The sequence below is a fragment of the Sceloporus occidentalis genome, unplaced genomic scaffold (assembly GCF_023333645.1).
Source record: "Sceloporus occidentalis isolate IW3139 unplaced genomic scaffold, rSceOcc1.0.p SCAF_2, whole genome shotgun sequence".
Lineage (NCBI taxonomy): Eukaryota > Metazoa > Chordata > Lepidosauria > Squamata > Phrynosomatidae > Sceloporus > Sceloporus occidentalis.
Genome location: NW_028316982.1, coordinates 217,291,515 through 217,363,603, shown reverse-complemented (window position 1 = coordinate 217,363,603; position 72,089 = coordinate 217,291,515). Strand labels below are relative to the sequence as shown.

The window sequence follows — 72,089 nt, the reverse complement described above, 5'->3', positions numbered from 1 at the left end:
CTGTTTGGTGTTATACTTCTTGCTGGGTCCCCCCCCCCCCCCCCGTCCTACTGAGAGATGGAAGAAGATCAACTGCAGGGCTCTGCTCTCAGTAATTTAGGGGCTGTGCAGACCTGCCATTTTGGCCAGTTTGGAAGTAGGGATGTAAAGAATATTCTCCAAAATTCGAAAATTAGTAGAAATATGTCTAATTCGAAAATTTCGAAAGCATTTTATAGTGAAGAAATTCTGATCACTTCTCGATCATGAGTAAGAATTTTGATTTTTAATCATTTCCAAATGAAGAGAAGAGAAGAAACTTTTAGCTGACAAATTCGACCTACAGGATTTGGGTATTTTGCTAAGAAAAGCTACCATTCATCCTGGGTTTTACCAGAGGCTATTTCCTTTGTTAGGGTGATCCCCCCCCCCCAATCTTTGCTCAGCTTTACTTTGAAAAACAAAAGAGAACAAAAGGGGAGGCATTTTGTGTGTTGGTGGTAGATAAGACATTCTGCCCTTTATGCCATGCTCTTTTTGGATGCATCAAACACTCTTATTCATGGATATTTTGAACTCTCCTTGCCATATATATATATATATATATATATATATGTAATAAAATGCAAAATAAAAGTAGGTTTGCCTTAGCATCACCTTGAGAGAGCTGGAGAGAGGTTTGTCATGCCCTGCCTCTGAGGCTGAGAGAATGTGCACTCTCCTTACCAATTATTATTATTATTATGATTGCATGACCTTAGCATCACCATGGGAGAAGTGCAGAGTTGGTCATGCCCTGCCTCTGATTCTGAGAGAGTGCGACCCTCACAAAAGAGAAGAAGGGGCAGGGTGGGGTGCAATGGCAGGAATTCTGCCATGATGGATAAAACCTAGCATTCGAAGGGATTCCAAGAGGTCATCCAACCCCCCCTAGGAGTTGGAGTTGAAGCTGAGAGCATGTGACTTGCCCAAGGTCAGCCAGTGAATTTCTATGGTGAACTGGGAGGCTAGAGTCCTGATCCCAGCTCAGCCATGTAAATCCACAGGGTGACATTGGATAAGTCACACTCTCTCATTCATGGATATTCTGCACTCTCCTTGCCTATTATTATTATTATTATTATTATTATTATTGCATGACCTTAGCATCACCATGGGAGAGGTGCAGAGTTGGAGTTGAAGCTGAGAGCAAGTGACTTGCCCAAGGTCAGCCAGTGAATTTCTATGGTGAACTGGGAGACTGAAGATCTACTGAACTTTTCCCCTTCCCCACTGCCATTCCCTTCTCCTTTTGTCTCTTGTCTCTTTAGATTGGAAGCCTGAGGGCAGGGAAATGTCTAACAATTTGTAAGCTGCTCTGATAGCCTTTTGGCTGAAGAGCTGGGCAATAATAATAATAATAATAATAATAATAATAATAATAATAATAATAATTGCATAACCTTGGCATCACCATGGGAGAGGTGCAGAGTTGGAGTTGAAGCTGAGAGCAAGTGACTTGCCCAAGGTCAGCCAGTGAATTTCTATGGTGAACTGGGAGGCTAGAGTCCTGATCCCAGCTCTGCCATGTAAATCCACAGGGTGACATTGGGTAAGTCACACTCTCTCACTCATGGATATTCTGCACTCTCCTTGCCAATTATTATTATCATTATCATTATTATTAGTAGTAGTATTATTATTGCATGACCTTGCCATCACCATGGGAGAGGTGCAGAGTTGGATCCCATGTATTCCTTCATAGCAGAACGGGGTTGGACTGGATGGTCCTTGAGAGTCCCCTCAACTCTAGCATTTCTTGTTGGGGCTTCACAGTTTTTGTTGAGACTGGGCTTTTTTCCCCTTTTGTGTGTGTGCCTTCAGGTTTTTTTAAGCATAGGAATGTTCTTTAAACATCTGCCAAACTTCCTTTTGACATGGCAATTGAGTTTGAAATGCAAAGTAATTAGCGTAATTATTCGACTTGTCTTTTATTGTCATTCGAGAAATCTGTGAAAAATATTTCGCTAGCTGCTGGAAGGGAGAGAAGAAATCACCTTTTGAAAGGGGGTTTTGTGGAACGAATATTTTTAAAAAAAATTCTCAAGTTCTCAATGAATGAGAAGAAAAACATGGGTTTCTCCAATCACTACTTGGAAGTGGAGTCGGGGCATAGCGTCTCCACAACACATGCCCCAGCTCCACCCACAGGGCAGCATGATGCCACACGCCACACCACATGGCACGTGGTGTCACGGCACTCCTCTGGCTCTACGTACATACAACACAGTACTGAAGAAGCACCACCAAGCTGCAACAATGTGGTTATCATGCCCTTTTTAAGGATCAAAAAGGAGCCGCAGCAATGTAGTTCCTTTTTGCATCCTGTAAAGACCAGATTGGGGCTGCGACATGTGGTTGCTGCAGCCCTAATCTAGCTGTAACAGGGGCTGCTCCATGCCACCCCTTCAGCCCCAGAGACTGCATTAGTCCTTCAGTTGCATTCAGTTGCAGGCTTGTTCCCTGTTCAGCTCCTAGATGCTTCTGGGAAAGGGATCCTACTTCATGCCTGGGATAGAGATCTTAGTTCATGCTTGGAGAATGAACAGGCTGTTTGAAAAGGTGGAGGAGAAACAGCAATCTTATTTTACGCTTCGGCATGAAGGTGGCTCAGTTTCTAATTGCCACATGCAACATATTTATGACAGTTTTTTTAGGAAATGTACTGGCTTCATATCTGGTATGAACATGAAAGAGATGGTCATTTAGATACCCAGGTTCTGATGTATGAAAGTGTTTAAGGACAATACTTTGAATTGGATGTGGAAATGGACATGGAAACATTGCAGTTGTTTTAATACATGGCTCCTCAGGCAACAGTATACAGGCATACCTCAGTTAACAAAGTAAATGTGTTCCTTTGCACTACCTCTTTAACAGAAAATTTTCTACCAGGGACAGAAATAACATGGAAAGAATATATGGATTCCAACACCACAAAAAATAAGAGTACCTCAACATTTCTCAGCAACAGTTTTGTCCAAAATTAACAATATGCACATGTGAAAGAAGATAAACCATGCCAGATAATCCTTGTGAAATAAATGAAAATACATTGAGCCTTTGAGAGATCACTTGAGAGGTTCTTCCAAAATACATCCAGGAATTACTCTTTCTTTCACCAGCCTCCATGATTTTCATTTTGTGGCAAACTACGGGCCTGAACAGACAGACCAAAATAAAGCTCCTTCGGGTTACTTTGGAAGTATGCTGTTTAAATGATGCATGCATCCTAAGAGGCTGGAAGCCACGCCAAAGCCACGCTCCCATCCTAAGGACTGGAGTGCAGCTTTGGGGCAGCTTCTGGCCTATTAAGATGTGTGTGTGATTTAAACAGCATACCTCCAAAGTGACCTGAAGAAGCTTTATTTTGGCCTGTCTGTTCAAGCCCTATGTGCGTTTAAAATACTGTGACTAGCAAGTGAAGCAGCTCTCCCCTTTTCTTTTGGTTTTGCTGATGATGAATACTCAGAAGGGATTCTGAAGGCAGTTGTTGTTTACCTTGCTGGTAGACAGGCACATTCTGCTAAGGTAGGTTTGGTTAGAGTAAGCTTTATTGCATTGTTCACTACAGATATCTAATGCTGCAGCCAAACACTGAAAGTCTGTGTTTTTCTAGCCCTCCTTCCCTATGCACCCAGTGTTGATGCTACTAAAAAAAAAAAATCAAGCCAGACTAGAGATATGGAGAAAGGGGGAACTGGATGAGCATGAAAATACTTTAAATGGAGCTTCATTGTCAGAGATTTTGTTAACTGTGGTATGCCATATATTCAACCAGCATTTTAACTCCTATTTCTCTGTTCATACTAAAAAAAATCTATTTGGAGCTCAGTGCTTTGATAAATTCCTTCTCTTCCTATTACATCCATTTCCCCCCTGATTTGCATTGAGTTTGTGCAGATAGGGTTTATTAGAATAGCATTGTTTTATTCAGAAACATCTATAGTGTGATTTAATGTGTGGTAAAATAATGTATTGTCTCTAACTCTTAACTTTAGGCTGCAATGTTTCTGCAGTCATGAACTCTGGCTGTAAGTGTTGATCAGGATTTCATCTTTATCTATTCGACTGATGATTAATGTTCTCCTATGAGGTATGGCAAAAACATGCAGAATACTCCAACTATTTAAGTCTGGTCAGTTCTTTGCCTTAAATTCTCCACCATTTTTCAAGCTCTGGGAGTTTTTTCATAAGTCATGTCTTTTGTTTGTGCATCTTACATTCATGAAACAAAAGTTCTAAATCCTATTTCAGTACAGTGGCTTAATAAAGTTGCAGTGCACAAAGGGCTAAAAGTCATGGTGCACTTTCCATTTTTGCCTTTGTTTACAGCACAGAAACTCTTTATAGACTCACTGCAGAGATACACAATGAAAAATATAATTTTCTTCAATCTTTTGAGATCATTCATTCTACAATGTCATTATTAGGGTTGGATCTATGTTTATTCTGCTTTCAAATTACCCAATGATATAGCATTATGATAACATTTGACCTCCTGTGTTTCCATCTTATGGAATCCAGAGGTTTGCAGTTTGCTGCAGCATTAGAACTTTTCAGCTGAAAATTCTAAGTACCTCTGCCTAAACTGCAGATCCCAGGATTCTACCTGATGTTGCTACAGCTAGAAAAGTGGCTCCTTTTTGTGACCTGGACAGGTTGGATCAGAGCCACAGCATAAGGTTGTGAGCTAGGAAAGGGGCGGCTAGAGGCCACTCTTTCGGGGCTGTATGTACAGCCCCTATCTTTTTGTGATAGTGATGAGTAATTTCTGCAATTTTCTTCCAACAGCAAGAAAATCTTTGAAAACCACACTATTTTTGTGGAATAGTCCAGGGCTTATTCTATGCAGAATTAGCACATGATGTTTTACACAAAAAACAGCATATTTGTATAGAAAATAATATTTCAACTTAGAAATATTAATTGCTGAATAGTAAATGCTGTTTTCCATGCAAATCAATCATGTGTGCTCAGAAGAAATCCCCAATTACAGGATTTTCTGCAGTGAAACTAGCATATATATTTTTGCACAGTAATTAGTATTTCTTCATTAATAATAATATTAATATCTCTGTAATCAGTATTTCTCCATCCAGAAAATACTGTTTTCTATGCAAAGAAATAAATGCAAATTTTGTGCAGAATAGATTCTGAACTACAAAGATTCTCATCAGTCTAGGATTCTTCTCATCAGGGTTTTCAATACCTGAAAAAGTGTTGTTATTGTTTTACTATTTTTCAAATATTTTTGAATATTTTTTCCATTCTCAATTTCTCAAGTGGAATGTGGTAGGGTTGTCATAATTGTCCACTAAAACCTGGGACAAAATGTAGGACAAAATCTAGACCAAACTGTAGGACAACTGCAGGACAAAACTCAGCCCAAAATGTTGGACATTTAAGGTCTGCCATTTTTCCTAAATGTCCTACATTTGAGGCTGAGTTTTGTCCTGAAGTTGTCCTACAGTTTGGTCTAGATTTTGTCCTACATTTTGTCCCAGGTTTTAGTGGACAATTATGGCAACCTTAAATGTGGGTGTCTGGAGAGTCCCAGATGTTCCAGGATGCACTTCCTAGGAGAGAGAGTATTTTCCATAGAACTTGTGCCATCCTGATAGAGAAGATGAAAATGGAGTGGATACTGTGGAGCAGCTTTATGTTAGTATTGGGGTGGTGATGGGATTCTTTTCAGGAAAATGTATGAGCATGTGGCTCTTCTCCTGGACCTCATCAAAAATGTGATGGATGAAATGGCATTGCAGTATGCTGAGTTGGCACAGCACAGCCATGACCTTTGCTCCATGATCTTTAGCACTCAGCTGAAACGTCTGCTGTAGTGGATCCAGTGCTGCGGTTGTGGAACTTGGGAAGGATGGGCAGCAATGCAGGGGGTTCCTGGTTGTCAGTCACCATGGAGATAGGGTAAGAAGTATGTCATTGCATGCTGAGCCATGAGCAACTGCTGCTGCAACAATCATGATTTCCTGCCCTTTCATGAGTTAGACCGACTCATGAGATTTCCAGGTTTAAAGCATTATAAGAATGCATCAATAGATACATGACTGAATTATATGCATATGGCTACAGTACAGACATGCATATATGAATCCAGGATACCTTCCCCAGCTATTAAACCCACATGCGCACACATGCACATACAGGGGGGCGGGGGAGGGAGAGGGAGATATATATAACCTTTTGTTGTTTGCTTCATGTACTCTTAGCTTCTTTCATCTGGCCACCTCATAGCAGCTTCTCATCCACCAGGATGGGCACCTTCCTTTCCCTGTGTCCACTCTAACATGTCATGTTGGACTGTCTGTAGTGGCACTGGTTGTGTGGGAAGGGTTTGCCTATGAGATGCTTTCCTATGGTCCTTCCTCTAGATTTGTCCTGTTCATCATACATTATTGTTTGATTATCAATAAATGGAGTACCTCCGTTTTGTCTGGATTCAGTTTTAGTCTGTGAAGTCAAAGGTTTTCATGGCCGGCATCCATAGTTTTTTATGGGTTTTTCAGGCTATGAGAGTTTATTCCTGACGTTTTGCCAGTATCTGTAGCTGGCATCTTCAGAGAATGCTAACCTGGAAGAGAGTGGGTAATATATATACTGTGTGACCCTGGGTGAGGAGGAGTGATTCCCATCTTAATCTGTGTATTGTTCTGTTGTTGCTGGCCTCCTCAGGGTAGGAGGATATGAAAAAGAGGATTAGTGTCTGCTAATTTATAATCATTGTCTGGTGGGAAAGCCTCTGACCTTAAGTGGTTTCTTATTTGCATTTGCTGAGTCCTGGTTTTGGTGTCCTTTAGGACTGGTAGCCAAACTTTATTTACTTTGAGGGTTTCTTATTTCCTGTTGAAGTTGTACAAGTGTTTGTGGATTTCAATGGCTTCCCTGTGCATTCTGACCTGATAGTTGTTGGCATGGTCCAGAATTTCAGTGTTTTCAAACAGCATTTTGTGCCCAGGATGGTTTGTAATGTGTTCTGCTACTGCTGATTTTTCTGGCTGACCCAGTCTGCCTTGAGGGATGCCACAATTTAGCTCCCTTTTTGCAGAGCGACAGTCTCCGACTATCACTCTCTGGAATCTGCCCGAGAGGAAGGAATGGAACCATTGCAATGCAACACCTCCAATTTCTACCTCTCTCAGGCATTCCATGAGAATGTCATAATCAATCATGTCAAAAGACTCTGAGAAGTCAAAAAGCACCAGGGTCACCTAAGCGAAGCTCATCAGCTAAGGCAACCATGGTGGTCTCAACTCCATATCCTGTCCTAAAGCTGGTTTTAAATGGACCTAGATAATCAGTTCAATCCAAGACAACCTGAAGCTGAAGGGCAACAGCCCTCTCAATCACTGCTTAAAATGGCAGATGGGATACAGGCCTATAGCTGTTCATATCCAGAGGGCAGGTTTTTTCAAAAGCGGCCTAACAACCACTTCCTTCAAACAAGATGGAAATTGACCTTCCCTGAGGGATGTATTGATGATATCTCTCAGAAACATCATCAAGGCTTCTCCTCCACTGGATGGCCAGCTATGAAGGGCAAGGATCAAGAGGGCATGTTGTCTACGTCATCGGTACTCACAGACTCAAACTGATTCAGTATAATCTCATCCACGGAGTTGCTGGACACCTCATCAGTTGATTCCGCTGTAACACCAGCGTCCAAGTCGGCTCTTATGTAAAAGATTTTATCTGCAAAATAGTTGTTAAATACATCACAGCAGGCTGTTGTTGGGTCAAGTAATGGGTTCTGTGCTGATGAAATTTGTGTCAAATCCCTTACTACCTTAAACAGTTCTGCTGGATAAGAATTTGCAGGTGCAATACATGTAGAGCAGAGGGATTTCCACTTCATGAGAACAAATAAATTTCTTATGGCATGTCTTATCCTGAAAAGGATTATCAAAATAACACTCATCTATATTTGTGAGTTATCCAGTGTTAAATAATTGTTGAACAATATGAAGATTTTTTTAAAAAAGTGAGGAAATCTTATTTTCAGATCTGGAGATACCAGTTAGTGGATACAGTTATCTCCAAAGTGGTATCCCATTATTCATCCAAGAATTTAGCACCAGTTTTTATTATTATTATTATTATTTATAGGCTTTTAAAAAAATGCTCTCAGCAACTCTGTAAAGAAAGTTAGCCCAACAAATATCTGCCTATAACCACACACAGAGCTTCAAGGGATTTTTTACAGACATTTCTCTAGTCAAAAGTAAAATGCAAAGCTGGCTTGATTTGAGAAAAGCAGATTCCTTCCACAAATATATCTTTGTAACACTGAACCAGGTGTTCCAGTAGGTTCAGCCAGAAGATTTTGTCAACATTCCAGGGACAGAAGTTGCTTCCTGGTTTTGTACTTCAGAATCCGTAATTCATAAGACAACTTCAAGTAAATTTAACTAAAGGGGAAACCAAAACTATCCCTTTTGTTTCTCTTTTCTTCCCCAATCAAAAAACACCAGTCTCCATTTGTCATCATTGCTACTGCTGCCACAGATGGCTTTCAACTGCCAGTTGCAGAACAAAGTGGTGGAAACACTTATCTCATTTTGTATAATGAATCATTTCCCAAATAATTATTTGTACACTTCATGAATTTTTCATTGATCTATTTTATATGCCTGTGGAGTGTGGATTTTGTTAGCCACCATGAATGTGTCACTAGCGCAGCAGGATACAAATCTAATAAGCAAACCTTCTAGTTAGATTCAGAAAGAAATCCCTCCTCCTTGCATTTGAAATTCACTCTAGGTGGTTTCAGACAAAACTCTTATTTTGTCTTATATCAGGTATGAAAAAGTCATTGGGCCCATGTGTGTTCTGCCAAGGCACTGACTGCCTATGTCACCTACCAGTTGTGCAAATGAAGCAGTCCTATGTGTATGTCAATATACATACACAGAGCATGTATATTTCCAGGCCAGTCAAAATTCTCACCTCCACAAAGAAGCTGTTTACATGGAGATCATGTCAGAAGTCTTTTCTCTCTATGACCCTTTCACACAGGCTTTAAATACAAAAGGAAAAGATCACTTTTAATCTTTTGATCTGAACCTAACTTTTGTTATCACTCCATATAAAAATAATTTAGTTATTTTGGATAATCTATAATCATCACCTATAAAGTCATTTTTGTAGTCATCACCTATAGTGATTAGTTTTTTATAGTCATCATTTTGAAATAAAAAACAATATTTTGTAAATCATTCATTCATTCATTCATTCATTTATTTATTTATTTATTTATTTATTTATTTATTTATTTTGTAAAATAGACATTGTAGAGAAACCTTGGGGCAAAACACACCCTGAAGGAGCGGCTTCTGGTAGCCTCCTTGACAGCTGGATCAGAGCTGTGGCAACTGCTGGCTGCAGCACCAATCCAGTATTTTCCTGGTGCAAAAATAAGCAGCAAAAAGCTGCTCCTTTTTGCACTGGGAAAAAGGTGCCTTTGCCTGTTGGTTTTTCTGGAACTCTCAGGGTGTTTCAATACCATCGACCATAGCATCCTTTTGAGTCACCTCTCTGGGATTGGGATTGGTGGTACTGATATACAGTGGCTCCACCCTTTCATGGAGGGGCACTCTCAGAAGCTGGTGCTGGGGGATACCTGTTTGAATCCTTAGCCATTGGCCTGTGGGGTTCATCAGGGCTCAGTCCTGTCCTCTATGCTTTTTAACATCTACATGAGACTGCTGGAACAGGTCATCTGGAGGTTTGGAGTAAGGTGTCCCATGTATGCGGATGATACCCAGCTCTATCACTCCTTTCCACCTAATTCCAAGGAAGCTGTTTCTGTCCTAAACCAGTGTCTGGCTGTTGTAATGGACTGGAAGAGGGCAAAGAAATTGAAGCTTAATCCTGACAAGACAGAGGTGCTCCTGGTCACCCGAAAGACAGATCTGGGCTACAGGGAGGGAGCTGGCTACAGGGAGTATACAACTCCTTTGTTCCAACAGCTCCATTGGCTGCCAGTTAAAAGTGCTGGTTTTTACCTATAAAGCCCTATATGGATTGGGTCCAGGCTATTTAAAGGATGGTATCTCCCAGTATCTCCCAGTATGAGCCCCCAGAATATTGAGGTCATAGAGAGAGGCCTTTCTCTCTGTCCCACTACTCTCTCATGAGCATCTAGTGGGAACAAGAGATAGGGCCTTTTCAGTATCTTCTCCCAAGCTCTGGAACTCCCTCCCTAGGGAGGTTAGGATGGCTCCATCCCTGCTGTCCTTCCGGCGACAGGTAAAGACATTTTTATGCTGCCAGGCTTTCGCATGACATGGATGCTGTTTTATTTTTGTTTTAAAGAGTTTTAAACTTTAAATTTTAATAATGTAATGTTTTTAATTGTTTGAATTGTTTGTTTTTGAAACTTGTATTTTACATGTTTTATAGTTTTTTAACTTGGACTGTTTTAGATTTCTTAGCCACCTTCAATCCCTGTACAGGGAGGAAGGTCAGATATAAATAAACATAAACATAAACATAAAAATAAACATAATAATAATAATAATAATAACAACAACCCATGTGACAGTCTTTCAAATATTTAAAGATCATTAACAGTTCACTTCTTAATTGTTTCTCCTATAGACTAAACACACTTATCTCTGTCAAGGATTATCGACCTCATTGCTGTTAATGTATTGAAGGTGAAAATGTTCAGATGTGGCAATGGTTGCAGAAGCCTAAATTGGCTACAGCTGGAGTCCAGAGCAGCAGCTGGATGCTCAAAGTCAACTGAGCTGGACTAAATGTAAATATGCCATGTCTTCAATCTGAAGAGGGATTGGTGTCTATGGTGCATAGCAATTTGTATAGGAAGAAGCTGGGCTTAGTGGTCGCCTCATGGTAATTCTGTATATAAGCAAAAACACTGTGCTGTGGGATTGTGGGAATTTGAGATAGTGTGGTGCGTCGGTTGGTAAGAGATTTTGTATAGTGGTGATTAGCTCATGTTATTTGAAACAAAGTAATAAAGCCCTCTTAGGAGTGAATTGCTGGAGAGTGATTCTTTGATCTAGCAGCTGTTTCTCCAGGCATTGTTCCAAGCAAGCCGAAAGCTTGTGTTTGGAGCTTTGCTCTCTTCCTGTGTTGCAGAGATAACCGACATCTTCATCCATTTGCCACCGGACTGGAATTACAGGCAAGGTTCACCACCCAAATATCAACAATTGCATGGCCAAACAAGCAAGATTTCCCCTTCCAGGATACAGTTGGGAATTACTGCATGGAAAAATGCCACTGATGCCACCGGGTGACTACATCCCAGCTGCAACCCGACTCCGAGCCACACTCATCCAGCTGATTTGCAAACATGGGAACTTTCTGTGTTTGTAAATCAGCTGGCTGAGCATGTCTAGGAGCTGGAATTCAGCCAACGTGCAGTTGCCTGGAAGAATTAGTGGCGACTTTGGTGCAATAATACCTGATTGCATCCTGCAACCCAACTGTATCCCATTGGGGATCAGTCAGGTTAAAATTCAATGTGATAAGCTCCTTAGTTTCAAACCCTTCCTGCCTTTGTTACTCTCCTCTGTGTACTTAACTTTTCCTCTGTACTTAACTTTTCAGGTTGTATCGACATCCTTTGAAAACTGTTCGTTGATGTCTGACCAAAGCAGAACAGAACGATGGATCATGCAATTAGAACAGACTACTTCTCAATACCTAAGAACACTATAGTTTTGTTGGAGCAAAATATGAAAAAGGGCATTTTCCTTTTTTAGGCAGCACATCACAATGGTAATTCAAATTTAGCTAAAAAATCTGCTAAATTTCCTAGGTCCTTTTCACTTTTACTGTTCATAGGCTAGGCATCACCCATTCTGCAGCTGTACATATGGTTTCTTCTGCATACATGGCGAACTGTATCTTTATCGCTCTCTTTATTTTGTCCAGTTTTAGTCCAGATCCCATCCTGCCATGATAATCTTGAATCCCATATCTGTCATCTACATATTCTATTGTCTTGTCCCTTTTCCCACCAGCTTTAACTGTCAACATAGACAAGAATTTGTGCACCTTTTATTTTTAGCCATGTTGCAACAGATGTTAAAATAGTTAAAGCCTCCCATTATTACTTTGTCTTTTCTCTTTGAATTTTGGCTAACTGACCTAGGAAGGAATTGCCCATGTCTTCTGCCTGTCTTGCCAGTTTGTAGTACATCCTACACTGTTAGTGCTATTATTATTTTCTTCCACTTTTATTTTTATCCACTACCCTTAACTGATAATTCATGCCTAGATTTATTTCCTCCCTAATATTTGCATGCATGCTTTATACATATAATGCTATTCTTTTCCCCTTCCTATTTGGTCTACTCCATTTGAATAAGTCCCATCCTTCATTTCTAACATTCTGTCATAAGTCTCATACCACAAGGTTTCAGTAGTGCCTATTAAATCATTTTTTCTTCCTGCATTAATATTTTAAATTCTTCCTGGATATTTCACTTACTCTCTCCATGGAGGTAGAGTCATTGCAAACCACAGGCTGCACACTTTGACAGTTTTTGTTTGCATGTTAGTGCATATCACACCACCATCCCATTTCACTTTTACACTTTCCTCCAGTACTTTCCTCTCTATTGTCCTCTAAGCTTTCATTTCCTCCGGCCTGAATGTGTTGCAGGTTTTCTGAACCTATGATGAAAAAAGTTTTCCAGATCTTGTAAAGTGCCACCTGTCTGCTGTCACAACAAATTTATGAAAAGAAACAAGACAATCCCACTCCTTCCACAAAAAACAACATCTGCACAACCAGTCATTGCATTTCAGTACTCTCCTTTGTGATGGTTTCAACAGACAAAAATGACAAAATTCACCTGAGGCCTGGGTTGTGTCAAGCCATATTGTTTGCTCCTACATGGTTCAACTGGAAAGGGTAATGGTCAGTAGGCTTAATGAACCTCTAGATGCTTACCATTGCAAGTTGGACATATGCACCAAGGAGATAACATACTGCTTGTGATATCATATCAGAATGTAGATGCTGATCTAAAGAGAGTCAGCATCTATACCACATGTAGTAGTAATTTCTTGGGGTCCTTCTATGAACAGTATTTCTGATATCCACAGTAATATTTGGTCTTCCTTCATTTCCTGAGAAACCTGGGACAGCTCTCCCTTTTTGAGTAGTCCAGAATCATTCTTTGTGGGGAATACACTTCTCCACAGTATGCTTCCTGAATGTCTTGCTCCTATGTGTCACATTTATCCATGTGTCTGACTCAGTGACTGATTTCCTTCCTTATCCATACAAAAGTCCTGTTTCTGTTGTCTTTCAAAAGTACCTCTGTTCTTAACTCCACAACTTCCTTGGTAAAAGGACACCAACTGTAGTATGTATAGATGCTCCTGAAACTCTTGTACCTTCCTGTCTTACAAGGATAGTAACCTATATTTGCTGCAGGTGTAATCGTGTACATTCTCAGGCAAGAAAATAATGTAGCATGGGTATTGCAAATTACCATGGCAGTTCCCTCAGTTGTTCAGATCTGTGTGTGATGATGTGATCTTTCTGGAGTCCCTCTCAACTTTCTCTTGAAACTCCCTCCTGGTTTCTATGGATTGCTAATTCCCCAGGATTGGAAGTCTAGTTGCAGACCATGTGCCACATCACATTAAAGCAATCTCACATCCATCTCACATAAAATTCACAGTTGTTTACCCCCTTTTTCTTCATTCAGCATTGTGAGAACCCTGTCTCTCTTGAGCATATATTGTCCCACATTTCATACAGTACCAGTGGTAGGGCCAAACATTTAATACTTTCACTCTCAGTTATTACCTGTTCAGCACCATTTATTCAAGTCTGTTAATTTTTGTTTGTTTGAAAAGAGTAATTCTTCTTGGTATTTGTGACTGTTGTACGACTTGTCAACTAACATTAGATAACTCATTAGAACTGATTTCATGATATTGCTTTGAATAGTACTGGAGATGCTAGTTGGTATAAACGGTGCACAATTTACCAGTTGAAGTCCACTGTACAATCACAAACCAATCAGCTTTGCTTTATGAAACACTCTTTGTAATCAGCAGTATAACTTCCCAGAGAACACAACCATATCAATAGTCTTCAAATATTTAACAGTCTGTCAGAGAGATGAAGGAGAACAGTTGTTGACCAATATCCATGAATACTGCCTCAAGCCATAAAGCAATGGCTTTCAATTGCACAATGGCAGATTTAAGTTATACATTTGGTGGGGGAAATGGTCCTAACTGTAAGAACAGTTCTTCAAAGGAACAAGCTGCTTAGGGTGGCTAAGAATCTTTTCTTTTGGCATTTTCAAGTACCCGTTCAATAATGCTTCAAGGATATGATCTGGGCAAGTGTTTGCTGTTGATAGGCTGTAGCTGCCATTCCAATTTGTAATTTGACAATAGTCTCTTTTTCCCAGCTTGAACATGCTTGCAAAAATTTGAATCTATATCTTCCTTATTTGTTTTCTTTTCACTGTGGATTTAAGGATTTCAGAAAAAGCAAGGTGATATCTAGTATTGTCTCTCTAAAACACTTCTACAAATGTTAGATGTTGAAGGGTGTGCACTTCTGTTTAAAAGCTAGGCTTAATGTCCAAATTTTCTTCCTCTCTCTCTCTCTCTCTCTCTGTATATAGATATAGATATTTAAAAAGCCTCAGAATTGTCAAACAGCCTTGCTTCTTGTGATGAAACAGATGTAACTATAAAAGCGGCTGCCATGATGCTCTTCTACTGGGAATCATTTCCTACCTGATGCAGAGTAATTTTATCAGGACACAATATGTATAGTTACACTCACCCTTTGAGATCCATCATAAGGCTTCTGATCTCACAAGAGCTTTAAAAATGGAATTTCCTTCTATGTTGAGCAGTGTAGAGATTAAAAGAGCTTAGTTCTCAGCTGATGGTTTCATATAGGATGCTACTGTAGTTGTAATGCAATGGATTCAGACACCTATTTCCTAAAACAGGTAAATAATCCTCTCCTCGATATAGGCTACTTGTTAAAACAAAACAACAGTTTCATAGTTGTTTGAAAGAGATCCATTAAAATTGTTGGAAAAAGCATACTGAAAAAGTGCAATCTGTTTTAATAAACTGCTGTATGGAAATGCATGTGTCTTAGAAAAAGTCTTATTCCATAGCATTTCAAGCATAGAACCATAGAACCATAGAATCATAGAATCGTAGAGTTGGAAGAGACCACTAGGGCCATCCAGGCCAACCCCCTGCCATGCAGGAAATCTAAATCAAAGCATCCTCGACAGATGGCCATCCAGCCTCTGCTTAAAGACCTCCAAAGAAGGTGACTCCACCACATTCTGAAAATTTCTCTGAAAATGATATTTTAATATTTTAATATATTTTAATATTGATAATGAATAGATGGTATGATTCTGATTTTTGCTGAAAGAGCCTGATTAGAATATAGCAGCTCACATCACCATTACAGGGCTTTAAGCAAACTTCAGTCCACCATGCCATACATAATGCTGTATTTATCTTCAGTAACTTGCTGTGAACCTTCAGTAGAATCTTCAGTAGCTCACTGTGATGCTTTTAATAACCGTTGTGCAGATAAAATTTCTTGTATAAGAGCTGATTTAAATACCATCACTGGAGTGGAAGTCAATAATGAGATGTCCAGTGACTCTGTGAGTGGAATCAGTTTCAATTGGTGAGTAGTGTTGGTGTGGACAAGCTGCTGGGACAAGTAAAAAAGACAACTTGCTTTCTTGATCCCTGTCCCTCTTGGATGGTTGTCCAGGGAGAAGATGCAATTAGGCTTCAAATATAAAATGTCCAGGCTATATAGACTAGCAAGAAATGCCAGCATTGGGGTAAAGTGGGGGTATGGTGACTACCCGCCGCCCACCCTGAATTCATCCCAATGCCGGAGTCACACTGCCTACCCAACCAGATGGTGGGCAGCATCACGGCATTTCTGTGGCTCAGCATCCAGAAACACTGCAACAAAGAAATGGGGAAAGCCACCACCACAGCTTTTTGCTGGCCCTAAAAGGAGTGCTTTCTGCTGCTTTTTTGAAGTTGGCAAATCACTACATTGGGGCTGCAGTGTATGGTTGCTGCAGCCCCAATCCAGCGCTCAAAGGGGTGGTGGCAACCCACTCCTTTGGATCCGTCTGTTTAGCCCCTTAATCAATGTATCTCTCAAGGAGGGAAACTTTCTATCCTCTTTAAAAGAGGCAGCGGTTAGATCACTGCTGAAAACCCCTTACCTGGATCCTCTAGACCTTAATAATTACAAACCAGTATCAAATCTTCCTCTTATGGGCAAGATGATTTGAGAAAGTAGTTCTCTTGAAATTCAGGTGGTCTTGGATGACACACACCTTTGACCCATTTCAAAACAGCTTCAGAGTAGGATATAGAATTGAGACTGCTATGGTCACCGTAGTGGATGATCTTTGCCTGAGCATTGCTCCCTGCTGGTATTCTTGGACTTCTCAGTGGTGTTCAGTACCATCAACCAGGGCATCTTTCTGGAACATTTGAGGGAAGGGAATCAGAGGTACTGTTTTGCAGTGTTTCTTTTCCTTCCTCTCAGGCAGGTTCCAAATGGTGGTGCTTGAGGATAGCTGCTCCTCAAAACAAACAAACAAAAAAAAAAAAGGAGCTGTTATACAGCATACCCCAAGTTGCCATTCTATCCCCAATGCTATCCAACATCTACATGAAACTGCTGGGAGTGATCATCCCGATACATGAGGTGGGATGCTGTCAGCATGCTGGTGACGCCTGAATATGCCTTTCAGTGCCTTCAGAAACAGCCTCAGCTAAGGATAGTGTCTCCCCTCTGAGTGAATGCTTGGAAGGTGTAATGGGTTGGATGCAGGAAAACAATTTGAATCTGAATTTAGACAAAACAGAGATGCTTACTATCAAGGGTCCTAACCTGGGGCTGGAAGTGTGTCAACCAGATCTCGATGGCGTTAAATTCCCTCTGACAGACTGTATTCACTGTTTAGGTCTGCTCCTGGATCCATCCCTCCAGTTTTCTGCTCAGATAGATGTGACCATCAGAAGTGCCTGTTATCAGTTCAGCTGATACATCACCTGTGCCCCTTCCTAGAATCGAAGGACCTAAAGATGGTGGTGCACATGCAAGTAACCTTGAGGCTAGACTTCTGCAATGTGCTCTGCATTGAGCTACCTTTGCACCAAGTCCAGAAGCTCCAACTGGTTCAGAATATGGCAGCCAGACTGTTTATAGAAGTGATCACATCACATCAACCTTAAAATCACTCCACTGTCTTCCAATTAGTTTCTGGACAAAGTACAAAGTGTTGGTTATTACCTTTAGAGCCCTGCATAATTTCGGTCCAGGTTACCTACAGGATCACTTTCTTCTGTACAATCTGTCCTTGCACTCAGGTCATCTGGGAAAGGCTTGCTCCAACCAGCCAGGACTAGATTGGCAATAGTTTACCAGACAACTTTTTTGTCTACTCCCCTCAGACTGTGGAATGACCTGCTGGAGGAGATAGGACAGCTGAAAAGGCCAACTGCTTTTAAAACAGCATTCAAGACATATCTCTTCTGGCAAGCCTCCCAAGCAATTTTAAATCATGACCTTTTAATTGTATATGTACTCTATGACTGTATTTTAATTATTTTATAGTGTTGTATTTTAACTGAGGGTTTATGTGTTTTAATTGTTTTTTATAGTTTAATATGTTGTACCCTGCTTCGAGCCTTCAGGAAAGGTGCAAAGGAAATTTATTATTATTATTATTATTATTATTATTATTATTATTTCAAGAGAATTACAAATCTAATATTCAAAATATTCAGGAGCAAATGTTTCTAGTCTGGTAAAATGTCCAAAATCATGACAGACAGGTACAAAGTATACCTAAAGAAGTACCATGTATTATGGCCATCTATGCATTCTACAAATATTCAGACAGAGTTGTATTATCTTTGCAAAGATTTATCAGCACTATTCTATTTTAGCATAAGATTTACTGCCATTTCCTCTCAGATGCCATAAATTTGGTTGCACCCTGTCTTTGGTCTTGACCCATTCAGTTTTACATAAATTGTAGCCATACCAGCACATGGCATAAAGTTGCTTTCCTGACATAAAAAAAAGATTCATTTATTTAAGATAATTTGTATGGAGAAGGAGTTGCTTGGCCAGGAGCCTCACCAAATGAGGCAAAGCAGAAAGCTAAAAGGGACAGTAACGTTTCAATGGTGACATCTCATCTGTGGAATGTCTTCCCCAGACAGAGGCTGATGCCACACTGCAGAAGTAATGCAATTTCACATCACTTTAACCTCCATGGTACCATCCTATGGAATTCTGGGATAAATAGTTTATTGTGAAACCAGAGCTTTCTGACAGAGTATCTGAATATCTCACAAAACTACAAATGCCAGAATTCTATAGCACTGAGCCATGGCAGTTAAAGCATTGTCAAACTGCATTCATTCTGCACTGTAAATGCAGCCAGAGTTGCCTTGAACTGAGATTATGATCTTGGTAGCACAGTAAGATCTTTTTATTCTCCCAAACAGTTTAAGAACTATTTAGTACTTTCATTCTCAATTTATTTTGCTATTGGGTTTATTTGCTGCAGTGTTTTTTTATAGTTTGCGGCTTGTTTTATTTTGGATTTAGTATGTGCAATTATTTAAACCATTGTTTTAGTGTTTGTATATTTTTCTTTTACTGTGATATAAACCACTCAGAAGACTCTGGTTATTGGGTGGTATAAAAGTATCACAAATAAATAAATAAATTCTGGAAATTTATGGTCAATTTAATTGCAAGTAGATGTGCTGTGTTAATTTGCATATTGTACTTGTGAGTGTTTTCCTACTTTAATGTCAACAGAGATAACACCTTTGGTACATTAGGAATAGCAATGTAAAAGTACAGAATATGGCGCATTCTTATATAACAGACAGTAGCATCAGACTCACATAAGCTTGAATCTTATCACTTTAGAAGCTATGGCAGTGAACTTTGGGCTATAGTAATAATGTTAGATCATTAATAATCATTAAGAAAACTGAAAATGAGGCAGTGAAGGGGACTAAGATAGGAATCCATATAGAACAGGGTTGGACAAACAGCATATGCAATCCTTGGGCACTCTGAAGTCTGGTCCTTGAAGCCTCCAAGCACCATGGTCCCCCAATATGGGTAAATTTGCCTCCTAACCACCCCCATGACTGAATACTGCAAAACACACTCTTGCCCCCATATATCTCAAAAAGACAGCAATCTCCAAAGATGAAAAAAATATTAAAAACAAACTGGAACTGATGTGACACTTCTGTTCATGTTGGGCACAGTGGTGTAGCTTACCAGGTGATGTAGATGCCCACCAATGATAAAGAGCTAAGTTCTGTATGCAGTTAAAGTTATCTCATGAAGAAAATTGCTGCAAGGAGAAAACAATTCAAATTCAAATTACGTGCTTCCCCCAGAAAAGAATCTCTATGATGTCAGATAAATCACTGTAATAACAAACAACTACATTATTCGGACAGTAACATTCATGTACATATTTTAAATATTTGTATAATGCCCTTCATTTACAAATTCCTTTCTACATGATGGGAAGAGAACTTCTGAACTGGGAAAAGTTGGCTTCCATCATTCTACTTGGATTGCAAATTAACACAAGTAAAGAAGGCTCCACATATCTGATGACTCTTAGGGCTTTTAAAAAAGCCTATTTCCTCCTACAGTGCCTACCTGAATATGCTGAGAGTGAAGTAATGCTTAAAAAAATGCCACAATGTGTAGGTAGAAGATGTAATGTAGTAGAACTTATTCATTTTTATTCTCTGCATTTGATTGTTCGAAATGTAAACATCCCATTAGCACCTGGCACACAAATTGCTTCACATTTCAAATCTGCTGCAAATTAATTAAATTACTCTTTCCAAGCTGCACTGTCCAAGCATGTACATTATTTGTCTTTTAAGATGTGATGCATTGTTCCTCTGAGCATGACTGAATGATGCAAAGTGAAGAGTTTACAAATCCAGGCTCGAATTCCCACTTGGAATAGTTCCCTTTGATTAAAATTCCTAATTTTAAAAAAAACAACCATATCCTTGTAATAGAAACCCATTCACAAATATCAGCATAATGTAATGTGTTGTAAAAGACTAGTTTCATATTTTTTCTTTGAAACAATAGATGCTCACAGTGAGTTTAATTATCAAAGGATAATTTGGGTAAACATGTCCAATAACTGTCTCACTGTGCATTTTGCTACATAAAATTAAAAGCAACACAAGACCCTGAATTATAATATAGTGTTAAATTGTATTATAGACAATGGAGTAGACCCATTAAATCCACTGTTTATTAATGAATCAACATTAGTGTAAACTCCATTAATTCAATGCATCTGCTTGTGACTACCAGCAGAATTCAGGACAATGACTCCTAAAATTACCTCTTCAGATATGAAATAATACCAGACTACTGTGCCAGGATAATGAAACTACCTTAAAAGTTCAGCAATACAGTAACACTCATATATTTTACAAATGATCATTATGTTTGACCTGTCTGGGAAAATCGGTAGATCACTGTCAACTTGTATAGTCCAATACTTTAATTAAACTTTGTCCTCAGAGATGTGATGGGAAGCTGCAATATGTGTGTCCTTTATGGATCTGTTAATTAAATGTCTATTTTCTAGTAATAAATGATAAGACTGTAAACTGGTCTAAGCCTCAAATTAAATATATATTGTATCTGATAATATGAAAATTGTTATGTAGTAGCCGAAGGACATACATGGGGTTTCCTCTCCATTTCCTTGTAATAAATGATAAGATTGCAAACTGTTCTAAGCCTTAAATTAAACCTGTGCAGTATTTGATAATGTGAAAATTATGTATTAAGTAGCTAGAGAATATGCTGGGTTGGTACAAAAGTAAAACTATTCATTCTCTTAATTATAGTTAGGAATGGGGAATGTCAAACAGGTTCCCAGTTCTTAACTGTTTCCTTCTTTATACCTTTTCTTCTCTTTTGGCTAAATATGGCTAGTGTCATACATTGAACAATTTTAATACTGTGCATATGGGTGACAACTGTGATAGGTTTTGGAGCAAATGTTCTGATACTGCAACCCTCCAAAAGCCACATAGAATCATAGAGTTGCCAGATACTATAAGTACCATCTATTTCAACCCCCTGCCATGCAGGAATAAATACTCAAAGGACTCCTGAGAGATGGCCACCCAACTTTCATTTAAATCCAAAAGAGAGCCAAGGCAGTGTACTCCACTGCTTAACAGCTTTTACAGTCAAGGAGTTCTTCATAATGTTTAAGCAGAATTTAGTTTATGTTAATTTGAAAACATTACTTTGTGCTCTGTTCTCTGGAACAGCAAAAACTAGCTCACTCCGCCTTCTGCTTGACATTGCTTCAGATATTTAAAGATAGGTATCATACCACCTCTCAATCTTCTCTTCTCCAGGCTAACCATATCTAGTTTCCAAAGTCATTCCCACAGGGCTGTGTTTCCACAGCTTTTACCATCATGGTTATCTTTCTCTGGACATTTTGCAGCTCTTCAATATCCTTCCTGAACTGTGGTGCTTAAAAGTGGACATATTATTCCAAATTAAGTCTGATGAAAATATGTCTGACAAAAAAGAAGACAAAAAAGAAAAGAAAAAAGACTTGTGCAGTGGCTGGAAGTCTAGAGAGGTTCAAGAATCATACATCTTCCCAGGGCTGTACTTCACTCACCTGGCCTAAATGTAATTAGCAACCAGGCAAAGTTTACAGTCATGATTAGGATGGTGTTTACAGCTTCTACTGTGATCAAGTTTTCTATCAGAAAACATATCATGAAAATCATGTTTAGCTTGGGCAAATGGAAATATATGCATGCATGTGGGAAAGGAAGGAAAAAGGGGAAGGGAGGTAAGGAGGAGAAAAGAAGATGACGATGAAGCACATTAACCCATGTGATACCCCCAAATTCTTACCCGTAGATGGACAGCCTTCCAACTTGTTGCTGAAAAGTGTAAGCTACCTGTTCTGGAATGAAATAAACTGGCACCTGCATGCAGAAGCATAGCTAAGGTAATGAGGACTCTCTCAACTAACACTAGCTAAAAGCTATCTAGGGCTTAAGAGTCGCAATCAGGACTGGCTGTACCATTAGTGAAGAGATTTAGAATGGCCTAACAAGGTCTCAGAGAAAAAAAACAGTGTGACATATAGCCTATTCTACACTCCACAGTAGAGGTGTCATTATTAGGTGCAGAGGATTTGGACCAAACCTTGGGGAGGGGGGTTGACTCCCACTGTGGTGTATGTATGTTTGTGTTGTTGTTGCCAGTGCCCACTCCTTCTTCTCTTTTGCCATGGCTCTCTCAGCCAAGGGGGCCAAGGCAGTGGAAAAGGAAGAATGGGTGCATGCCCTACTGCCTCACTTGCCCAGCTGCCCCTGCCTCCCTTCCATCAGCCCTTTTCAGCAGCCCATTTCTGGGTCTGGGTGAGTGGCAGGTGGTGACCAGGTGGCCAGATGACAGCTGACCTGCTTGGAGAGCAGGCAAATGAGGCAAAGGGGAGAGGGAGGGAGAGGCAGTCATTTGACGCTACCCCTTTGGCAGCCATTTCTAAGCACCTTCACCGGGCAACACCAACTTAGTAATGCCAGTGTTGCACAGCCAACTTGCTGCCTTCAAGTATGGTGGAAGATGTTATCCATTATCAGTGTTCAAGAAAAGTTGAACTGCTGAGCTTGGTACATTTTGTACAGGAAACATGAGAGGGTGACATCTTGTTCTTCAGCCCAGGCAATAAAATACCTTCCGCCAGACCTGCACATAATGCAGTACAACCCCAAGAATTAGGTGGCAATTTTATTTTAATACATAGAAAATCTTCTACAGCATATCTAGTCCTATATTTCTATGGAGATTACTACACTAAATTCTTATAGTGCTGCTATTCTACTTTTACTACTCTGGCTTCCTTTTATTGCATTCTGGGATTTGCAGTTGAGAGAGGGTCATTGACAATTGTCAGCCAGATGGCTTTTAAGCCTCACTGATCTCTAAGCCTCAGAATGCATCAGGAGGCAGCCAGAGCAGTAAAAGTGGAATAGCAGCACTGTGGAGCTTATCACATTTTTAAATAAGCTAACTTATTTCTTCCATTTTAAAGTCAAATGTGGGATATAGTCGAGTATTATCACACAGAAAATGCAGCTGATGCCACCACCCAGCTGCATCCCACCTAAAACCCAGCTAGAAGCCATGCTCAGATGGCCGATTTTCAAAGTCAGGAACTTCCCAACTTTGAAAATCGGCCATCTGAGTGTGGATTTTAGCTGGGTTTTAGGCAGGATGCAGCCAGGTGGCAGCATCAGCGGCATTTTCTGTGTGATAATACTCAGCTGCATCCTGCATTCACATTTAAAATGGAAGAGGTGAATTGGCTTATTTAAAAATGTGATAAGCTCCTACAAGAATGTAGTGCAGTAACCTACTATGTCTAGATAACATCTGGTTTGAAACAAATGTGTGAGTGAAAGAGAAGAGCAAAATTCGGGGGCTTTTCCCTCCAAACTTCTCATTTACAAATTTAAAATATGTTTAGTAGCAATAAAATGCCATGAGTTAGTTTCTTTCTCTTTCTTTCTTTCTGGTCAAAGAATGAGTCACCTTGTACCCTGGAATCTTGGACTTAGACACGTGTTCATAGGGAGAAACATTTAAGCTGCTTCAAAGGCATTTATAAATATAGCACTTCAGGGAAAAGTTTGAAAGACATCTGGAGGGGAGGGAAATATTGCAGGGCACATCTGCCACCTCAAAAGACTGGATAGATGATGATAGAAGGGGATTCACAGTTTCTTTCTAACACACACTCTCCTGTGCTCTCATAAATCAGCCGGGAGGAAAGCCAGCCCCAATCCTCATTATATCATATGCACATCCTCTTGTTTCTTCCCCATTTTTTTTTTTACAAAGTAGGCTTAGATAGAACAAAGGGGTTGTAGCAGTTCAATGATATCATGCCTGGGAAGAGCTGTACTTGTGGGTTCCATTTTGCCATCTCAAAGAGGATTTTATTCAGCTGTCACAGAGAGCTCTTTTGCCTCTAGATAAAGTATGAGCAGGGAGATTTTTTTTGTTTGTTTGTACTTGAAAAATAGTCCAAAACATTCTAGTCTTTGTTGGAAATTTTTGAAGTTTTTCTAACGTCAGAAATAAATTCAAAGTCAAATTCACTGTTAAGCCAGCCATGATGTGTGTTTCTTATTTCTTATTCTTTAGAGAACAGTGTATCACAATTCTATTCAAGCTAAAAATAAGCTTCAGACTTTAAAACACAGAGACAGACACAAGTACACAGAAGCATTGAGAAACTGACTTATAGAACTATTTTTCATTATGGCTAAAAGTCAAACGTTTATGCAAGGTCAGCTGTGGTTTTATAGGTCTTTTTGTGTATTTTTGTGAGAGTGAACACAGGGCTAAAGCCAAGTTGCTTGTCCCAACTTGAACTGACCCACTGGATCAGTAGGATTCACGTAAGTGTCAGTTTACATTTCAGCAATTGAGTCAGCATGTCAGATCAAGTTGAGACTAACAATTAGCCAACAGTGTGGATTGTTATGTATTGTACTCAGAGCATGAAGCAAGAAGGTTTTTTGCTTCCAACATCCAAGCAAAGCAATTTGAATTGACTTTTATTGGTATGCTTTACGAGTTACTATGCTTGAAGTTATCTTTACATCTCATACTGCAGAGGCTTCCTAAGACCTTCACTAGACTTTGCATATAAAGTGGTTTTTTGACTTAAAGGTCCCATACAGACAAGTAAAAATAAAGCTGTTTCGGGTCACTTTGGAGGTATGCTGTTTAAATGATGTATGCGTACTAAGAGTCCAGAAGTTGTGCCAAAGCTGCGCTCCAGTCCTTAGGACTAGAGCATGGCTTTGGCGTGGCTTCTGGCCACTTAAGATGCATGCAGCATTTAAACAGCATACCTCCAAAGTGATCCAAATCAGCTTTATTTTGGCCTGTCTGTATGGGGCCATTATAGGACAGATATTGGCCCAGATCTCAAAGAGTGTTATTCCAATGCTGCTAAAGGAAAAAGAAATTTGATTGCTATTATTTTACTATCTTTGTTTTGATTACCCATAAGACCAACAAGGAGAATGACATCTATCTGAATGGTAGGGGGCTGGACTGGATGTCCTTTGTGGTCTCTTCCAACTCTATGTATTGACCTGCCCTTGGGACCATCTTAAAACAACATCTAGCCAATATCTAGTGTATACTCTTGACACTTGCACCATCATGCCCCCCCCCCCCCGGCATGCTTTTTAATATCTTTGCCTGATGAAGAAGCCAGTGTGTGGAGATGATAAAAGTAGCCCTAAAATGTGTATTTTCCATTTTGTTGTAACTGAATCTAGTGACAACTGAACAACTGACATTTATTTATGGATTGTGTACTTCCTTATTAGGGATGCAGTGGCTTAGTGGTTAAGATTCCAATTCTGATCATCAGAAGATTGGAAAGTTGGCAGTTTGAGGCCTGGGTGCTGCATGATGGGGTGAGCTCCTGTCACTAGTCCCAGATTCTGACAACATAGCAGTTTGAAAGCATGCCAATGAAAGTAGATAGATAGGTACAACCTCTTAGTGGGAAGGTAACAGCATTCAGTGCAGTCATGCATGACCACCAGAGCAGTCCTTGGACAATACTGGCTCTTTGGCTTAGAAATGGAAATGAGCACCACCCCTTACAATTAGCTATGGCTAGACATTCATGTCAATAGACTATCTTTATCTTTTACATTTTACCCCCTCAACAGATGCACAGAACATAGCATCAGCTAACAGGTCCTGGTCAAACATGCCATTCATCTAATGAAATAGGCTGTAGTCCATGAAATTCTATGCCCAATAAAATTGGCAAAGGTGATATAAGGCACTTATAGTATTTTGGGGGATTATAAGATTAATGTGGATATTCCCTTCCTCCCACATAATGGACACATAATGTACATTGGATTAAAAGCTGTTTGGGATAAGGGAAGTTTCCTGATTTTGTTCACTTGGATCCAAAACACACTGCAGAAATAATTCAACTTGAGATTGTTTTAACTGCCCTGACCCAGTGCTAGGCAAATCCTGGGAATTTTAGTTTGTTGTGGCACCACAGCTCTCTGATAGAGAAGGCTAAATGTCACACAAAGGTATAGATCCCAGAATTCCCTAGCATTGATCCAGGGTAGTTAAAGTGGTCTCAAACTAGATTATTTCTGCAGTGTGTTTTTAACCTTATACTCCTTCCCCCTACCCCAAATCAGAGAGATAGTCTCTGAGCCAACTTCAGAAGTGCCAAAATCTACAAATGTGCACCTAGCAGTGCTGTTAGAAAGAACTCTGTCTTCCTTTTCATATCCTGTGAATGCTGGTAACCAATCTGATATGAGTCCAGCTCTAGATGTATATTAATTGGTTTCTGCACCTGAGAGACCTGCTTCTCTCTGTCTCTCTATGTATGTCTTTCTCTCTTTCAGTCTCAGTCAGACAAGGAACCAAATTATTTATTTATTTTAATTCATGTATATGCCACCTTTTCCCAGAGTGAGACCCAAGGCAGCTGCTAGAAATAATAAATAACCCTCCCCCCCTCACCATTCCCTTCTCCTTTTCTGTTGTGTCTTTTTAGATTGTAAACCTGAGGGCAGGGAACTGTCTATTATCCCCTCTGTTGTAAGCTACCCAGATTCCCAGTGATTGGGCAGCATATAAATAAATCCTATTATTATTATTATTATTATTATTATTATTAAATTAAAAAGTTAAAACAAATAAAACATACATTTAAATAGAAACTTTTCCTGTTTAACCATTAAAAGCCCATTTCAACAAGAATGCCCATATGCTACATTTGTGTGATTTCACCTTGGGACTCCAGGAATCATTTTTAAAAGGGAAGGTTATTATTTGTCAATTCAGCAAGGAACCCACTCTTACTCCATCTTTACCATGTTTTTCATTGAATTGCCTTTTGCACCTAATCTTCTAGGAAAATCTGGAGCCCTCTATTGTGATGCTAAGTGGCTGTTTACAACTTGTTCTGCTGTGCCGCCCAGCACCAGCACTGCTGGTGCAAAATCTACGCTGGGCAGCTTGTTCTGAATTCAGAGAGACCAGCTCACACCAGTGATGGCAGTGACAGGTGGAAAAGTTGGAAAAGAATATGAAAGCTGCTCGGCATCACAATGGAGGGTGGTGAGGGGAATATGAAAGCTGTCCAACATCCCAACGTCTCACTCTTGTAGCCCTTGGTCATTTCTGACAACAATATTGAAACAGATTGGTAACTAACCACTAGCTACAAAATTGAGCAAAAATGTTTCTTCCCTTTGTAAATTAACAAAGTATCATTTACTCTCCTCAAAACATTCTTTGATTCCATATGTCTCCCATAGCCTTCAAAAACAAACACTAAAGGTTACAGAATGTTGGACTCAAAACATTCTGCTAGTGACACATTGGATTTTATGTACAGTAATATCAATATACATGTTGTTTTACCATTTTCTCAGCAAAATGCAGAAAAATGACTACACACTTAATCTTATTTCTGAATTCATACTGAATATACAAACACACACACACATATACATTTACAGAAATGTGATTTCTGTTTGTATCCCAAGTTTCAGACTAAATGCTAGATCAGGGTCCATCATTAACACACAGGACTTTTTGACATGATACTTTAAAAAAATTAAAAATATTTGATATAAGGACTATCATGACACTAGTTATTTGAATGGGATAGTAAAAAAAAGGAAAAGAAAATTAGAAAATGTCTTCTCTTAAACAAGACTAGGGATCTCAAAACACTGATACACTTTAATCAGCTGCATAAGATATTTTAACATTTTGGGCCTTTTTCTGAAAAAAGCATTTGTGCAAAAACATATTTTTGCTCAGAAAACTGTTTACTTTGCCAGCACACAAAACATATTGTACACTGTTTTCTACACAAAAGCTATCTTTTTGTTTTCAAAAAAGGTTCCTAAATAAGAAAACTCATTGCTCAGTGGGTAAAATTCTCACAATTTTCCCAAATGTGTAATTATTTGATTTTGCATGTGAGAATGAAATAAGTAAAAATACACATCTCTTTTCGACGAAGAAGAAGAATTAAATGCACAAATATACAATGAAGGACACCTGACTTGACAACAGTACATGTGAAAGGGATCTAGGAATCCTAGTAGAAAACAATCTGAACATGCATCAACAGTGTGACGTGGCAGCTAAAAAAGCAAAGGTGATTCTAGGCTGCATCAACAGAAATATGGTGTCTAGAAGTAATAGTACCACTCTATTCTGCTTTGGTGAGGCCTCATCTGGACTACTGTGTCCAGGTCTCAACACCACAGTTCAACCAAGATGTTGACAAGCTGGAGCATATCCAGAGCAGGGTGACCAAAATGGTGAAGGGTCTCGAAACCATGCCCTGTGAAGAAAGACATAGGGAGCTTGATATGTTTAGTCTGGAGAAGGTAAGTTTAAGAGGTGATAGCTCTGTTAAATATTTGAAAGGATGTCATATGGAAGAAGGAGCTAGCTTGTTTTCTGCAGGTCCAAAGAATAAGACACAAAACAATGGATGCAAGCTACAAGAAAAGAGATTCCACCTCAATGTTAGGAAGAACTTCCTGACAATAAGAGCTGTTTGACAGTGGAACATGCTGCCTCAGAATGTGGTGGAGTCTCCTTCCTTAGAGGTCTTTAAACAGAGGCTGGATGGCCATCTGTCAGGAGTGCTTTGATGGGATCTATGCATCCTTGTTGCTTGGGTTGTCTGTAGGAAGAAATGGTGATAATATTATTCACAAATTTTGCCAAGCACCCAGAGGATAAAAAGCACTTTGTGCCTCACTCTCACACTGGGGTTGAGATCTTTCATGAGGTCTTGAGAGCCCTTCAAAAGGCTCCCCTGCTGCCTTGATATTTCATCCAAAATGCGATATTGGCAATATTTCCCGCATATCTCTATTTCTGATGCCATGAGCAAAGGTAGAATATTATACAGAAGGAGGCAGGGTAGGAGTGGGAAAAAGTCCAGGGCCCCATTCAGAAGAATATACATGAAGATCATCCAGCACAGCAGGGTCCTTTTACTGCATTTTGAAGTTAATGAAGCAACAAGTCCATTAAGTCCAGACAGAGTAGGGCATAAGAACATTAAGACCAAAGTCTTAAGCATGGATGGGAAACTTTAGACTTACATTATATTTTGAGCTACATTTTCCATAGTCCTTTGTCATTCACCCTGTGAGGGATAGCTGGTGTGAGCTACAAGCCAATACAGCTAGAGAGCCAAAGGATTAGATTGTGGTCAAAAGTTTCCTAAGTGCAGGACTAATAGGGATGAGCAGACAGCTGGACAAGAAATGATCTGCCCTGACAAGCCAGGAGGGGATGCCACAGTGGTGAAATAAAAATAAAAGCAACAGCATTCGGTCACATGCAAAAGCAGCAGGCAGGATATAAGAGCACGGATGAGGGAGCGATCTTCCTTCAGGAAGAAGCCACTTTGAGGCAAATGCTAGTAATGGGGAGAGATGAGTTTGTTAGACAAAAGCAATGCTTCTCTGCATGTGATTTCCCCCCATCTTCTTTGTTACTATATTTGCTTTCCAGAATGGTTTTAGGCCTGACAGCAACTGGCATAATTTAAACAAAATGTTTTCTTCATTTCCCCCACCCTCTTCTTTCTTTTTGTTAAACTGTATTTGTTGATGTGAATTCAGACAATCTCTGACAATCTCTGACATTTTACAAAATAGCAGCTTTGCTGGAGCAAGGTAGAGAGGCAAGCTGCTCTCATTTTCATTTCCCTCCCTGGGGGTAGCAAAGCTGAGGGGTTTCTTCTTCTTCTTCTTTTTTTAGCACATGATTACCAGATCTGTTGTTTATTTTTCAACCTTTCAGTAACTTTGACTGCTAGCAGAAGTTCTAAATCCCTGTCAGCACATGAATGAGGTGCCAATCTTAGCACTAGTCCAAACATTGTGAAATGGGAATGGAGGCAAAGGTAGTTCAAACAGAAGATCTTCTCTTTCTTGTCGTATTTTTTTTACCTCCATTCCCACCTGGTGTCCTGATTTTGTCTAAGCCGTTGCTAATGAAACTCCGAGCAACTGTCTGTCTACTTTTGTTTGCTTGTCTGTCTTGTCAACACACTGTAAGCTCTTTGAGGCATGGTCTGTCTCTCACCTGAAAGAATAGCACAAACCAAACAATGCCTTTATTCTTGGTAAGATTTATATGAGGTACTGACATACTAATACCCCTAATAAGGAACAAATGGATGTGAGAGATCTAGAGACAAAACAATCTATCAGGCCCTGGCTTGCCGAGCCAGCAGTACAAAATCCTGGGATGAAGGCTAGACCAGCCACAGTGAGTTGAGACCATGACGCAGGAGGAGTGAGTAAACAGACACAGCCATGCACAAAGTAAGTTTTAACAGGGATCAGACCTTAACACAAAGCCTGTTCTAGGAAGCCAAAAATCTAGACAAATCTTATAACTCCCTGTGGAGCCATTTCACCAGTTTGTGCATGTTACAAAATAGAAAATGAAAAGTCACTCCTCCGAAATGTAGAATGTTTCTCTTTGAAGACAAATAATTTCATATTTGGGATTTTTAAAAAAATATATTTTCCCTTTTTGGGGGGCAAATTCAAATAATTTCCATTCCATGAAATTATTTTCATACTCATTTTAGATGCTTTATTAAAATATTTTATTGTTATCATTATTTCTTCTTAACATTTCATCTATTGAAATGGCTCTTCCTTCAGCATTTTGAACAGATCTCTTGCTCTCTCCAGAGTTTATTGTATATTTTTTTGCTTGCATAAGTGGTTATCAAACCTTCTAGGATTAACCAGCAAAGAGTTGTCTATTTTTTTTTCCAGAGAACTTCCACCAAGAATTAATACTCCCTGTGTTTTTTCAACATTCCTTCAGGATTTATTTTAAACGTTATCATTTCACAGTGATTTATTTTAGGCCCTTTTCAAACAGTATTCGTACAACTCTTGGAAGATTTTTCTTCTGTGCATAAGTAGAGTTTTGCCTACATATTGCTTCAATCTTCACTCCAAGCTGCTTAAAACTATCTGTTTTGAGTCAGTTGACTCTTCTGGAACAATTTGTAACCTAATCTGTTTTTCCTTTGATTTTAACTCCATCATCATAATTCTCTCTTGTGCCTTTTCAAACTGCTCCCATAAAATGTCCATTCCCTTCTAATTATCAGAGATCTCAAGTTCATGTTTGTTTTTAATGGTGGTAAGATTTTGGACTGATGCTGTGATATCTTTGAATTGTTTATTAGAAACCTCTTTAAAATGATTTAGTTGTCTGGTTAGTTCTAAACATAATGAACCCATGTAAGGTCGAAGTCTTTCATGGCCGGCATCCATAGTTTTTTGTGGGTTTTTCTGGCTATGTGGACGTTTCTGGAACATGGCCACATAGTCCAAAAAACCCACAAAAAACTATTAATGAACCCAGTTTCTTCTCTAAATTCCAATTACTTTCTGTTACATATTTATTCAAATCTAAAATATGCTTAGACATCTCAGCTATTGAGGGCTCTTCTTCACTCCTGTGGCACACAGTGGATAACTGCTGCACCACAGGAACATTCCCATGCTACCCGCCATCTGGTTGGGTGGGCAGTGTGACACTGGTTTGAGGGCAGACTTGGGGTGGGCAGTGAGTGGTTGCCATGCCCCCATGCCACCTTGAAGCCATCTTTTTATGCTGGCCTGCTTTCCCCCTAAGTCATTTTTAAATATATGTAAAAACCCAGGTGAAAATCTCATATGAGAAAGGAATTTCAGCCATATAATCAGGGTACAGTTCTAAGTGAGATTTTTTTTTCTTCCTACACTGAAATTTGCACACATTGTTCTTGCATTTTTAAAGAAATGTGTGCATTGATTTGTGAAATTAAGGCCTGTTACAGACTGCCAAAATAACGCTGCTTCGGGTCTCTTTGGAGGTATGCTATTTAAATGATGCATGGGTCCTAAGAATCCGGAGGTCGCACCAATTCCACACTCCATTCCTAAGCACCGGAGTGCAGCTTTTGGTGCAGCTTCTGGATTCTTAGGATGCATGCATCATTTAAATAGCATATCTCCAAAGAGACCCAAAGCAGCTTTATTTTGGCAGTCTGTAATAGGCCTAACATAATTTACACAACTTTTCTCCATTGCCTATGGTATTTTTTTAATTTTGTGCATTTACTAATTTTATATAACTACATTGATATATGTGCTATTTATTTCTTGAAATAGCCTTGTATGTAACCCTCACAAATGTGTGAATGTTCAAACTGATGTGCATGGTTTCTTGCAAGAAGTCTCAGGAGATGTAAAAAAGTTACTGTTGTCAAGATCATTGATTCTCCCTAAATCTATTTCCATCCCTACACATAAGGCAGTTAAACTTGTGCAAAACAGTAACAGAACTGATCAAAACAGTTAATTCTGTATCTAATTTATCAGGTGAGAGACATACTGGGAGAATGTCTTCTACTTGAAGCATGGGGAGATTGTCCATCCTTCAGATTTTCAAGTTGTAAACTGTAAAGAGCTTTAAAAGTTTAAATGGTTCAAAACACCTCTCAAAATATACACTTTATCTTTAGGTCCAAGATATTGAGGGGGAGAGAGGCCTGGCCTGAAAGAAAAGGAGCCCTCCTTCCGACCACCATCTTGAGGGGGAGAGAGGCCTGACCTGGAAAGAGAAAGAGCCTTCCTTCCGACCACCATCTTGAGAGGGAGAGAGGCCTGGCCTGAAAGAAAAAGAGCCCTCATTCCGACCACCATCTTGAGGGGGAGAGAGGCCTGACCTGGAAGGAAAAAGAGCCTTCCTTCCGACCACCATCTTGAGGGGGAGAGAGGCCTGACCTGGAAAGAGAAAGAGCCTTCCTTCTGACCACCATCTTGAGGGGGAGAGAGGCCTGACCTGGAAAGAGAAAGAGCCCTCCTTCTGACCACCATCTTGAGGGGGAGAGAGGCCTGGCCTGGAAAGAAAAGAGCCCTCCTTCCGACCACCATCTTGAGGGGGAGAGAGGCCTGACCTGGAAAGAGAAAGAGCCTTCCTTCCGACCACCATCTTGAGGGGGAGAGAGGCCTGGCCTGGAAAGAAAAGGAGCCCTCCTTCCGACCACCATCTTGAGGGGGAGAGAGGCCTGACCTGGAAAGAGAAAGAGCCTTCCTTCCAACCACCATCTTGAGGGGGAGAGGGGCCTGACCTGGAAAGAGAAAGAGCCCTCCTTCCAACCACCATCTTGAGAGGGAGAGAGGCCTGACCTGGAAAGAGAAAGACCCCTCCTTCCGACCACCATCTTGAGGGGGAGAGAGGCCTGGCCTGAAAGAAAAAGAGCCCTCCTTCCGACCACCATCTTGAGGGGGAGAGAGGCCTGGCCTGAAAGAAAAAGAGCCCTCCTTCCGACCACCATCTTGAGGGGGAGAGAGGCCTGGCCTGGAAAGAGAAAGAGCCCCCCTTCAGACCACCATCTTGAGGGGGAGAGAGGCCTGGCCTGAAAGAAAAAGAGCCTTCCTTCCAACCACCATCTTGAGGGGGAAAGAGGCCTGACCTGGAAAGAGAAAGAGCCCTCCTTCTGACCACCATCTTGAGGGGGAGAGAGGCCTGGCCTGGAAAGAAAAGAGCCCTCCTTCCGACCACCATCTTGAGGGGGAGAGAGGCCTGACCTGGAAAGAGAAAGAGCCCTCCTTCCGACCACCATCTTGAGGGGGAGAGAGGCCTGGCCTGGAAAGAAAAGAGCCCTCCTTCTGACCACCATCTTGAGGGGGAGAGAGGCCTAACCTGGAAAGAAAAAGAGCCCTCTGTCACGGCAGAGAGACGCAGAGACAGGAATGGGGGTGCAAAACTTAGCTGGCCAGGTCTTGGCCAGCCCCTTTTATTGACATCAGGGTTACATTAGGTTTTATTATCTCATAGTACATCAGAAGGCAATTTGCGGAATTAGGGACCAATGTGTGTTCAGGAGAATTCTAATTAGCAAAGGGAACAGGATGTGTACACTGTCTCAGCCGAATCAACATGGGCTTATCCAATTATGGATAAAGCATTGTCAACCAGAAGGTGGGTCATGACCTCGTGGTTTGCCAGCGAGGCTATCACATCCTATTCTCGGTAGACATTGCTATCCTGGGAGGGGGTGCACCCCCTGGGCTTTCCAGGGGATGCCACATCTCCCTCTTTTTTGTTTTTTATGAGCTGGTGTACATATCCTGTGACCAGCTGCTTTTCTGTGGTTGTCATTGTTTTTTGTAAAAGCCTAGAACACAAAGCAGGAACACATTGGAGGAGACAACAAAAGGTAACAAAAAGGAAAAATACAAGTATACAATATTGAACAAGGATGTGTATCCAGCCGGTGGGTAACCAACTCCACAATCCCTCCCACCAATCTGCAAGGCTGGATTCCCTTATGCTCTGGGCGAGTTCTTTCATGGTTTTTAGCTGCCTGTCTATTTTTTGTCTATTGTCAGTGATGTTGAAGCAACACATCCCTTCTAAGCCTGGTACCTCATCACATTCCTTGTGGTGGAGGAGTAGGAGGTAATCTATGGCGGCCCTGTTTTGGAGCAGCCCGCGCCTTAATTCTGACTGCTCCTGGTTCAATAAGCTAATAGCAGTAGAAGTGGTGTTCAAGCTCTTGACAGCCCAGCAGGCGAGCTTTCCAATAGTCTTGGCATTGCCAACGGCGAGCCCTGGGACCCCCACAATGGAGATCCCTAAAGACAGATATTCACCAGGGGACATGATTTTGACGCTGGAATCACAGGACTCATCCAGAGTATGCAAACCTGTGGAGCACCTGCTCCGCCGATTTTCGCCCCCCAGCTCCCGTGGGGGCAGTAGGAGGGTTAGTCGGCTCAGGCAACACAATGTGCCATCCGTGAGATTTGCAGGGATGTAATTGAACGTGTGACCTGAACAAGTCCAGAACCATCCCCTTGGCAATTCCACATACTGATGAATGTATGGGACATGGACCTGGGCTGAGCATTTAAGCTCGTGGTTACTGCCCAGGTGGACACAAGACTTGTCGGTGCAATTTGTCATCCTAGCGCAAGTCGCATTGTGGGATGCGATGATGGGAGTCTGCAGATGCATGGCTAAGGGGAACAAGCGCTTATGCTGTTTTCCCCAATTATGATATTGGTATTGCAGACTTCTGAGGGAGTGATTAGCCGGGAGGTCAGTGTAGAACCATGTATCATTCTGGATGTCCTGGGAGGAGTGACACACAGGAATGAGACATGTACTCAACGCTTCCCCTACTGAGTGTTGCTGGGACAGGCAAAAGGAGGTTTGGTTGATGGATAGGGCAAAGGTTTCCCAAATATTCTGGCCCGGGGCAAAAACACTTTGGCCCCCCGCCACCCCCATTAGTATGCAAAAGATCATGATGAGACACAAATAATTGGCATTCAAGCTTGCTATTAGTGCCAGGGTAAAATTCTCAGGAGTCTTTTCTAGGCCCTCCTTTTCCACGATGTCGGTGGCCTGTCGGCTTAGGTTTTTAATCATTCCCCAGGTCACAGGAGGGGGTCGAGCCCCCGGTCCTCTCTTCCGGTTCTGCATGCCGGTCTCGGTCTCCGCCAGGTTGATGTTGAAGCTCGGTATGGGGTTCTTCAGTCCCTTGTGCCACAACATGAGGCTTGACGTATTTTGCAGGCACCCACACTGGTCCTCCGGGTGTTTGGACAGTGGCGTAGCCTCGGCCCCAGGTGATGAGTTGCACAGGGGCGCTCCAGTCCTTTCCAGGCAGGATGCGATACCTCACCAATGGCCACGGGAGGGGACCTGCAGAGCGGAAATGTTTTTCTACTCGAGAGAAATATTGGTTAGTAGCTGTATTTAGGGACAAATTTAAATGATTTATGGTGAACAATGCTGTGGCCAATTGTTGCTCATCCTCTGGCAGGTGGGTGAGCAGCCCCTCCTTTTTGTTTAGTTTAGCAAGATGTTGTTTTAAGGTGGAGTTGGCGTGCTCCACAATGGCTTGTCCCGTGGAATTATAGGGAATGCCAAAGGTATGCTTGATTGCATGTCGGGCTAGGAACTCCGCAAAGGATGAAGAGCAAAAAGCGGGTCCATTGTCTGTTTTTAAGGCAGACGGGGTACCCATAACTGCCATGCACCTTATTATGTGATTTATTGCTCTTGAGGCAGTCTCAGAGGATTGGGGGGTAGCCCATATGAATCCGGAATAGGTGTCCACCGTAACATGTATTTTAGACCATCTCCCAAATGGGGGAAAGTGAGTGACATCGAGCTGCCATAGATCATTGGCCGCTAGTCCGCGTGGGTTGACTCCAACTAATGGGGCAGGTCTATAGAAGGAACATTGAGGGCACTGTTGTATGATAGCCTGTGCTTCTGTTAGAGGCAGGTTGAACTGTTTGGCCAGGGAGCGAGCGTTTTGATGATATAGCTCATGACTGGCAATGGGGTCCGTAATAGGGTATAGGGAGTGGAGGGCTTGATCTGCTCGGGCGTTGCCGTCAGTGAGGAGCCCGGGCATAGGTTGGTGGCTTCTAATGTGGGCCACGAAGAGTGGCGGCAATCTCTTTTCTAAGAGGGCCTGGAGGGTCCATAAAAGGGCAAAAAGGTTATCATCCATTTTCCAGGAAATATAGCCATTAGGTAGTCTTTGCACTAAACCAGTAACATAAATGCTGTCAACAATTAAGTTGATGGGGGCATGGGGGAATGTTTTTAGAGCTAGAATTACCGCTGCTAGCTCAGCTCTCTGTGCCGAATTTTGTGGGGGCGTAAAGATGGCATGCCACGTAGTGTCATGCCATGTCACAACCCCCCTGGTGGGGCTGCCGTCAGTAAAGACGGTTAACGCGCCGGGAAGAGGTTGCGAAACTAAAGGCGATTGTAATAGGATAGGTACGGTAGCAAACAGCTATAGCCTAGCGTCTTTTGGGTAATGGCAGTCAATGTGTCCGACAAATCCCTCTAAGGCAATTTGTAGACTTTGGGATTGTGAGTATAAATATTCCCATTGTTGTAAAGGCCAGGGAATTATTACGGTCTGTGCATCTATGCCTACCAATTGAAGAATTCGGGTCCGACCTTTCTGGATTAGCAAGGCGACCTGTTCTGTGGCAGTGGTAACGGTATTTGTTAAATTAGTATTTAAATAGAGCCACTCCATGATGTATGTTTGTTTAGCTGTACTCTGGTAGATGATTGCCGTGGGCTGCTTTGTGTGGAGCTGCTTTAGAATAGCGAGACAGACAGGGAGAGTGTCCTGCACTCGATCCGTCCACTTCGCAGCCATGGCCTGTTCTATTGTTTGGAGAGTCTGCCTGTGTACCGTGGTCAATGTGACCCTTTCAGATGGATGAGTAGGCTTTTTTAAGAGTGAAAACAAGGGTTGTAAAGTCTCTGTGGGGAGGCAGATATAGGGTCTAACCCAGTTAATATGACCTAATAATTCCTGCAGGTTAATGTAGGTCAAGGTGTCAGGAATGGCAATTTTTGGAATGACCGGATGGGTCATTGCACTAGTAACTTTGTGACCTAAATATTGGAAAGGTGGCTGCAGCTGGACCTTTTCAGGTGCTATTCTTAAGCCACTAGCTTCAAGAGTGCTTTGAAGCTCTGACATCCAATTGGAAGGGAGAATTTTGCCACAGATTAATATGTCATCCATGTAATGGTAGACCTTTAAATGGGGAAATTTAATGCGAAAGGGTTGGAGCACTTGGTCCACATAAGTCTGGCAAATGGTTGGAGAATTTAACATGCCTTGTGGGAGGACCCTCCAACAATATCTCTTAGTGGGTCGGCTATTATTTAGGACAGGAACAGAAAAGGCAAAATATTTCCAGTCCTTTTCCATTAATGGAATGGAGAAGAAGCAGTCCTTTAAATCAATCACCGCTAGTTCATAGTCCCGGGGTAGGAGGTTGGGATTAGGTAAGCCACATTGGAGTGGGCCCATCGGTTCGATGATGGCATTAATGGCTCGGAGGTCATGCAGAAACTGCCATTTACCTGACTTTTTCTTTATAACAAACACAGGAGTGTTATAGGGACTAGTGGTCGGAATGATGTGCTTAGCATCTAGCTGCTCTTGCACTAGCTGTTCTAAGGCTACAAGCTTTTCAACTGAGAGGGGCCACTGATCTATCCAGACGGGCTTATCAGTTTTCCATGTTAAGCTAATAGCTTAAGCGGACATTTCTTTCTCCTTCCTGGGGTTATTCGGGGATGTTCAGAGTGGCGTTAAGCTGTTCTAATGTGTCCCTCCCCCACAAGTTTATCTGCAATGGAAGAACATAGGGTTTAATGTACCCTTTGATGTTTGTTGGGTCCGAGTCTAGGGCTATGGCGACCCACTGGGCACTCTGATGTGCTGTTTGCTGACCCCCCACGCCCTGCACAGCAGGCACGGCTTCTAGTGGCCAGGAGGGGGGCCACTGGTCTCGGCTGATGACAGACACGTCGGCCCCTGTGTCTAACAGGCCCTGGAACAGAACATTGTTCAACCTTAGCTTCTGCGTGGGCCGGCTACCTGGGGATGGGGCAATAACCACCGTGACTAGTGCATTATTGATCGGCGGGGGGGGAGCAGGGTCATGGCAGGGAAGAATTACCATAGGTGCCCAGGAGTCCCCTATCTGCGTTTTGAAGGGCATGTGAGACCACAGCTGAACCGTAAGGGGTTGTGCATCTCCTGGGGGGACAGTTTTTGGGATGACATGCAATCCTCTCTCGGAGGCGGCCATCCTTGGAAGGACCAGCCCCACAGTGAGCGGAGGTATCTGAGCCTCACACCGCACACTAACAGAGAGAACTTCCCCAGGTAAAACTGCCTCCCTGGACTCTGTGAATCTTAGCTCTATGCATGTGGTTTTAGCCCCCTTGTTTCCCGGGCTAGGGGCATGCCCGCTGGTTAGTTTCCCTGCAGCTGTGGCGCAGTGGGCGAGAAGTTGGAACGACACTGGCTAGCCCAGTGATAGCCCTTGCCGCAGCATGGGCACTTTCTAGAGGGTCTGGCACCAGAATCCCTTTTTCCTTTGGCGGCTCCTCCGCCAGGTGCCCTGCAGTCTGACTTGAAATGGCCCGGTCTCTTGCAATTAAAGCAGTTCCCAGTGGGTTTATTTCCCTTTTGGATTGCCCCTGCAAGGAGTTGCATGGCATAGTTCTGACTGCCAACCTCTGCACATGCTCGGATGTAGTCGGCCAAGGTGACACCCAGCCGGTGAATGACTCCCTGCAGGACCCTTTTGCAATCAGAATTGGCGTTTTCTACAGCCAATTTTATCAACAATTCTTCCTGGGCCGTGGTGTTATCTAGCTGTCTGGACAGGGCCTCTTTTAATCGGTCAATGAATTGGGAGTAAGGCTCCTGGGCCCCTTGCTTGACATTAACGAAAGATTTCATGGGCCTCCCTGCCTCCGGAATCCTCCGAAAGGCTCTTTGAACACACGTTCCAACCGCCGCAATGACTAGATCTCCCTGTTGAGCCTGCATCTCCAGCGTGCTAAACTGACCGGACCCGTAGATCTGGTCAGGTATAACACCCTCAATATTAACGGAGGTGGCGGCTTGGCGGTATTCACTATCCCAGACCGTGTATTGAGAGGGGGTCAAAATCATTCTAAACAAATCTTTCCAGTCTTTAGGTGTCATGCGGTAACCATTTGCAATCCCCTCCACCATCCCTTGGACAAAGGTGGATTTTATGCCAGTGTCCGTGACTGCTTTCCTTAATTCTCGCAGCACTGAGAAGGGCAGGGGTTCCCAAACGTAATTGATGTTATCACCTTCCCTTGTAATAGTGACAGGGAACATGGCAGGGTGATTGTTAGGTTCCCATGCTATGCCATCGTCCCACTGACACTCTCCCCGTTTTTTAGCTTCTGCTATTCCCGCTTCTACCGCTCCCAGCCAGGGCCTTACAGGCGATAAGGGAGGAGCATCCACTGGAACAGGGTAACCAGGTGGATCTCCTGGAGGAGCTAATGAGGCTAGCGGAGCGGAGGGCTGTGGGCAGGATTTGGGGGCTGTGGATTGGCTTAGCCGTCCCACGGCCGAGTTTACCACCTGCCAGGCAATCAAATGGGGTGCCGCGGCACGAGGCTCAGCCTTAAGATGATTGCCTATCTTCTCCCATTCCTCCGCAGAGAGTGTTCCCCTCTCTGGGTACCAGGGACACTGGCATGAGATCTCTGAGACTAAATTTTTAATGTCCTTCCGGGTGATCTGCCTATCCCCAGACAACCGCTTAACCAATTCATGCAACTCCCTAGCGTGAGACCTTAGCTCGGCGGTCAGCGTTCCTCCCATACTCACGGGATCCTTTGAGGATGTGCGCGCAGACTATTCCAGTCGAGTGAGCTGGGCCAAAGCCACCTTCTCCGTATCACGTCGGGGTCACCAGCTGTCGCGGCAGAGAGACGCAGAGACAGGAATGGGGGTGCAAAACTTAGCTGGCCAGGTCTTGGCCAGCCCCTTTTATTGACATCAGGGTTACATTAGGTTTTATCTCATAGTACATCAGAAGGCAATTTGCGGAATTAGGGACCAATGTGTGTTCAGGAGAATTCTAATTAGCAAAGGGAACAGGATGTGTACACTGTCTCAGCCGAATCAACATGGGCTTATCCAATTATGGATAAAGCATTGTCAACCAGAAGGTGAGTCATGACCTCGTGGTTTGCCAGCGAGGCTATCACATCCTATTCTCGGTAGACATTGCTATCCTGGGAGGGGGTGCACCCCCTGGGCTTTCCAGGGGATGCCACAGCCCTCCTTCCGACCACCATCTTGAGGGGGAGAGAGGCCTGGCCTGAAAGAAAAAGAGCCCTCCTTCCGACCACCATCTTGAGGGGGAGAGAGGCCTGTTATGTTTTATTTTGACTTTGGATATTGTATTGTACTTCCTGTTGTACACCGCTTTGATCTAATTTGGAAAAGCGGTATATAAATAAACATTATTATTATTATTATTATTATTATTATTATTATTATTATATGTAATCACATTTCCCTATCTTTCATTGTTGTTAAAAAAACACCTTTGCTCTAGATCAGAACTATGGCATGGTGAAGGGGAAGCTGACCTTTTTCTCAACATAATTTGCCAAACTGAAGTCTGTCACCTGAAGCTCCTATTTGCCATAGAAGAAAGCTACTGGTATGCACAGGAGCTTTCCTGTCAAGGAGTAGCACCTTTGAGGGTAGGGATTTGCAGGAGCAAAATCAGGGTCTACTCTGTCTGCTATAATCATATGTCATTAATTTGGTTGAAAGTCATTAGAATAACTGTTGACACATACTAAAAACAACATTGTGTGTCTCATGCAATGTAGTCTACCCCACCCCTCTACTATCAGTTCCAAGTAGGCCAGTAAAGATATAAGCATAACAGGTGCAAATCTTCATTTAGTTCATGTGTGTGTGCAAGAAGGAAGGATTTCAGAAGTTTTCTCCCCACTGGACCAAATTACAGCACTTTTACAAACTTTTGATGAATTTTCATACATGAGACTTCTGTACAAAAAAAATCATTTGTATAGATAGATAGATAGATAGATAGATAGATAGATAGATAGATAGATAGATCCATATGCAAAAGAAAAGAAGTGTTTGTTTTTTATGAGTATTTGCAGTAAATAGACAGTTTTACAGTGGACTCTCCACATTCATTGTGGCTAGGGGCACAAGACCCCTGTGAATGTGGAAAAACTATGAATAAAAAACCCCACTTTTAAAACCTGCCAGAATACCTCTCTAGGAATTTCTAGGTCCTCCAGCACAACTCTGTGGTCAACATTTGCCAGAGGTTGACCATAGAATTACACTGGAGGACCTAAAAATGGCTAGAGAAGTGTTTTTCTAGTAATCTCTAGGTCCTCCAGAGCAACTCTGTAGTCAACCTTCAGCACAATTGCATTGGAAGATCTAGAGATTTCTAAAGAGAACATATTAATCAAATATGCAAATAATCAAATCCACAAAAGTCAAAGCCGTAACTGTGGAGGGCTGACTATGTATGCAAAAGTTTCATTCTTTGCTCAAGAAAAACATAACATGAATATGAAACAGTTATGGATGGGCAAATCCAGGTAACTATTTTACATTCACAGTCAGTACTTAGTCAAGATTGTGACAGTATTGCTATGATCTTAACTCCTCTCCCCACTAAAACCACCACCAACAACAAAAATCCTACTTTGCCTGTCATCAGTTGCATGAGGAGAAGGAAATCCATTCTGCCAGCAATTTGAACATAGATAACTGATTTCTGTCAGGTTTGGGCTGGGGATCAGGCCAGGAGAAATTACTTAGCATACATAACTAAGTAGCTGATACAGATTTTGGTCCTTATTTATATATTTTCATGAGTCCTGTAGTTCTGCTTCCCATAAGTCAGTAGTAAATTGTTTCTGAAGTAAAAATAGTGTTCCTAGATCTGACCTAGATGATAGCAGACTCTGCAAAAACTTTATCCTCATTCAGTATAAGCCACTGTTTCTCTTTTTAAGGTCAACAGACTTGTGCTGATTTTCACCAGCTGAGAAAGTAGTTTTATAATTCATTGTTGATTCCTCCTCTCCCCCCAAAAAGATTACATTCTTGTTGCTTTGGGTTTTTTAACCTTATGGCTGAGTGATATAGTTTTGTTTATCAGCCACCTGCACCCCCTCACCCTGTTTTGAGGCAAAAATCAAGGAATAGGAAATTCCAATTTTAAATTCAATCAGCTCACAAGTTGTTTGATGCTGTGGATTCAATTTTAACAGCTGCCTCTGTCTACCTCACCCACATGAAAAAAACAGCTTCCTCTGGAGATCCGAACATGTACATTTGGTGACTAAAATTCAATTTCAACCTGTCCAGATACAATATTACTGGCACCAGTCTCCAGGTCTTGTGACTGACTTAACCCCATCAGAGCTTTCCACCAAACTGACAAAATGCTTTCTACTTTGACATGACAATAAAAATATTTTAACTAGGATTTAAGTTCTAATAATTTAAGTGCAATTTACATTTCCTTCATTTCCTTAGGTTCAGTAGCCACTAGCTCTCAATATAGCTGCAACCACAGTCCCTGGAGGAGCTCAGCTAACAGGCAAAGCTAACATGTATTTTGTATGGGCATATAGCAGGAATTTTGAGGGAGAGGCCCAGAGTTCTGTTTCAGTGCCTATTCAAGACTACTGAATATGGGTACTGGAGGACGTGCTGCAGTTGTGTGTGGTATGTTTGTGTTCTTGCCGAAGGATGTGGATAGCTACACCTGCAGCAAGTGCAAGTTGGTTGACCAGTTGGAAGAAAAAGTTCAGCAACTTCAGGCCTGTGTATCTACCCTTCAGCAAATTAGGGAGCACAACATTTTTTTTAATCAGAGTGGAATAGACTATCCTGGATAAGGAAGACACAGGGGATATCTCAGAACAGGAGACCAGTTTCCAAAAAAAGAAGAAATGTGATGTTTGGAGGACTGTGACACAAAGAATTAGAAGTATGGAGCTACAGAATTGATTCAAAGCTCTTTCCCTTATCAGTAATGACAAAGAACAGTAATAAGAGCAACAGTGTCAGTCCTCGGAGAACTTTCAAGTGACCTTGGAAGATTCAGCACATGGATTGGCCCCTCCCAACCTTCAAATGAGATGTATGATGATGGTAAGGGACTCCCCACTAAAGAGAACAGAAGCAGTGGTTTGCAGGCCTGATAAGATGTCTTGAGAGGTGTGCTATCTCCTTGGAGGGGATCCACGATGCAACAGAGAGACTGACAAGATTCATCAAGCCCATTGACCACTACCCTCTTCTTTTGGTCCACATGGGAACCAATGGTACTACAAGGCTCTTGTTAGAAGGCTGAAGGATCTTGATGCATAGATTGTTATTTTTCTCGCTCTTGCTTCTTCCTTTTGCTGTGACTTACTGGTATTGTGTGACCTTTCGATTGGAATCAGGACTGTTCCTTTGTACGATCCCCCTGCTATGCTGCCCTCAGTAGAGGTAAGCAGGACACCCACCCTGAGGCCTTGCCATTCAACAACAGAGCAATACACAAATTAACATGGAAATCACTCCTCCCAACCCAGGGTCACGCAGTGTGTGTACACACACACACACACACACACACATATACACACACCTCACTCATTTCCATGCCAGCATTCTCTGAAGATGCCAGCCACAGATGCTGGGAAAACGTCAGAAACAAACTTTTCTAGAACAGGGCCATATAGACTGAAAAACTCACAAAAAAAAAAAACATTAAACAGATTGTAATCACATAGAAAGAAATGCCATGATCATTAAAATTCAGCATGGGTTTCTCACAAACGAGCAATGTCAGACTAATCTTATCTGTCTCTTTTTTGACAGAGTTATGGGTTTGGTCAATGAAGAGAATACTGTGGATATAGACTATTTTGATTTCGGTAAGGTCTTTGGCAAGGTTCCCCATGATATTCTTGCAAACAAGTAAGAAAAATGTGGACTAGACAGTACCACTGTTAGGTGGATTTGTAACTGGTTGACTAACCAGACCAAAAGGGCACTCACCAGTTTCTCATTTTCATCCTGGAAAGAAGTGACCAATGTGTTGGCACAGGGTTCTGTCCTGGGCTCAGTCCTATTCGGCACGTTTATAAATGACTTGAATGATGGAATAAAGGACATGCTTATCAAATCTGCAGATGATACCAAATTAGGAGGGGTAACTAAAACACCAGAGAACAAGGTGAGAACTCAAAATGACCTTAGCAGGTTTGAAAGCTGGGCCCAAACTAACAGAATGAATTTCAGCAGGGAAAAATGTAAGGTATTACACTTGGGCAGAAAAGATTGACCAAAATGGTAAAAGGTCTGGAAACCATGCCCTATGAGGATGAGCTTAAGAAGCTGAGTATATTTAGCCTGAAAAAAAAAGAAGAGGTGGCATGTTCACCATGTTTAAATAATAGAAAGGATGTCATATTGAAGACATCTACAGAAAACTACAGAAAAAGAGACTCTACCTGAACCTTATGAAGCTCTTCCCAATTGTAAGAGCTGTTCAACTGTGGAATGCACTGCCTGGGAGAGTGGTGGATTATCCTTTGGGAATTTTTAAACCGAGGCTGGAATGCTTTGATTGTGTCAGGAATGCTTTGATTGTGTATTCCTGCATAGCAGGAGATTGGACTGGATGGCCCTTGGAGTATCTTCCTCCTCTATGATTTTATGATCGTAAACACTCATGGCAAGGCCAGTGCAATAACTGCCTTTGATTGACATTTCTTGCCTTGACCAGAAAAATATATTAAAATTAAAATCCAAATTCCCAAACGCTCCCTAAAATGCATAGTGGGCTTTTGAAAGTTATGAGGAGAGGAGACCAGAAGAGAAATGTCTAATGAACTAAACAATTTATGGTAGCTGGGATTAGTGCATGGGTGAGTAACAGCAAGAGACAGGAATGTGAGAATTAATAAGCAGATAAATAGAATAACCCTTTTTCAGATAGGCATATTACAAATATTCACATATACAGTACTACTGAAGTTATTTTATCAGAGTTAAGCTGGGTAAAAGACCAGCAAAACTGTTGTTGAATTGGAACACAGTTTCAGTCATTTTTAAAATACAGAGATTTCTTAATGACATTTATTTACTGGAGAGTTGAGACTACAAATAGAAGCTTTTGTTTAGTGTGTGCAGCTATTAGACATCCTAACTAAGTAGGAAAGGCATCAGTAGCTTAGAGAACAAAACTAAAGTCTTCATTATTATAAATTCCTCAGGAAGCTACTGTATATACACTAGCATTTTAGTCAAAAAATCTGACACACACACATACCCCAAAACTGAGTTGACTTATCCATCGGTCAATATAAGTACTGTACTTTAACTCTTATTAAAAAAATGAACCATCCCTTTGTCTGAACAGAGTGGCAAAAGGCAAGAGCTCAGTTCATCCTGGGAGCACTTAAAAGGCCATTGAACCCCTCTATTCTTTTTGTTGCATCCCAATTTCTAACCTTTTTGACTGCTTGAGTAGGAAAATGATGGTGGCAGTTCTTAGTCCAAAGGAGTGTTGAGAGGAATCAGGTTTAAAAAGATTTGAATAAGACATTTCTGTATTTTTCTCAGTTTTTTTTGGCTTAAAATCAGGCAAAGTTATCACATTAAAATTAAAGGCTATAATCACTGCTAACACAGTTGCCATTTTTCTTGCTCTGCCTTTTCTTAACCCCACCTTTGCCTGGTCGCCTCCACAACACATCCACAGCCACCATTTACAACTTTTCCATCCTCATCCACTCAGCCTTTAGGGAAATAGTTATACCTGCCAGAATTTCTTCTTTGTTTCATCCTTTGTTTCATACACCTAAGTTGACTTGACTAATAAATAGATCATATCAATGTGGAGTCGAAGGCTTTCATGGCCGGCATCCATAGTTTTTTGTGGGGTTTTCAGGCTATGTGGACATGTTCTAGAACCATAGAATCATAGAATCATAGAATCATAGAGTTGGAAGAGACCACTAGGGCCATCCAGTCCAACCCCCTGCCATGCAGGAAATCCAATTCAAAGCATCCCTGACAGATGGCCATCCAGCTTCTGTTTAAAGACCTCCAAGGAAGGAGACTCTATCACCCTCCGAGGGAGTGCATTCCACTGTCGAACAGCCCTTACTGTCAGGAAGTTCCTCCTAATGTTCAGGTGGAATCTCTTTTCCTGTAGCTTGCATCCATTGTTCCGGGTCCTGTTCTCTGGAGCAGCAGAGAACAAGCTTGCTCCCTCTTCAATATGACATCCTTTCAAATATTTAAACAGGGCTATCATATCACCTCTTAACCTTCTTTTCTCCAGGCTAAACATCCCCAGCTCCCTAAGTCGTTCCTCATAGGGCATGGTTTCCAGACCCTTCACCATTTTTGTCGCCCTCCTTTGGACACGCTCCAGTTTCTCAATGTCCTTTCTGAATTGTGGTGCCCAGAACTGGACACAATATTCTAGGTGGGGCCTGACCAGAGCAGAATACAGTGGCACTATTACTTCTCTTGATCTAGACACTATACTTCTATTGATGCAGCCTAAAATAGCATTGGCCTTTTTAGCTGCCGCATCACACTGTTCACTCATGTTCAACTTGTGGTCTACTTGGACTCCTAGATCCCTTTCACACGTAGTTTCATTCAGCCAGGTGTCACCCATCCTATATCTGTGCATTTTATTTTTCCGCCCTAAGTGCAATACCTTACATTTCTCTGTGTTGAATTTCATTTTGTTAGCTTTGGCCCAGCTTTCTAGTCTATTCAGGTCATTTTGAATCTTGATCCTGTCCTCTGGGGTATTAGCTATTCCCCGTAATTTGGTGTCATCTGCAAATTTGATAAGTATGCTCCCAATTCTGTCATCCAGGTCATTGATAAAGATGTTGAATAGCACTGGGCCCAGGACAGAGCCCTGTGGGACCCCACTGGTCACTTCTCTCCAGGATGAAAAGGAGCCATTGTTGAGCACCCTTTGGGTTCGGCCGGTCAACCAATTACAGATCCATTTAACAGTTCCTTTGTCTAGCCCACATTTTACAAGCTTGTTTGCAAGAATGTCATGGGAAACCTTGTCAAAGGCCTTACTGAAATCAAGATATACTATATCCACAGCATTCCCTTCATCTACCAAGCTGGTAATTTTATCAAAGAAAGAGATTAGGTTTGTCTGGCATGACTTGTTTCTCTGAAACCCATGTTGACTTTTTGTGATTATGGCATTGCCTTCTAGATGTTCACAGACTCTCTGTTTAATGATCTGCTCCAGAATCTTTCCTGGTATTGATGTCAGACTAACTGGACGATAATTGTTGGGATCCTCTTTTTTCCCCTTTTTGAAGATGGGGACAACGTTTGCCCTCCGCCAGTCGGCTGGGACTTCTCCTGTTCTCCAGGAGTCCTCAAAGATTATTGCCAATGGCTCCGATATTACATTTGCCAGTTCTTTTAATACCCTTGGATGGAGTTCATCTGGTCCTGGAGACTTAAATTCATTTAGATTAATAAGGTGTTCCTCTACTATCTCTTTACTTATTCTGTGCTGAAATTCCCCTATTCTGTCCTCTGCTCCATTATCCTCAGGTTGAGCACCCTTTGCCTTTTCTGAGAAGACTGAGGCAAAGAAGGTGTTGAGTAATTCTGCCTTTTCTCTATCTCCTGTTAGCATTTTGCCATCTTCTCCACGCAGTGACCCTACCGTTTCCTTCTTCTTCCTTTTGCTGCGGACATATCCAAAAATGCCCTTTTTATTGTTCTTAACCTCTCTAGCAAGCCTGAGTTCATTCTGCGCTTTAGCTTTTCTGACTTTACCCCTACACATGCCTGCTATTTCTTTGAATTCCTTTTTCGTGATTTCCCCCTTTTTCCATTTCTTATACATGTTCCGTTTCAAACTTAGCTCGGTTGAAAGTTCCTTAGTCATCCATCCTGGTTTCTTGAGACACCTCCCGTTTTTCTTTCTCACTGGAACTGTTTGAAATTGTGCCTTCAGTATCTCTCTTTTGAGAAACTCCCATCCATCCTGAACTCCTTTATCTTTTAGTATTTCTGACCATGGAATCGCCCTCAATACTTCTCTAAGTTTAGTGAAATTCGCTCTCCTAAAGTCTAGGATGCGTGTCTGACTATGCCTGGCTTCTCCTTTCCACTGTATTACAAACTCCAGGAGAACATGGTCACTTCCACCTAATGATCCCACCACTTGCATCCCATTAACCAAGTCATCCTTGTTGGTTAGGATCAGATCTAAAATAGCTGACCCCCTTGTTGCCTCTTCCACCTTTTGGACCATGAAATTGTCTTCCAGGCAAGTGAGGAATTTGCTAGACCTTGAGGATTTTGCTGAGTTTGACTTCCAGCAAATATCACGGTAGTTGAAGTCGCCCATCACTACTACATCTCTCCTTTCTGAGTGTGTGGTCATCTGTTCTAGAAAGGCATCATCCAATTCCTCAGTCTGACTTGGGGGTCTGTAGTAGACTCCCACTGTAACATCCTTGTTGTTTCCCTCCCCTTTGATTCTTATCCAGATGCTCTCCACCTGGCTTCCATGATTGATGTCCAGGATCTCTTCACTGGTGTAAATATCTCTGACATATAGTGCTATTCCTCCTCCTTTCTTGTTTGGCCTATTTCTCTTAAAAAGGTTATACCCCTCTATTTCCACATTCCAATCATGAGACTCATCCCACCAGGTTTCAGTGATGCCTATTATATCATATTTGCTTTGTTGTACTAGGAGTTCGAGTTCATCCTGCTTATTTCCCATGCTCTGTGCATTAGTGTAGAGACATCGCAGACCATGGTTCCCTTTTACTTGCTGCCTGTGCAAGTTTTTTTGCCTCCCACTGTTGGGTCCTTGCACTGTTTGCCTTGTTTCCTCTGTGTCAGTTTGACTATTTTCGCCATCCCTTTCGCCTTCCTTAATATTGTCTCCCTTCCCCTCGGAACTCAGTTTAAAGCTCTCCTGATCAAGTTCTTGAGACTGTTGGCAAAAACATTTCTTCCAACTGGCGTGAGATGCAACCCGTCTGTTGCAAGAAGTCCCTCCTCATGGAACCGCAGCCCATGATCGAAGAATCCAAATCCTTCTCGGCGGCACCATCTGCGAAGCCAGTTGTTCACATCTGCTATTTTCCTCTCCCTTCCTGGACCATGCCCTTCAACTGGCAGAAGAGACGAGATGACAACCTGTACATCCATTCCTTTCAGCTTCCTACCAAGCGCCTCGTAATCCCTTTTGATGTTCTGAATGCTGTGTCTTGCAGTATCATTAGTTCCCACGTGGACCAAAAGGAAGGGGTATTGGTCAGTAGGCTTGACCAGTCTTGTCAGCCTCTCTGTCACATCATGGATCTTTGCACCTGGAAGACAACACACCTCTCGAGACATCTTGTCAGGCCTACAAATCACTGCTTCTGTACCCCTCAGCAAGGAGTCCCCCACTACGACCACACACCTCCTCCGAGGCTTAGCAGCGACTGTTCCCTCGGGTGGGACTCTCTGGCTCCCCTGCTCCGTCCCTGAAGTCTGTCCATGCTGCTCTTCTTCATCCTCCTTGATAAGGGAAAGAGCTTGGAATCGATTCTCTAGCTGCAAGCTCCCCGAACAATTCCTTCTTGGCTTACTTCTCTTTGTGACATTCCTCCAGCTGTCTGCCTCCTCTGTTTGGCAAGTGACCTCTTCCACCCTAGCATCTTCCTCTGCGTGGTACTCATCCAAGATGGTTAGTTCTATTGTGTCCAGGAAATCCTCTTGTTCCCTAATCTGCTGAAGTGTAGCTACTCTGGACTCCAGCTGCTGCACTTTCTCCTCCAAGAGTGCTACCAACTTGCACTTGGTGCATGTGAAGTTCTCCACTTCTGTAGGCAAGAAGAGAAACATCCCACAAGAGTTGCAGGTGACTGCAGCAGATCCCTCGTTGTCCATACTGCAAAGTCTTTAGTAATGAGTATAACAGTCAATCTACTGGGAATACTTCTTTAAAAGAATGTACTGGCTGCTATCTTACACTTAAAGGGAAGGTTCTGTTTCAATATCCGATTCTAACCTGATGCCACTTGAGCAGAGTTGTTCAGTTAAAGAAAACTAAAATTTTCTAGAAGTTGGTATATAAAGCTAGTGTGCTAGCTCCGCCCTCTTGTGACTCACAGATGTGACTCACAGAAGCTCCTCCCCTTCAGCAACGAGCACACGGTCTCAAGCACACGGTCTCAAAATGGCTGCCAAGCAGCTCCTCTCCTTCTCCTCTCTCTGGCCGGACTGTTCTGGAAGGCTCTGGAAGTTGGTATATAAAGCTAGTCGGCTAGCTCCGCCCCCTTGTGACTCACAGATGTGACTCACAGAAGCTCCTCCCCTTCAGCAACGAGCACACGGTCTCAAGCACACGGTCTCAAAATGGCTGCCAAGCAGCTCCTCTCCTTCTCCTCTCTCTGGCCGGACTGTTCTGGAAGGCTCTGGAAGTTGGTATATAAAGCTAGTCTGCTAGCTCCGCCCCCTTGTGACTCACAGATGTGACTCACAGAAGCTCCTCCCCTTCAGCAACGAGCACACGGTCTCAAGCACACGGTCTCAAAATGGCTGCCAAGCAGCTCCTCTCCTTCTCCTCTCTCTGGCCGGACTGTTCAAGAATGTCAGAAAGAAGAGTTTCTTTCTGACATTTCACCAGCATCTGTGGCTGGCATCTTCAGAGAAACCAGCCACAGATGCCAGCCATAGATGCTGGCAAAACATCAGGAAGAAACTCTTCTAGAACATGGCTGCATAGCCCAAAACCCCCACAAAAAACTATGGATCATATCAAAATTCATAAATTTGGCCCCCAAACATGTCCTCGACTTATACATGAGGTCAATTTATATTTGAACCTATATGGTATTCTAATCTAGCTGCATCTCTAGGGAGGAGCTGAAAGAGTTGTGGGAGGAGAAGAGGTGGAAACCTCCCTAAGAATATCAGCTTACATCTCAGATGAGTCAAGATACCTAGACACAGAGGGAGCTCATTGGCGGTCACTTAAACTAATACCTAAACCTATTGCTACTGCCCACTCTGATTTAACTGTTTCAGTGCTTCAGTATTTAGAAACACCATTAACTGCTTCAGTGCTAAATCTAGTTGCACTTCCAGCAAAAAAAGAAGACATTCAGATCAATGTATCAATAGAAACTTGTGGGAAGGTGGTTGCTTAAAGAACTTTAGTCCAGTTTAAACATACATGGGAAAATATAATTTAAACTAGTCATAGGAGAGTGTCCATAGTTCAGTGGCTGAGCAAGCACAATGTCTCAGGCTCAGTCCCCAGAATCTCAGGTAGCAAGGTTGGAAAGGATGTTTATCTGACCAAGATTCCAGATTTCTGCTCTAAATCAGAGTAGACAATTTATAGATTTCTACTACAAGTCAGAGTGCTGGGCTAGATACACTAATGGCTTGGTTTTATTATTATTTATTATTATATCTGTATTCTGCCTTTCTCCCAAAAATGGGACCCAAGGTAGATGACCCGCTAAAGCCTTTCCTGTACATTCAAAGAATTGCAAGGAGGTTCATGGGCAGGCTATGGAAAATTACCTTTTGGAGTATTGTTTCTAGAATTTCCCAACAGCATATTAGCTGGGATTTCTAGATGTTGTAGTCAAAAAAGTACCATTTCTAAGAGATTATTATACTGTCATGGGAGGCAGACTTATCCCATCCACTGTTGTACCCAGGAAGCACTTAGAAGAATAACCCAAACCTATGTCAGAAGACCCTCTACAGACATACCAACATGCATGCATAGAAATTTTCCACATCAGAGTCATGTTTGGGCCAAGAAGAGGTGCACATACTTTCATACATGCAAAGAATCTTTTTCCATCACATTCCAAATGCATGGATTTCAGGAGACATGACTATTAGATACATGCATGTTATAAAATTAACACAAATTACTCAGGCCCTGTACAAACTGGCCTGAAGGGCCGGCTGGGAGGTGGAGTTGGGGCATAGCATCTACACGACACACACCCCAGCTCTGCCTGGTACACAGTGTCATGGCACTACTCTGCCTGCTGCACAGTGCCCACTGCACAGTACACGGTGTCATGGAACTACTCTGGTGCTCCATCCACATGACGCAGCACCAAAGGAGCCCCGTAAAGCAGCGGTGCCGCACCTATGGCACCCTTTTCAGGGTGCAAAAAGAAGCGGTTTTGCAGTTCCTTTTTGCCCATTGGAAAGGCCAGATCGGGGCTGCGGTGTGTAGTTTTCTTTTTTAAAATGTAATCCTATGGCTCATAGGCATACTAAGGGGAGGAAGACCAGATATAGTTCCAGATGTTGCCCACTATCTTCATTTGCCCAGAATAATACAAGTGGCCACATTTCTTTCCAGAAAAATAAGGCCAAGGATATCTTGAAAGCCATGTGACAAATCTGAATTAATGTATTATTATCTGATCTGCAAAAAAGGTAAACTGACTGTGAGATAGTTTGGAAACCCTGAAACGAATGCTGATGTCTGGAAACAGCAAGTAATGAATTACAAGGAACATAGCTCTAACAAGTTACTTCTGGGTAACAGGAGAGTTACAGGATTATATTCCAAATTTACATGGACAAGAGTGAAGGTAATTTACTGAGACAATAAGTAACTACTTCTAGTTACTTTCATAAGTTATCTTAGACAATTTTAGAGACGTTTTGATAAGTATAGTTTTATAGCACTCCTTAATCACCTCTAAGGCTTTTCCTCCCCTAAAATAACAGAAAGTAATCAGCCACTCAAATAATGAACTAAGTTACTTTTGGGACATTTTAATGTATAATGTCAGAGGAATACTGTCCAAACACAAGTAATAAGATGTATTATTTTTCAAAGAAAGAGGCTGTACAGACCAGCAATAAACGCTGGCATCACGGTGCAGTGGGGGTGTGGTGACCACACGCCATGCACTCTAACTCTGCCTCCATGTCAGCATGATGCAGCATGCCCCACCACATTTATTATCATTATTATTATTACTATTATTATTATTATTAGCTGTTTCATATTGTGGTCAAGAAATAAAGTGACCTGGATTAAGAAGACTTTAAGGAGCTCAATTGGTCTTGGAATCTCCTGCATTTCTGGAGATTTTCTGTAGAGTTATATATGCAGATGTAACTAGTTCCTCTATGCCTAGAGGAATAATTTCCCACTCATGCTTTCAGAATTTATTTTACTCCAATCTTAAGGTTTTCTATCCCTTAATTATTTTGCAAGCAGGCTTTACTTGGATCAAAGCAGCAATGGTCAGGCAAGGTTGAGATTGATTAAAAATAGGTTTTAATTGAATGCATTTGCTAAAGTTGCTTCTCCATCTTATTCCTCCCCCTGCCCCGAATAATTGAGATACAGCTCTGCAAGTGGCATGTTCTATCTGCATGTGTCATATTGGAAATGCAAAGTGGGTCTGTGTCACGGTTGCTTTTGGATAATTTGTGCAATTTCCTGTGAAGTGTGGGTTTTATCATTTTGTTGAGTGACTGGTTTTATCCTTTAATTCAAATAAATGTTTTAATAGGCCATTTAAGCATGTTTTCTCCAGACATTCATCAATAATTTTTACATGGGAAAATCAAAACTGGCCCTCCAGTTTCCTTCAATATATTAGATCTCTCCTCCAACAAAAGCTGTATTAAAATAATTTGAAAGGGTAGATGTCATGTAAATGTGCAGGAACTTATGCATGTAATTTCTATTAGCAATTACAGATGCTCATTAGGTAAAATGTCATTCATGCTGACAAAATTGTATAAAAAGAGCTGCACTCTTGTGACGCTAACATTTATCCCCTCTTCAAAGCACAATTCAAGCAAAACCCCAGTTTATTGCACATAGGGAGTTTGCATGGCCCCAGGTTATTATTTGTATTGTTGTCGTGCCTAGAGGCACCACCTGAAGTTAAGCCCAAACTGCATTAGGCAATGTATACACAACTAGAGGTGAGCGAGGGTTTTGGCACAGCTTTTCTCTCTGCAAAACAAACAACACATAGAGGTGGCAGCAGGGAGAAAGAGGGGAAGAAGAAAATATGACAAAAGAAATCAAAGGAAATCTTTCAAAACTATTGTAGTAGCACTTTCTGTAATGTCTGCTTGTTACATCTCTATCTAGTCCTTCCTCCCTTGATACATTGAAATAATAGACATCTGAGGTAGGTCAGATTGAAGTGATTGGTACAAAATCACTAAGTGAACTACATAAGTCTCTGGCTGGGGGTGAGCAAAGTGCAACCTGTGGGTCATATGCAGCCCTAAAGTTTCCCAGAATGCCCCAGTGTCCCTCCCAACATAAAAAAAAAGAAATTGGCCCTGTTTTTGATGATGTTTTTGCCCCAAAACCAAACAAAATCTGCCAAAACTGCAGCAGTTTTCTTCCCCTAATCCTTCAACGCCCCCCAAACCTCCCAAAATGAAAAGAGGGTGTGAGAAAGGGAGTACTTCCAAGAATTCTAGTCTAAGGCTGCATCCACATTGCAGAAATAATAATAATAATAATAATAATAATAATAATAATAATAATAATAGCTGCATTAGGCTCTTTTGATTCTTGCCTTGATTTGGCTGGCATGATAGACTCTGTTTTTAAATTGTAATCACTAAATGTGCCTGAGGACAAGGCATCCCTCTTAGCCTTTTGTTATCAAAATTCTTCACTTAGGCTGCATCTGCACTGCAGAAATAATCCAATTTGATATTATTTTAACTGTCATGAGTCAGTGCTAAGGAATTCTGGGAACTGGGAGTTTTGTGTGTCATTTAGCCTTCTCTGTCTGAGAACTCTGGTCCACAACAACTACAATTCCCAGAATTCCGTAACTTTGAGCCCCATGGCAGTCAAAGCAGTGTCAAACTGGATTATTTCTGCAGTGCAGATGCAGTTTAAGTATGGAATCTTAATAACAAAAGGATATCTCTTACATGAGAAATGGCTTTCCACCAATCACATTTAGTGATTACAGGTTACAAACAGAATGTGTCATGCCAGCCAAATCAAGAAAAGAATCAAAAGACCCTAATACAGCTAGCCAATACATTTCCTAATGCTACTCCAAAACAGATTTCATTTGTAGACCTTGATGTTCACAGAATTAGCTTGAGAGCCCAGACTCCATGGTCCAGCTCCACCAGCCTCTTCCCATGGAGCCCCCGCTCCAGATGTTGCTTTATTTTAAAAAAAAATATCCTTGTGATCATTCCCCATCTTATTATAACCTTTGCTCAGAACTATTTACCCATCCCATTGGACAACTGCTATCTCATCACCTGTGACACTGGCCCTCATTAAAATGTAACTGGGGAGAAGGCTGTGATGAATGGAAGGACTCCCATTTATCATAAAGGGTACAGTTATTGGAGGCAGCAAAAAGGTGTCATTCTAAATAAGATTTTTTTCCCCTCCCCATGGAATTTTCTTCCAGTCTTTATACCATGTTCTTGGTACGACTTCTTTGTACCATTGTGGAAAATGAGACACATAAAATGGTTCACATGTGGAACATTTACTTTGTTCACATTGGCCTTCTGCTTTCATGCTCAAATTGTATTTCTAAATGTTCAACTTAAATTTTAGATTACTACAATGTTACAAAACTGGGGACCTCTAAATACTTGCAAATTCAGTCCCCTGAATTCACACTTTATATTTCAGCTGTACTCACATAATGCATCTTATGTGTAAACCCCAAAGTCCTCTGAATAAAGTGTGTGTGTGTGTGTGTGTGTGTGTGAAATTTGCAGAAAAATATGATTACAATACCTCAGTCTGAGCTTTAGATCAACTGAGAAATTGTTATTTCTCCATAGTTCAGGTGAACATTAACCACTCCATGGTGCAGGTACTTTGCAAGATAAAATCCAGTTGCCTTGTGAGATTTGTTAGTCTTCTCCAGGGATGCTGCCAACACAGCATCATTGTACTGCAGAGTTACCTGTTCTCCATGTACATCTACACATATAGGAGGGTGCTCTTCTCAGCTGGTTCAACCTTCTATGAAGCACCCATTCACCTTTCCCTCTCTTCATCAGGGCCCTACATAAGATTCACTTGCAATCAAAGTTCTGACCAACACCTTGGACATGGGAGTTATCCATGTACTGTATATATTCATGTATAAGTCTAGAAATTTTAGTAAAAAAAATGGACCCCAAAAATCCTGAGTCAACTTATTCATGAGTCAATGTAAGTACAGTACTTTAAGTCTTATTTTTAAAAGGAACCATCCCCTGGTGAAAGGCAAGAGTGTAATTTGTCTTGGAAACACTGACCCCACCATATTAACTCATCCATACAACCTTTAGTATGAGCACAAACATGTCTGCTAGAATTTTGTAAGGTTTTTTTGACATTATTTTCCTTTGCTTCATCCTTTAGATCCTTTGTTACATGCCTAAATTTTACCCTTGACTTATACATGAAGTAACTTAAAGTTTGCATATATATGGTGCTTGCTGGAACAGATAACAACTAATGGTTCGTATACACTGTAGAAATGATGCAGTTTGACTCTGCTTTAAGTGCTGTAGCTCCATCCTATGGAATCCTGGGATTTGTGGTTTTGAAAGGCATTTAGCTTTCTCTGATAAAGCATGCTGGTGCCTCACAACACTACAGATCCCAGGATTCTGTAGGATGATGCCATGGCAGTTAAAGTGGGGTTGAACTGCCTCATTTCTACAGTGTAAATGCACCCTTGGTAAAATACAGCAATGTGTACTATGGCCCAAAACATTCTGGATAAAGGTGAATAGGAAAGAGAAACAAGGCCATTGAGATTTATAAGCATCTTTCCTTCATGCACAGCAGCAAACATGAGAAGAAGGATTATACTCCTTGATTTTAATAAGATTCGTATATTTTGCAAATGCAAGTTTAAATAAAGGAAAAAACAAAATGGTTTGCAAAGGAGAATAGTTACAGAAGTAATAAACAGGAGAAGCTGCAGTGAGCAGGAGAGCAAAGGTTTATAGCAAACATTGCTACAGACCAGATTCAATTGACTTTTTGGTAGTCAACACAGACCATCGTTGCAGAATGTGAACTGATGGTAACCACAAGAGTTTAGCAAGGTTGTGTGTGTGATTGTTATCTGCTTATAAAATAAATATATTTGTTAGCTCTTAGTTTTATTTTCCCAAATCTTACATTATCAGTGATTACCATTGTTCTCCTCCCCATCTCTCCCCCTCCATTGATGCCATAGGAACTACCATTTATCTGAATGTCCAATTATCTTAAACTTTTTGATGTCCCCACTGACAATTCAGATCAATGAGTTTAAACTGTAAAGTCATTAGAGCTGTCAACCAGCTAAAGATTTTGGAGCTGATTAATTGTGTTGCTTCAAACAACTAACTGACAAATTAATTTAAAAACTTACTCCTGTAGAATCACAGCACACCCACTGAAAAGCCCCATGGGGCATGCCATATGTATGTGAACCTTGAATTTCACATTGCAAGAGCTACTGGGTTAGCTTTTTAAAAATGTTACTATTTAATTTTCTTTTCCTTTTTTTTTATAGAACAAGAATTTTTAAAATACTCTGTTTTGTTTCATTTTACTGTAATTATAATATTGTATGTTTAAAATTAAAGAAATTTACGGCACAATATTGTGTATGTCAACAGACAAGTGGACCTTTTCTCCTAAATAACAACATATAGAACCACATCCCTTTATAGTATGATTTTACATAAATTTGCACCAAGGAAAGACCACTATGTTGAATGAGACTTTTCCTCAAGAACCTGTAAGTAAAATGACAGCTCTGAAGCAGTGTTAGGAAAGCCAGGAGGGGATACAGACTGGCAGAAAGAGATGGTGAGATGCCGCCCCTTTCTGCCCCAGATGGAGACAGTGCCAATCAAATGGCACAGCCTCCGGGAGGCCTAAAAAGAACCCACTCCCAGCCATTGGCGCATTCACATGTGATGACGACATGCACATGGCGCGGTGCTGTTTGGGCACTGCGGCGTGCAGATATCATCGTGGTATGCCCCGTCTGTAGAAGGGCATGTCAAGATGGCACCCAGAGTGTGTGGTAGGGCTGCAGAGCTTGAAAACCCTAGTTCGCGCACCCCTAGTTTGGGCCGAGGCTGACGCAAAGCACCAGTCTGTACTGGCCCTATGTCTCTCCAGTTGCCAAACTACCTTCACAATCATTTACTGATTACTAGGGTTGTTGACAGATTGAAACTGGAGTCCAGAAACATTTAGGAGTTTACAGGTGCCTCAGGCCCTGCTTTCAAGTGGCATTCTTACCCAGACTTCTTAGTAGGTGTTTCTAAATGGATTTAATGTTATGGATTCAAATTTACCATAATATTTTCTTAGTATATTTATTCAGTGGTTTTATTCATTGCCTATCTCTAAGGTAGGGGTGGCGTCTGCATGAGCCAGAATACTCCAGGAGCAGCCCAGATTATTCTGGATCCAAAGCTGGCCCAGTGCCCCCCCCCCAAGCATTCCTGTTGCAATGGTGGACAGTGTTCACATGTGTGTCCCATTTTGTTGCCTGATGTGGCCACTGCCACAGTGAATCACTCAGCTGAGGTCAGATTGAGGTGCTGAACATCAATCACATGGCTTGACATCTCATTCTAACCTAGAGTAAGTGACTCACCATGCTGGCAGCTGGACCAGGTGGCACAGAGGGGCACTTTGTAATCAACCACCCAGTATCACAATGAAGAGCTTTGAATCTTCTAGGAAGATCTGGAACATATTTTAATCCATTATGAGGGGGATATACCACAGGTTCAGTGTGAACTGGGTGGACATTGTCTGGATGTCCACACCAGAACCAGGGGATTGGGCAGTATGACATATGAACTTCTCATCAAGAGACAGGGAGGGGGCCATTTTATTTAGCATGTGCAGTTAGTGCCTGAGAGTGATGCTCATCTGATTGGCTCAAGCATTTCCTATCCAGTCAATGAGTCAAATAGGGCAAAACTACCCTAAGTAAAATACTGGAGGTGCTCACTTTTTACACATCCTTGAGATCATTTATCCATTTATGGTCAGGATGGGCAACTGCATAATGATGGGGGCCATATCCCCCCTTTGTAGGCCACAGCATCATGTCAGGTGTGAACTGAAGGGTTATGACATCACTTCCAATTTCTATTTTCAGCCAGAAAATGACAATTTCCTTTGGTACTGAGGGATTTTGTGAGCCATCATACTTAATGGTTTGAGTATTGGACTGCTGTTGGACCCCAGTTCTGGAAACCAGGGTTTGATTCCCAGCTTGGCCATGAAACACATTTGATGAGCTTGGACAAGTCACATGCTCTCAGTGTCAGGGTAAAGCAACTGCAAATCGTCTCTGCACAAATATTGCCAAGAAAAGCCCATGATAGGTTCATCTTAGGGTCACTAGGAGTCAGAAATGGCTTGAAAACACATAATAATTTAGAAATTAGGTGGTTTGGTGGAGAGAAAGGGAAACGGAATTGCCATGTTTTTGTCATGCTATAAGTGTTTGGGGCCCATATTGTTTAGATAGATGGATGGATGGATGGATGGATGGATAATAGATAGACTTTTGTATTCGTTTAAAATAATTTTACACTGCTTTAATGTAGTGATTTTAATTGTTTTTATATTTTTACTGTCAGGTTTTAGTGATTCCTTTTTAAGCTGTCTTGGGTCCCTGTCTGGGAGAAATGTTGCATATAAATGAAATGAAATATAAATATAAAAAGTATTTTAGAAGTTGGAAGACTTCACATGGGGAATTTGGGGGATGAAAAACAATGGGGTTGGAAGCTATCAGTGGAGCATCACATATTTAGAAACAGACAAAATTGAAGGACACCTGGTTGAGAGTTAGCCAGCTACAAAAACAAAATGGACAAAGTTTTCTTGCCTTTTTAAAATAAGCAAACCTTTGTCATCACTTCAGGCAGATGTTTGACTGTCCCCAGCAGCTTCACAGCATTCCTTAGTAATTCCAGATCAAATGATGAATTGTTATGGTGTTACATCATGGCAAAGCATTATTTCCAGAGGCTTTTTCAGAGATAGGGAGAAGATGGCTGCCACCATAGACCAATGCATTTATGGAGGTTAGTGTCTATTGTCTCATTTTTTTTAACACCAAGTAGCTACACAGATCTTACTAAAGAGGAGTTCTTAGTATCACCAAATATTGTGTCATCACTGGCACTTGGAGATAATTGTGCATCTTACTAATACAATAGAAGATGTGTCACCTTGGTGACTCTTTGGCAAATGTTCTATACACTGTATGTATATATATATATATATATATATATATATATATATATATATATATTAAAAATCTATTTTTAATAATCCACATGGAAACCCCTTTTTCAGATCTGATATGTTTTTAATTACTCCCAGTTCCTCAACTGTGGTATTATATGTTGCAGCACAATGAAGCCCCATTGAGGGATAGCTCAGATTTCCCCATGATTATGACTGCTTTCAAAAAAAGCCAATGCTTCCAAATTGTTTGAAAACATCAGCAGTAAATATTGTACTACCAAGCCGGCTGTGATTAAAAAGATTACTGTTATTGAGCAGAATAATCAGCTGCCTGAAACTTCGAGCTTGACAAAAAATAATGAGTCGCCTTTGATCTTTTTAGCCCAGTAAGGTACCATGAGATCGCCTGAAGCTCTGAAGTGCCTAGTGCCAGCTATGTTCAGCAAGAATGGGGACAAATTGTTGCTTTTGACAGTGCAGGAATTTTTATCTTGCCAAGTTGGGAAGAACCCTTTTTCTTTTAATTGATTTACTTTCTATAAAGCATTTCATGTTTTCTATTCTCAGTCAGGGAATCTGGTGTCTTTCCTCCCAAAATGTTATATGTGACAGATTAGTGAAGCTGCCAACTGAGGCACAGAGGAGAATGATTCTATTATACTGCGAGGCAGGCATTCTAATACAATAGGAGAAGAGTTGAAGAAACACCTTTCATCTGATGTAAGACTTCATTAATTGCATACATTTTTACCTGAACATAAGCTTCAGCATTTTCAAGAATATATTCTTTCTCTACTAACTTTCAGAACATATCCTGTCTCCACTAGGGACAGGTGAAAAAAATGACCTATTTCAATGATCCCTGGAACTTATAAGCCTTGACTTATCCAATCAATTAATTAATGAGACTAATAATTATATTTAGGCCAGAGGTGCAAAACAAGAATTTGTTCCAAAATTGTTAGACTGTTCCCCCTGGCATTCCTCACCATTGGCTAGGCTACTTAGGGCTACTGGGATTTCCTTTCTGATAACATCTGGAGGGTGACATGATTCTCACCTACCTGTTCTAATGCTAATATGGCCAATAGCCATGTTTCCCCAGCAACAAAGATCTCAGTGTTGACAAGGAAGCCCACCACCACCTCCACTGGATTTATCACTCTGGAGTTAAAGCCATCAGCTGTTCCAGGGCCATTTTGTCAATTCCATAGGAAACCATGAAAGCCTTTGTTACACTAGATGGTATGAAAACGGGAAATGTGCATACAGGGTCCCATTTACTCTCTCTGTGTAGTTGACCAATGTAATCTGAGCAACTCTATGTTTTCCATGGACTTGTCTTCAGAACTGGTAATTATTACCCTCTCTAACTCCTGATTCCTCTCTATCCAGTCTTCCATACATTTCTTTCTGACTGCCTTAAGGTTGCATTGTTGTTTGTACATCTACATGCACAATTGACATTTCTAAGTAAAACCTTTCTATTTACTGAAAGTAGAGTCCCTCTACAGTTAGTATTATTATTATAAAAGATCCCTGTTATCCTTCTCTAGCAGGCCTGCATTTGAGCTAAAAAATTTCCAAAAATTTAAAAAGGTGTTGACCCTGCTGGTCTCCCCCCCTCCCCCATGTTCCCCTCCATCTTTTAGGGTAACATGCTGCCAGCTCAGATTCTGCCTTACTACAAAGAGAGGTCTCCTAAATATTACCACAGATATCTTGATTAAGAGCTGTTCAGCAGGAGAATAAGCTTCCTCGAGTATGGTGGGCATACACTGTAGGTCTTTTAAAAAAAAAAAAAGGTTGGATGGCCATTTTTATGGGTGCCATAACTATGTATTCCTTTCATGGCAGAAGGTTGGATTAGATGACTGTTGAAGTACTTTACAATTGTCTCATTCTATTATTACATTGACAGTTTCACCCTCCAGGATACAGCTCCAACTCCCCCACTGTTTTTACACTGTGGAGTAAAAAATGGCCCACAATTGCCTTCAATATTCTGCCCCTGAAGCAGGCTTCATTGCTGTTTACAGCCTATACATATTTTTATTCATTTTTCCCCCTAAAATATTCTGTGGCTGGCAGGTGTTCTGTCCAGATTTTCTCAAAGCTTCCCTTTTCTAATTCTAAGCTCTCCAGATGCAAATGAGACTTGGAGTCTGCCCTATCTTTCTTTGCTGAGTACCACTGAAGGTGCTGTCATTTTTGCACTTTACTTTCTTCCATCAAGGCAATCACAAATCTTCCAGCGAAGCAAAGGGTAGGGCAGCTGCATGGGTCAGTGGACAGATGGAGAGTGCAGGCTTGAGAAAGCTAAACAGTTTCCTTCCTTCTCTGAAAGACAGCAAAGCTTGGGGCCAGGGATCTACTGTCGGATTTGACAGCACCAAGTCCTATAGCTGTTTCAGTATATTTATAATCTATCTATTTAACTGATGGGCACTTTGGTTACTGCTCTGCTAGAATCGTTTTCCACTTTGTATTTACTAAAAAATGTTGCACAATAAAATTATATATTTTCAATTGCCATGCGAAATAAATGGTGTTTTCCTTCCTGTGGAGAGGAGAAGTGCTGTATGATTTGTATCTTTTTCTATAAAGGCTTCCATGAATGCAAACAGTAAGCAAAGAAAAACTGATTTCAGCAAGTGCCAATGATAGCCTGGGAAGAAATTCAGAAGATGTAACTATCTGGTATCCAAGAAGTTTAGCCATGCTCTCCTGCATAAATTCTAAGCATGATATAATAGTAGCAGTGTTCAAAACTTGTGTATGAGAGAGAAAGGAAGGGAGAGGATAAGACAAGAAATGCTAAATGGGAGTTAGATACTGGTAGTACATTTGTTACAGTTTGCACATAGGAATATTTTAATAGGACCACTTTGACTCATTTCCCTGATATGTTTAAATGCTAACATTAGGTAGAATTAAACATGCATCAGAGTAAGGATCAAGATAAGTGCAGATTCTGTTCCTATCTGATCCATGTTCATCTGAAGGACTTAAGTGACCCTCCACAAGTGTGCAACAGGAACTCTCTGTGTGGCTTAGAATCCAGCTTTGTTAGGATTCATAACTTCATAAAGAGATTCCCATATATATACACTTGTGTGGAAGCAGATGAAACAAATATGAAGTTACAACAAGTATGTGTAGTGCATTCTGCTAGGGTCCTACTCCCTCTTAGCCACATGTAGTTTTGCACATAATTTATATGAATTTATTTATTTGATTAATTTATATCAAATTTTACTCAATGAGTTCAAGGCTGCATGCATGGTTCTCACCCTCCTCACAATCTCCTACCTTGTGAGGTAAGTCAAGTTCAAAGAGAGTGACTAGCCTGAGGCCACCAAGTAAGATTCATGGTTCAATGGCAATGTCAATCTAGATCTCCCACTGTATCACAATGGCTCTCTCAATGCAGGCCTAAAACAGTGTTTGCAAGCTCTTTCCTATGTTGATACAATCCATTTATTTATAATCAAAATATGAAAAACCCTTTGGGAAATTCACCTTTGATTAAAATTGTATCAACCCCTCCAGACTATTTTTATGCTTTATCATCCATATAGTTCACTTTTGCTGGTGCACAAGCTTTTACAACCTAATTAAGGATAAAAGCCCTATGCAGACATCATGACTAAAAGGGACATATGGTTGTAGATGCTAGACCTAATCTCAATATCTCCTGTCTTGACCACTCTGTTCTTGATCTTGATATACTGAGAAGTAAGTCTAAGGTTCTGCTAATGTTCCTTTAAACATGGGCAGCACTCTCCTAGCGACTGGAGATCGTGCTTTGTGGGGTTGGGATTGGTAAAATCCCTGAAGGGTTGGGATTGGTAAAATCAGGAACAATGCGAGGGGAGGTCAAGAGATAAGGATGGACCTTGAACACATTTATATCCCCTGTTTGGGCACAATCCATGAACATGGCCTAAAGTAAGGGTGATAAATCTGTGGCCTTCCACACAATTGTCTTCAACTGTCTACAACTGTCAGTTGTTACAATTACTTACGCTGCCTGATACTGTTGAAAATTAGAACCCTTGCTCAACTAAAAATGGGAACTGAACATCATCTGTTAGGTCTAGACTTTCTACTTATAAATGAGCAAGTAAAAGACAGATTTAAGTCAGGTCTACTCACCTTTCCACAGTCGTCCCATTGAAGAATCCTATATGTTTAGAATACAGAATAGAGCTGAACATTTGTATTGTCCTATTTGGATGACATAGGCCAAAGCCTCAGGTCCATGATCAGGTGGATCATGACAGACCTACATGTATTGGTTGGATGTGGCACAATCCTAGGGTAAGCAGGCCTCACCATGGGTCAATTGGGCCCCTAGTTTATCACAGACAAACCTGGCTAGTTTTGGAAACTCTGCAGCAAACTCTGGCTGTTCAGATGCTCTGCATGCTGCTTACATTCCTCCAGCATCATTGCTATGAGCAGACCCATGTTGCCCCATCTGACATGGAAACGGGGCACCTGGCTGCACCTAAATGACCAGGTGACCTATTTTCATGCCCAGCATCCAGTAGCACGTCCCCAAGGTGGCAGAAGGATGGGCATGTAAACACCTGAGCATCCCCATGATAGCACGAGGATTGACCCAGTTTAGCACCCAGGCAAGAAAAGAATGGGCCAAGCCCCTGCTTTCCTAGCCAACTGCTCAAGGCCTAAGAAAATCTATTAGATTGCTCATCTGAATATTTTAAACCTAGATTTCTTTCTCTCAACATAATGATTTGTAAATTTTGATAAATACTTCAAAGATACACTAAAACAATATTTTTTTACTATTCATTCTGGCCACATTTAATAGGTTCCGCTAAGCCCAGTACGGGGTGACCACATTGTACTTGCCTGCCATTTAGATACAAGATCCTCTTGGGTGGGGAGAGGTGGTAAGGTTATGGTTTATTGCAGAGAAATTTGAATGTACACTTTTAAGAGTCAAGCACTTCAGCAAGGTCCAGACATTCTGAAGGACCATATCTTCCCATATGTGCCTGCCTGAGCCCTAAGATCTTCAGCAGAGGCATTTCTTTCTGTCTCTTTGCTTCCACAGACACATTTGGAGGGAACAGGGGAGATAGCCTTCCTTGAGGCTGCTCCCACACTATGGAATTCCATCCCTAGAGAAGCCAGGATAGCTCCTTTCTTCCTGTTTTTTCAGCAGATAAATATCTTTCTATTTTAGCAAGCTTTTGCAAATTGATTGTTAACAAGAAGACTTTTTATTATGCTGTACTGCTTTAATCTCTCTTTTAATGTACTATTATGCTGTCCACCCTCCACATTTGCTGAAGCCCCTTGCAAAACTGGGAAAACTATGAATATTTTAATCCCAGTAAAAAAAAAATGTGCATAGTACAAACTCTTTTAACTAGTGTCAGCCCATCACATGCTTTCCCAGCCTGCCACCACCATGTCTCATCAGTATTTTGTACCCCTTCTTAGCCATAGACCTCCCCACCACTCTTCTTCTTCCCAATCACCCTCCTCTCAATCTCCTGTCCTTCCAAAACTACCAGCCTGCCATTTGTTTTCCCTGTTTGCCACCACAATTTGGAGATGAAAGGCTGGGATGGAGGAAGTTGATGGGCTAGAAAACAGTTTAAAATCTGGATGAGATGTCATGGTGGCAAACTGTGAAAGGGATTGATGGGCTGGCACTATTTTCGGGACAAAAAGAGAGAGAGAAGGAAGGGGAGGAAGAGGAGCTGTTGTTCCATTCCAGCTAGTTAAGTAGCAGCTACAATTCATGAATAATCAAATTCCTGAAAGCAAAACTTGTGAATGTGGAAGGCTAACTGCAAATTCTTTTAATTCTGCTGGTAATTAAATACTCTTTTAATCTGCACTTACACACACACACACACACACACACAATTTGTGGATTTATTGCAATTTTCTGTCTGAGAAAAAGGCAGATTATAAATAAAGGGATGTGTGGATAGAAGGAAGGAAGGAAGGAAGGAAGGAAGGAAGGAAAGCTTCAGCCAGGCTGAATGTGTTTGATATATATTTTTAATCTTATTTTTTTTCTCCATCACAGGTCAAGGCATTTGTGCACTTGTATAAATTCTTTTCAAAACCAAACTGAAACAAAATTCTTCCAGCCTTAGATTCACCTAGCCTTCGTATGTTGCACTATTTTATACAACCGAGTGATTTAAAGGGTGACATTGCACAAACATTATTGTATTATTTGTTATAATCTTTTTTCCCCTTAAATTTTATCATCACAATAAAACCTGCACTATCCATATTCAAATAGTTGTTATAAGGTAGAATGAAAAAGTAGGGTTCTCCCCTTTGGAAAATGGCAGCTATCTTTTTCCTGGAAGCATTTCAAGGATACATCCTAAAGCAGTCAAGGATATAGTGAAGATAAAAGTCAGTGTGCTGGCAGGAAGAAGGGCGGGCTGACCCAACAGAGCTTTTTCCAGCTCTGATTTCTCTGATACTGTGAAGCATGCCCTCTATTTATGTAAAGCTGAGAGCAATATAGAAGCTTCAAGGAGGCCGACATTTGACAGTAGTTACTGTAGCGAAAGCCATCCTCAAGAGATCCTCACTGCCTTTGATTGCCCGGACCTTGTGAGCATCTGCAGCTTTCCTTACTTTCTCAGTTTAAAGCATCTTTAAGATCTGTTGACCAGGATATCAGCAAAATGCACTAAATATGCATCACATCAAGTAGCTTTTGCTAGACCTACCTAGGATGTATAATTCCCCAATTCTCAGCGGTGTAACTGTGCTCCACAAAAGAACTGGATAATTAATGACTGCAACCTCCCCCCCTCCGCATACCCCCCCAGGCATATTTCTGCCCATGGCACCTCAAGGCAATGGCACACACACTTTTTAAAGCTCAGTAACCCTACCATGAGAAATAGGAAGAAAGTAGCAACTGAAGTGGCTGACATCAAAGCCTATTGGGGCCATTCAGCTTCATGACTTCCTGCGAACAATAGCTACTAATCATGTTCCAAAGGAGCAGCTGCAGACACACATTTTTAAAAATATACTGCAGAAAATGTGGGTATATATTGCTGCTAAACTGAACATCTAGTTCGTCTGTTAAAAGATCAACTAATATGCCAAGGTTACTTTCTGTGAACAAAGCTGGCTCTTTTAAGCAATAAATGTGCAAAATATTAAAAACTATAACATGAGTATAACCAAGGAAAGGCCAAAGTACAGTAAAAAATATATTTCAAACATGGAAATTACTGTCATATTTTGTCATCATGCCAGGTACTGGGGCTATATGAAATTAAACACTAGGAAGGTGTAGATTTCATTTTAAGCTTTAATAGTTCATTAGGCTATTCAATCCATCCTGGACTCAAGATAGATTCAGCTTGCGACGCTCACTTTGAAGAATTGCTGTGTTATTGTTATTATTGTTGTTGTTGTTGTATGCCTTCAAGCAATTTCCAACTTATGGCAACCCTAAAATGTTTTGGTTTTTTTTTGGGGGGGTGGCAATATTTGTTCAGAGGGTGTTTGCCTTTGCTTTCCTCTGAGACTGAGAGAGTGTGACTTACTTAAGGTAGTCCAATGGGATTCCATGGCCAAATGGAGATTCAAGCCCTAGTCTAAAGAATTATATTTCAATACTCACACCACTCTACTATGCTGGCACTTCATACTAGTTGACATGTGCCAAAAAGGGAGGGGGGAACAACAACACTTTGAAAAGTGACCAAACAAAAATGTGTGCAAAATTCTAACTCTTAGGAAATTTGTAGATTATAGAATACTAGGAAATAGCTAACTACTTCGGCAAATGCCCTGTTTCCTTTCACTTTAAAAAGTTTTGCTTTGATTTTGTTTGATTTAAACAGGTACAGGCTGCTACCACACCTTTCCCTTTTCATAGGCCAGGTAAGTTCCAGAACCTATTAAAGACAACCAGTAGCAATAGCAATAGCATTTATATTTCTATACTGCTTCATAATTAACTAAGCACTTTCTAAAGACTTTTTCACACTGAGACTTATGGTTATAGTGCTGGCATCCCGGAAAAGCAAGCCAATTTGCTAATTCTTATCACACAGAGAGCACAACAAGGGATTAAAAGCACATTACTTAGGGTCGAATTTGGATATCAAATGGATGAGGACAAATTTCCATTGCTAGCTTGGGAAATACCTTTTGTTGCACACATTTCAAACTGTCATTTTCACAAGTGCCCCCCCCCCCCCTGCTCCAAAGAGAGGAAGGAAACCGGGAAGGAAAATCCTCTTTACCCCAGAGGAAGGCAGGCTGAGGAAAATCCTGTTTGTCCTGTTTCAGAGGAAGGCAGATTGAGGTTTCCCTTTACACACACCCATAAAACCACAAACACTCATACACATACACACACACACTGATCCATAAGCTGCCTACTTCCAGAGAGGGCTGAAACTCCCAGATGCCCTCTTTTTCCAGGACAAATCCACCCTTTCTCCCAGGAATTCCAAAAGCTCCTCTCTCTGCCGTCTTCCAGAGGCTGCGAGGGAAAGAGGTGTGTGTGTGTGTGTGTCACTTTAAGAAGAAGAAGGAATACAGGAAGGAAAATCGAAACCAAAGGTTCATGGGAATTGAAGTTTGTAACAAAGGGAATCCATGACCAATTTAGAGAAACATTTCACGTGAGGGCAATTGTGAATTGACTGCAAATTCACTGTGCAAAAGGATTGATAAATTCACCGTTTTACCAAATTTAGCTGTTTCTGGGATGACTAGTGATTGTGTGTGGATTGGCTTCAGATTGGATATGATGTCATTTGATATTCTTTTGCAAAATTACTCTAAACAGCAGGGATGGCCTCGGATTAACCCTCAGTTAACCTTCCAAATTTCATAGTGTGAAAAAGTAGACTCTGTAAGCCAATTGCCCCCAACAAACTCATTTTAGTGACCTATGAAAGGATATAAGACTGGGTCAACCTGGAGCCTTCTGGGATTGAACTCACAATGTTGTGGCTGCAGTACCAGCATTTAACCACTGTGCCACCAGAGCCATGAGAAATGATTTGGTGATTATCACACAAGGGTTATTTTATAGTTTAAAAAACACAATTCTAACGTTATTAAGCAAGAACGATTCAATGACGAACACCTAAAACACTTACTTTCACACACTTTCACATAAAACATATTACTTTCATGCAAGAATGGGGCATTAATGATTCACAAGCAGTAAAAAGTACAAAAGTGCTTTTACATTCCACCCGTCGGCAGAAGTTAGCAGAGAGAAAAGTGGGTCTTCTCTTGCTGCTGAGGAACTCTCCTCACATGCACAACACAGGAAGTGATCCCCAGGCACACTGGGAGATTGGGGGGTTCAGTTTAGGAGATTATCCTCCTGTTGCATTCTGCGACTTGTGTTTAGGAACGGCCATTTAGAATTTTCAGCCAGAGAGTTTTTAAGCTCACTGAACTACAAGCCCCAAAATGCAGCAGGAGGCAGCCAGGGCAGTAAAAGTAAATTAGCCTCCTTTTTTTTCAGATCCAGCTTGTCCACAAGTTTCTTTCACCTCAAAAAGACAGATTCTAGACTCTAAGTCAAAGAATAGCTTTGTTGTCAAAAAGAAACCCTTAACAGACAGGTCTGTGACTTTTTTGTCAGCTCTACAGTCACAATGCATTCAGACACTTTTATAGGAAATCACAGGATCCCTCTCCTTGGGACTATGATTGTCCATGTCCATGACATAAGGCTAAACAGTCTGAGAGTCCAGCATTTGGCATGAGCTGTGTGAATGAACTGCCTTCCCATCACCACCAGACATAGGCGGGGTACAGACCGCCGCTTTGCGGCGGTCTGCCGCCGCCGCCAGAAGGTCCGCGGGGGAGCCGGAGCCTTCAGACGGCCCGACTCCCGCGCGGACCGAAAAAAGAAGCTCCAAAATGGAGCTTCTTTTTGCGTCGCGTTTGCGACGTAGCGAGGCGCCAGGGGCGCGCTCGCTACGTCAGCAGCGGCGCGACGCGTCTGGACGCTGTGCGTCCGATACGTAAAGATGGCGGCGCCCATGTAGAAGGGGCGCCGCCATCTTGTACGGACGGAGTCCGTACTAGGCCATGGGGCGTCTAAAAGAGACGCCCCTTTTTTAAAATGGGACGTCCGGAGGACGTCCCAAATGGCAATGTAGAAAGCCCCATAAGAACCTTGGAATCATATATACAATCAATTTTTTGCCATTTCCTCAAACACAATACACTGTGACATTACATACTATCAGCACCTTTAATGAATCAGGCTATCTATATAATCACATCTTAATAATACATATCTATGTGCTAAACAATATTATATTCTAAACTCCCCTCTCTTATCCAAACCTCTGGCCACAGCTAGAGTTGGAACACCCCATGAAAGCCAAAGCTTCCATTCTAACTTCAAAGAAGCAGCTAGTGCTTTTAATAACATGTTAACCCCTTCAGTTTATGTCTTGGGTTAAAACCAGTGGCTTTAATCTTTTATCATATACCTTATATATAAACCCCATCTCCAACTTAAATCAAATTTAGCAGAAAAGCATCAATCAGATGTGAATTTTGACAGTTTTAAGAGTGTAATGCTATAATCTACTAACTGGAAGTTTTAATGAAGAAATATCAATAGTGCTATTGAAACACGATTGCCTTTCATAGAATCATAGAGTTGGAAGAGACCGCAAGGGCCATCCAGTCCAAGGCCCTAACATGCAGGAAATCTAAATGAAAGCATCCCCGACAGTTGGCCATCCAGCCTCTGTTTAAAGACCTCCAAGGAGGGAGACTCCACTACACTCTGAGGGAGTGTGTTCGACTGTCGAACAGCCCTTACTGTCAGGAAGTTCTTCCTAATGTTGAGGTGAAATCTCTTTTCCTGTAGCTTGCATCCATTGTTCTGGGTCCTAGTCTCTGGAGCAGCAGAAAACATGCTAGCTCCCTCCTCAATATGACATCCCTTCAGATATTGAAACAGGGCTATCATATCACCTCTTAACCTTCTCTTCTCCAGGCTGAACATCCACAGCTCCCTAAGTCGTTCCTCATAGGGCATGGTTTCCAGACCACCATTTTGGTTGCCCTCCTTTGGACACGCTCCAGTTTCTCAACATCCTTTT

At 41.4% G+C, this 72,089-nt stretch overlaps 2 protein-coding genes across 2 annotated transcripts; both read right to left on the bottom strand.

Moving 5' to 3' along the window:
- Positions 1–34,018: 34,018 nt before the first annotated feature.
- LOC149319690 (uncharacterized) lies at positions 34,019–36,145 on the bottom strand. The gene has a single exon (XM_089508137.1). It carries the CDS (start codon positions 35,819–35,821, stop codon positions 34,283–34,285), a length of 1,539 nt encoding a protein of 512 aa, XP_089364263.1. The 5' UTR covers positions 35,822–36,145; the 3' UTR covers positions 34,019–34,282.
- Positions 36,146–39,080: 2,935 nt separating this feature from the next.
- Positions 39,081–40,478, bottom strand: LOC149319689 (endogenous retrovirus group K member 10 Gag polyprotein-like). Its single transcript, XM_089508441.1, has one exon. It carries the CDS (start codon positions 40,476–40,478, stop codon positions 39,081–39,083), a length of 1,398 nt encoding a protein of 465 aa, XP_089364567.1.
- Between the last annotated feature and the right edge of the window lie 31,611 nt (positions 40,479–72,089).

What these genes read in the sequence shown, in the direction of transcription:
- LOC149319690 (XM_089508137.1), bottom strand. Translation starts at nt 35,821, where the DNA reads ATGTTGTGGCACAAGGGACTGAAGAACCCCATACCGAGCTTCAACATC.
- LOC149319689 (XM_089508441.1), bottom strand. Translation starts at nt 40,478, where the DNA reads ATGGGAGGAACGCTGACCGCCGAGCTAAGGTCTCACGCTAGGGAGTTG.